The following is a 60,948-nucleotide window of genomic DNA, read 5'->3' as shown; positions in this document are numbered from 1 at the left end:
AGGGTCATGTCAGGATGAGCCTGCAGGAAGGGTACCACATGAGGGAGGAGGATGTCTTCCCTGTAACGCACAGTGTTGAGATTGCCTGCAATGACAACAAGCTCAGTCTGATGAAGCTGTGACACACCGCCCCCGACCCTTGATGGACCCTCCACCTCCAAATCGATCCCGCTCCAGAGTACAGGCCTCGGTGTAACGCTCATTCCTTCGACGATAAACGCGAATCCGAACATCACCCCTGGTGAGACAAAACCGCGACTCGTCAGTGAAGAGCACTTTTTGCCAGTCCTGTCTGGCTCAGCGACAGTAGGCTTGTGCCCATAGGCAACGTTGTTGCCAGTGATGTCTGGTGAGGAGCTGCCTTACAACAGGCCTACAAGCCCTCAGTCCAGCCTCTCTCAGCCTATTGCGGACAGTCTGAGCACTGATGGAGGGATTGTGCATTCCTGGTGTAACTCGGGCAGTTGTTGTTGCCATCCTGTACTTGTCTCACAGGTGTGATGTTCGGATGTACCAATCCTGCGCAGGTGTTGTTACACATGGTCTGCCACTGCGAGGACAATCAGCTGTCTATCCTGTCTCCCTGTAGCGCTGTTTTAGGCGTCTCACAGTACGGACATTGCAATTTATTGCCCTGGCCATATCTGCAGTCCTCATGCCTCCTTGCAGCGTGCCTAAGGCACGTTCACTCAGATGAGCAGGGACCCTGTGTTTTTCAGAGTCAGTAGAAAGGCCTCTTTAGTGTCCTAAATTTTCATAACTGTGACCTTAATTACCTATCATCTGTAAGCTGTTAGTGTCTTAACGACTGTTCCACAGGTGCATGTTCATTAATTGTTTATGGTTCATTGAACAAGCATGGGAAACAGTGTTTAAACCCTTTACAGTGAAGATCTGTGAAGTTATTTGGGTTTTACGAATTGTCTTTGAAAGACAGGGTCCTGAAAAAGGGACGTTTATTTTTCTGCTGAGTTTATAACATCATATGACCACCCTCTGGTGGTGGAAATGTTTCAGTAGCCAAGGTTCATTCATTTTAAACGGAGTGTCTTCATTCAATGGGAATAATAAGATCACTTTCAAATAATTGGCTCAGTTGTTGAGGGACTTTCCAAGAGGCCAGGCTTCTTGCTTTCTGAGCTGGGAGGGGATTGTGTGCACTGCAGTGAATGGAATATTGAAATCTCAGGAATGTACTAAACATGTTTTATAGCTTATTTTTCAAGAAACTTGTCACAAATTGTTCAAATCAATAACCAGCTGAATAAATTAAGAACATTTATCTGGACAAAAAAAGGAGGATTGTGTTTCGAACAAGGAAAAATAATATGTTGGAATATATTTAAATAAAATATAAATATATTTAAATATATTAGGAACATGTATTTATCAAATATATAAATAAATAAAATGTATACACACTCACTGACTCAGTGTGAATACACACTCACTGACTCAATCTCATAGAAAATCTGTGGGCAGAACTGAAAAAACATATGCGAGCAAGGAGGCCTACACACCTGACTCAGTTACACCAGCTCTGTCAGGAGGAATGGGTGAAAATTCACCCAACTTATTGTGGGAAGCTTGTGGAAGGCTGCCTGAAACTTTTGACCCATGTTAAACAATTTAAAGGCAATGCTACCAAATACTAATTGAGTGTATGTAAACGTCTGACCCACTGGGAATGTGATGAAAGAAATAAAAGCTGAAATAAATCCTTCTCTCTACTATTATTCTGACATTTCACATTCTTAAAATAAAGTGGTGATCCTAACTGACCTAAGACAGGGAATTTTTACTAGGATTAAATGTCAGGAATTGTGAAAACTGAGTTTAGATGTCTTTGGCTAAGGTGTATGTAAACTTCCGACTTCAACTGTACATAAATACATGTACATCCATGCTGTTAAAATGCACTGAGTGTACAAAACATTAGGAACACCTTCCTAATATTGAGTTGCACCCCTTTTTGCCCTCAGAACAGCCTCAATTCATCCGGGCATGGAATCTACAAAGTTTCGAAAGCATTCCACAGGGATCCTGGCCCATGGTGACTCCAATGCTTCCCACACTTCTGTCAAGTTGGCTGGATGTCCTTTGGGTGCTGGACCATTCTTGATACACACAGGAAACTGTTGAGCTTGAAAAACCCAGCAGCGTTGCAGTTCTTGACACACTCAAACCAGTGCATCTGGCACCTACTGACATACCCCGTTCAAAGGCACTTAAATCTTTTGTCTTGCCCATTCACCCTCTGAATGGCACACATACACAATCCATGTACGAATTGTCTCAAGGCTTAAAAATCCTTCTTTAACCTGTCTCCTCCCCTTCATCTACACTAATTGAAATGGTGACATCAATAAGGGATTATAGCGTTCACCTAGATTCACCTGGTCAGTCTATGTCATGGAAAGAGCAGATGTTTCTAACTCATGACGTAATTGGACAAACCTAAGCCTCATTTTAAAATAATACTCATCGGCAATTCTGGGTAAGCCCGAAAAATGATATTAGGCAATACTGGCCAATGTTATTACTTTTCATTATTTATAGGTATTTCCAAGATGGCGTAGCAGTCCCGTCCCGTGTATATATCATTTTCTTTGTATATATTTCGTAAAATTTTTTTTGATTTTTAATCTCAATTTCCATCAACAGACTGAACATACTCTCCTGCAACCCGCCTCACCCAATGTGGTATGGATCTGCAATTTTTTTATACTTTAGAACCGGAACCCCCATCAGAAGCTAGCCAGCTTACTAGCTACTAGCTAGTAGTCAGTTAGCCACTGCTAGCGGTCATCACTGTTATCAGCCAGCCTCAGCCCGGTCAATTCCTGCCAGTCTGCACAACGCGAAATCAACCCAGAGCATATTGGACTCCTTTTTCTCTACCAAATCTCCAGATTACTACTGCAAGCTTTGAACCTTTACTCCGGATCATCGCAGCTAGCTTGCTGCTATCCGAGTGGCTATTCTGGGCTAAAGTCTCTGTCCCGAAGCAAGCATCAGTTAGCTGGAGCTAGCCTCGAGCTAGACCCATCTCCCAGCTAGCCGAAGAGATCCATCAGACAATTCCTGGGTTTCAATACCTCTTTCGCCAATTGGCCTGGACCATTAGCTGCCAACACGGAGCCCCGCAGATCCATCACGACTGGTCTGCCGACGTAATCCGTCCAAGGAGGTTTCAACAGGCTCTTCCGTTGCGACGTCCCCCTGAGGCCCAACTGCTAGCCTGCTATCCTGGCCTGATAGCTGTCTGAATTGCTGTGTCTCCAGCTCGCCTAGCTACTCACTGGACCCAATGATCACTCGGCTACAAATGCCTCTCCCTAATGTCAATATGCCTGGTCTATTGCTGTTTGGTTAGTGATTTTTGTCTGATTTCACTGTAGAACCTCCAGCCCTGTTCAATATGCCTTAGCTAGCCCTTTTGTTCCACCCCCCACACATGCGGTGACCTCACCTGGCTTAAATGGTGCCTCTAGAGACCAAACCTCTCTCATCATCACTCAATGTCTACGTTTACCTCCACTGTACTTACATCCTACAATATCCGTGTCTGTACATTATGCCTTGAATATATTCTTCCACACCCAGAAATCTGCTCCTTTAACTCTCTGTTCCCAATGCACTAGATGACCAGTTCTTATAGCCTTTAGCCGTACTCTTATCCTACTCCTCCTCTGTTCCTATGGTGATGTAGAGGTTAACCCAGGCCCTGCAGCCCCCAGCATCACTCCCATTCCTCTGATGCTCTCATTTGTTGACTTCTGTAACCGTAAAATCCTTGGTTTCATGCTTGTTAACATTAGAAGCCTCCTCCCTGAGTTTGTTTTATTCACTGCTTTAGCACACTCTGCCAACTCAGATGTCCTAGCCATGTCTGAATCCTGTCTCAGGAAGGCCACCAAATATCCTGAAATTTCCATCCCTAACTATAGCATTTTCCAACAAGACAGAACTGCCAAAGGGGCGGAGTTGCAATCCACTGCAGAGATAGCCTGCAAAGTTCTGTCAAACTATCCAGGTCTGTGCCCAAACAATTAGAGCTTCTACTTTTAAAAATCCACCTTTCCAGAAACAAGTCTCTCACCATTGCCAGTTGTTATAGACCCACTTCAGCCCCCAGCTGTGCCCTGGACACCATATGTGAATTGATCGCCCCCATCTATCGTCAGAGCTCACACTGTTTGGTTACCTAAACTGGGACATGCTTAACACCCTGGCTGTCCTACAATCTAAGCTAGATGCCCTCAATCTCAAACAAATTATCAAGGAACCTACCAGGTACAACCCTAAATCCGTAACCATGGGCACCCTCTTAGATATCATCCTGACCAACTTTCCCTCCAAATACACCTCTGCTGTCTTCAACCAGGATCTCAGCGATCACTGCCTCAATGCCTGCGTGCGTAATGGGTCCGCGGTCAAACGACCACCCCTCATCACTGACAAACGCTCCCTCAAACACTTCAGCGAACACGCCTTTCTAATCGACCTGGCCCAAGCATCCTGGAAGGATATTGACTTCATCCCATCAGTAGAGGATGCCTGGTTGCTCTTTAAAACTGCTTTCCTCACCATTTTAAATAAGCATGCCCCATTCAAAACAACATTTGAACTAAGAACAGATATAGCCCTTGACCAGGCACAAAAACATCCTGTGGTGTTCTGCATTAGCATCAAATATCCCCTGTGATAGTCAACTTTTCAGAGAAGTCAGGAACCAATATACTCAGTCAGTTAGGAAAGCTAAGGCTAGCTTTTTCAAACAGAAATTTGCTTCCTGCAGCACTAATTCAAAAAAGTTTTGGGACACTGTAAAGTCCATGGAGAATAAGAGCACCTCATACCAGCAGCCAACTGCACTGAGGATAGGAAACACTATCACCACCGATAAATCTACGATAATTGATCATTTCAATAAGCATTTATCTACGGCTGGCCATGGCTACCCCTACCCTGGCCAACATCTCAACACCCCCTGTAGAAACTTGCGCAACCCCCCGCTTCTCCTTCACCCAAATCCAGACAGCTGATGTTCTGAAAGAGCTGCAAAATCTGGATCCCTACAAATCAGCCAGGCTAGACAATCTGGACCCTCCCTTTCTAAAATTATCCACCGAAATTGTTGCATCCCCTAGCACTAGCCTGTTCAACCTCTTTCGTATCGTCTGTGGTCCCCAAAGATTGGAAAGCTGCCATGGTCATCCCCCTCTTCAAAGGGGGTGACACTCTAGACCCAAACTGTTATAGACCTATATTCATCCTACCCTGTCTTTCTAAGGTCTTCGAAAGCCAAGTTAACAAACAGATCACCCACCATTTCGAATCCCACCGTACCTTCTCCGCTATGCAATCTGGTTTCAGAGCTGGTCATGGGTGCACCTCAGCCACGCTCAAAGTCCTAAACAACATCATAACCGCCATCGATAAGAGACATTACTGTGCAGCCGTATTCATCGACCTGGCCAAGGCTTTCAACTCTGTCAATCACAACATTCTTATTGGCAGACTCGACAGCCTTGGTTTCTCAAATGATTGCCCCGCCTGGTTTACCAACTACTTCTCTGATAGAGTCCAGTGTGTCAAATCGGAGGGCCTGTTGTCCAGACCTCTGGCTGTCTCTATGGGGGTGCCACAGGGTTCAATCCTTGAGCTGACTCTCTTCTCTGTATACATCAATGATGTTGCTCTTGCTGCTGGTGAGTCTCTGATCCACCTCTACGCAGACGACACCATTCTGTATAGTTCTGGCCCCTCTTTGGACACTGTGTTAACTAACCTCCAGACGAGCTTCAGTGCCATACAATGCTCCTTCCGTGGCCTCCAACTGCTCTTAAACGCTAGGTAAAACCAAATGCATGCTTTTCAACCGTTCGCTGCCTGCACCCGCACGCCTGACCAGCATCACCACCCTGGATGGTTCCGACCTTGAATATGTGGACATCTATAAGTACCTAGGTGTCTGGCTAGACTGTAAACTCTCCTTCCAGACTCATATCAAACATCTCCAATCGAAAATCAAGTCAAGCGTCGGCTTTCTATTCCGCAACAAAGCCTCCTTCACTCACACCGCCAAACTTACCCTAGTAAAACTGACTATCCTACCGATCCTCGACTTCGGCGATGTCATCTACAAAATTGCTTCCAACACTCTACTCAGCAAACTGGATGCAGTTTATCACAGTTCCATCCGTTTTGTCACTAAAGCACCTTATACCACCCACCACTGTGACTTGTATGCTCTAGTCGGCTGGCCTTCGCTACATATTCGTCGCCAGACCCACTGGCTCCAGGTCATCTACAAGTCCATGCTAGGTAAAGCTCCGCCTTATCTCAGTTCACTGGTCACGATGGCAACACCCATCCGTAGCACGCGCTCCAGCAGGTGTATCTCACTGATCATCCCTAAAGCCAACACCTCATTTGGCCGACTTTCGTTCCAGTTCTCTGCTGCCTGTGACTGGAACGAATTGCAAAAATCGCTGAAGTTGGAGACTTTTATCTCCCTCACCAACTTCAAACATCTGCTATCTGAGCAGCTAACCGATCGCTGCAGCTGTACATAGTCTATCGATAAATAGCCCACCCATTTTTACCTACCTCATCCCCATACTGTTTTTATTTATTTACTTTTCTGCTCTTTTGCACACCAATATCTCTACCTGTACATGACCATCTGATCATTTATCACTCCAGTGTTAATCTGCAAAATTGTAATTATTCGCCTACCTCCTCATGCCTTTTGCACACAATGTATATAGACTCCCCTTTTTTTCCTACTGTGTTATTGACTTGTTAATTGTTTACTCCATGTGTAACTCTGTGTTGTCTGTTCACACTGCTATGCTTTATCTTGGCCAGGTCGCAGTTGCAAATGAGAACTTGTTCTCAACTAGCCTACCTGGTTAAATAAAGGTGAAAAAAATAAAATAATAATACATTTAAAAAAAAATTGCACTCACTGTATATAGACTTTTTAAAATTTTGTTCTACTGTATTATTGACTATGTTTAGTTTATTCCATGTGTAACACTGTGTTGTTGTATGTGTCAAATTGCTATGCTTTATCTTGGCCAGGTCGCAGTTGCAAATGAGAACTTGTTCTCAATTAGCCTACCTGGTTAAATAAAAGTTAAATAAAAAATAAAATAAAATAAAGTACATCTTTATGATCTGTCAATATGAATACAGATCATGCTCATACCATCATGTCATATTATGTGAATTGTAATTCCAGAATGAGGTAGTAAGTAGAGGGTCATTTTGGACATTAAATTGTCCACATCAGAAACAAGATCAATAAAATGATTAAGAAGGCTGATTCAGTTATTGGAGTTAGTTATTGGCCTGACTCCAGACTCTCTGGAGGTCATGACAGAGCAGAGAACCAGACAGAAACAGGATATCTGTAAAGTACTTCCAATGACCATAGGAGTATTTTTAGCTTCTGGCTTGTAATGCCAAAGTGCTCAACAGAAAGATTTAGGAGGTCCGTTTTACTTAATGCAATAGTTTATTTTATTTGTTTTCTATGACCGTATTTGAGGGGAGGTCTACTTAGAATGCGTTCCTTCATGATTGTAAAATGTTGTAGGCCTATATTTTATTGTATAGTTGATATTGATAGTAAGATATTATTAGGCTCCCACTTCTGCCCTACAAAGGCAAAATGCAGGAATTATTACAAAAAAATCTGCCTTCAAGTTATTTTTCTGTCAAGGACGGACAGCAATTTCTGATGATCCAAACAGGCTTGTTCTTGTGTCAGGAAACCATCACAACAGATCAAAGACGTTTTACCAAATTCGTAGTTACTGCATTTTGCCTTTGTAGGGCAGTCTTGCTAAAGTCATATACAGTGCCTTCGGAAAGTATTCAGACCCCTTGACTTTTCCCACATTTAGTTAGGTTATAGTCTTATTCTAAAATTAATTCAATTGTTTCCCCCCTTCATCAATCTACACACAATACATTGCTAAAAATAACAAAGAAAAAACAGGTTTTTAGAAATGTTTGCTAATTTATCAAATTAAATATCACATTGACATAAGTATTCAGACCCTTTACTCAGTACTTTGTTGAAGCACCTTTGGCAGCGATTACAGCATCAAGTTTTCTTGGGTTTGACGCTACAAGCTTGGAATACCTGTATTTGGAGAGTTTCTCCCATTAATCTCTGCAGATCCTCTCAAACTCTGTCAGGTTGGATGGGGAGCATCGCTGCACAGTTATTTTCAGGTCTCTCCAGAGATGTTAGATCGGGTTCAAGTCCGGGCTGTGGCTGGGTCACTCAAGCACATTCAGAGACTTTTCCGAAGCCACTCCTGCGTTGTCTTGGCTGTGTGCTTAGGGTCGTTGTCCTGTTAGAAGGTGAACCTTCGCCCCAGTCTGAGGTCCTGAGCGCATGGAGCAGGTTTTCATTAAGGATCTCTCTGTACTTTGCTCTGTTCCTCTTTCCCTCAATCCTAGGCTCCCAGTCCCTGCTGCTGAAAAACATCCCCACAGCATGATTCTGCCACCACCATGCTTCACCGTAGGGATGGTACACCAGGTTTCCTCCAGACGTGACGCTTGGCATTCAGGCCAAATAGTTGAATCTTGGTTTCATCAGAGCAAAGAATCTTATTTCTCATGGTATGAAAGCCTTTAGGTGCCTCCAAGCGGGCTGTCATGTGCTTTTTACTGAGAAGTGGCTTTCATCTGGCCACTCTACCATAAAGGCCTGATTGTTGGAGTTCTGTAGAGATGGTTGTCCTTCTGAAAGGTTCTCCCATCTCATCAGGGGAATTTTAGAGCTCTGTCAGAGTGGCCAGTGGGTTCTTGGTCACCTCTCTGACCAAGGCCCTTCTGTCCCAATTGCTCAGTTTGGCCAGGCAGCCAGCTCTAGGAAGAGTCTTAGTGGTTCCAAACTTCTTCCATTTAATAATGATGGAGGTAACTGTGTTCTTAGGGACCTTCAATTCTGCAAACATTTTTTGGTACCCTTTCCCAGATCTGTGCCTCGACACAATCCTGTCTCAAAGCTTTACGGACAATTCCTTTAACCTCATGGCTTTTTTTTGTGTGGGACCTTATGAAGACTGGTGTGTGCCTTTCCAAATCATGTCCAATCAATTGAATTTACCACAGGTGGACTCCAATCAAGTTGTAGAAACATCTCAAGGATGATCATAGGAAACAGGATGCACTTGAACTCAATTTCAAGTCTCATGACAAAGGGTCTGAATACTTATGTAAATAAGGTATTGCTGTTTTTCATTTTTAATGAATGTGCAAAAATGTCTAAAAACCTGTTTCCGCTTCGTCCTTGTGGGGTACTGTGTGTAGTTAGATGAAGAACATGTTTTATTTAATCAATTTTAGAATAAGGCTGTAACGTAGCAAAATGTGGAAAAGGGGAAGGGGTTTGAATAATTAACGAATACACTGTACACTTAGCAGTACTTTCTTAGCTACGGTATACATATCTCCCTGGCATATTACATAATTTATACAGCAGCATACTATACATGTTTGGCATTCTCTGGCATTCTCTGGATTTATGGTGCTTTCAAGACAAATGGGAACTCTGGAAAAAAATCACCTTCAGGTCGGCTCTCTAGAAAGAGTCGGGAGTTCCCAACTTGGAAATCCAAGTTGGATGACTGTTCAAAACATATTTTCCTAGTCAGAGATAATTATTTTCTGATTTCCCAGTTGTCTTGAACTCACTGAAGTCTGAGATTTTCCAGTTCCGAGTTTCCAGTTGTTTTGAATGCGGCAGAAGTCTTGCTGAATTGACAGCATTAATATTGAATATTTATCCTTTTAAGCATGGAAAAGAAAACCTTAAATCCAGACTTAGTCCACACATCCACTCCACTGAATAGCAGGCGGGTGATTGCTTTGCAATGCTTGCAGGTAGCCACTGATTCCTTGCAAACCCCTAATTTTTGAATTTGCGATTTCCAACTCGTTGTTAATGTTTATGTCCAATGGCCGATGATCACCAATACGTTTTTATCTATAATTTCTCTTCATATGACAAGGATTGAAAAAGATTTGCCACTAGATCGACTTGATTCATGATGACGACTGCTATGCTAACTTGCTAGTTAAGATTTTTAAAGTATGATCCAAATCAAATTTTATTGGTCACATACACATGGTTAGCAGATGTTAATGCGAGTGTAGCAAAATGCTTGTGATTCTAGTTGCAACAGTGTAGCAATATCTCACAAATGATCTAACAATTCCCAACAACTGCAGTGCCTTGCGAAAGTATTCGGCCCCCTTGAACTTTGCGACCTTTTGCCACATTTCAGACTTCAAACATAAAGATATAAAACTGTATTTTTTTGTGAAGAATCAACAACAAGTGGGACACAATCATGAAGTGGAACGACATTTATTGGATATTTCAAACTTTTTTAACAAATCAAAAACTGAAAAATTGGGCGTGCAAAATTATTCAGCCCCCTTAAGTTAATACTTTGTAGCGCCACCCTTTGCTGCGATTACAGCTGTATGTCGCTTGGGGTATGTCTCTATCAGTTTTGCACATCGAGAGACTGAAATTTTTTCCCATTCCTCCTTGCAAAACAGCTCGAGCTCAGTGAGGTTGGATGGAGAGCATTTGTGAACAGCAGTTTTCAGTTCTTTCCACAGATTCTCGATTGGATTCAGGTCTGGACTTTGACTTGGCCATTCTAACACCTGGATATGTTTATTTTTGAACCATTCCATTGTAGATTTTGCTTTATGTTTTGGATCATCATTTGTCTTGTTGGAAGACAAATCTCCGTCCCAGTCTCAGGTCTTTTGCAGACTCCATCAGGTTTTCTTCCAGAATGGTCCTGTATTTGGCTCCATCCATCTTCCCATCAATTTTAACCATCTTCCCTGTCCCTGCTGAAGAAAAGCAGGCCCAAACCATGATGCTGCCACCACCATGTTTGACAGTGGGGATGGTGTGTTTAGGGTGATGCGCTGTGTTGCTTTTACGCCAAACATAACGTTTTGCATTGTTGCCAAAAAGTTCCATTTTGGTTTCATCTGACCAGAGCACCTTCTTCCACATGTTTGGTGTGTCTCCCAGGTGGCTTGTGGCAAACTTTAAACAACACTTTTTATGGATATCTTTAAGAAATGGCTTTCTTCTTGCCACTCTTCCATAAAGGCCAGATTTGTGCAATATACGACTGATTGTTGTCCTATGGACAGAATCTCCCACCTCAGCTGTAGATCTCTGTAGTTCATCCAGAGTGATCATGGGCCTCTTGGCTGCATCTCTGATCAGTCTTCTCCTTGTATGAGCTGAAAGTTTAGAGGGACGGCCAGGTCTTGGTAGATTTGCAGTGGTCTGATACTCCTTCCATTTCAATATTATCGCTTGCACAGTGCTCCTTGGGATGTTTAAAGCTTGGGAAATCTTTTTGTATCCAAATCCGGCTTTAAACTTCTTCACAACAGTATCTCGGACCTGCCTGGTGTGTTCCTTGTTCTTCATGATGCTCTCTGCGCTTTTAACGGACCTCTGAGACTATCACAGTGCAGGTGCATTTATACGGAGACTTGATTACACACAGGTGGATTGTATTTATCATCATTAGTCATTTAGGTCAACATTGGATCATTCAGAGATCCTCACTGAACTTCTGGAGAGTTTGCTGCACTGAAAGTAAAGGGGCTGAATAATTTTGCACGCCCAATTTTTCAGTTTCTGATTTGTTAAAAAAGTTTGAAATATCCAATAAATGTCGTTCCACTTCATGATTGTGTCCCACTTGTTGTTGATTCTTCACAAAAAAATACAGTTTTATATCTTTATGTTTGAAGCCTGAAATGTGGCAAAAGGTCGCAAAGTTCAAGGGGGCCGAATACTTTCGCAAGGCACTGTACCTAATAAATACAAATCTAACAAGTAATCCAACAATTCCCCGAAAACTACCTCATACAAATCTAAAGGGGTGAATGAGAGTATGTACATATAAATATATGGATGAGTGATGGCCGAGCAGCATAGGCAAGGTGCAGTAGATGGCATAAAATACAGTATATACATGTGATATGAGTAATGTAAGATATGTAAACATTATTAAAGTGGCATTATTTAATGTGGCATTGTTTAAAGTGACTAGTGATCCATTTATTAAAGTGTCCAGTGATTGGGTCTCAATGTGGGCAGCAGCCTCTCTGAGTTAGTGATTGCTGTTTAGCAGTCTGATGACCTTGAGATAGAAGCTGTTTCTCAATCTCTCGGTCCCAGCTTTGATGCACCTGTACTGACCTTGCCTTCTGGATGATAGCGGTGTGAACAGGCAGTGGCTCGGCTGGTTGTTGTCCTTGATGATCTTTTTGGCCTTCCTGTGACATTGGGCGCTGTAGGTGTCATGGATGGCAGGTAGTTTGCCCCCCGGTGATGTGTTGTAGAGACCGCACCACCCTCTGGAGAGCCTTGCGGTTGAGGGTGTTGCAGTTGCCTTACCAGGCTGTGATACAGCCCGACAGGATGCTCTCGATTGTGCATCTGATAAAGTTTGTCAGGGTTTTGGGTGACAAGCCAAATTTCTTCAGCCTCCTGAGGATGTAAAGGCGCTGTTGTGCCTTCTTCACCACACTGTCTGTGTGGGTGGACCATTTCAGTTTGTCTGTGATGTGTATGCCCTTGTGAAAAGTTTGGACACACCTACTCATTCAAGGGTTTTTCTTTATTTTTAATATTTTCTACATTGTAAAATAATAGTGAAGACATCAAAACTATGAAATAGCACATATGGAATCATGTAGTAACCAAAACAAGTGTTTAAAAGTACCTTGATGACACATGCTTGGCATTCTATCAACCAGCTTCACCAGGAATGCTTTTCCAACAGTCTTGAAGGAGTTCCCACATATGCTAAGTACTTGTTGACTGCTTTTCCTTCACTCTGTGGTCCAACTCATCCCAAACCATCTCAATTGGTTTGAGGTCTGGTGATTGTGGAGGCCAGGCCATCTGATGCAGCACTCCATCACTCTCCTTCTTGGTCAAATAGCCCTTACACAGCCTAGAGGTGTGTTGGGTCCTTGGTCTGTTGAAAAACAAATGTCCCACCAGATGGGATGGCATATGCTGCAGAATTCTGTTGTAGCCCAGCCCTTGATGGTTTTTGCAACTGCACTTGAAGAAACTTCTAAACTCCTAGAAATGTTCCGGATTGACTGACCTTCATGTCTTAAAGTAATGATGGACTGTTGTTTCTCTTTGCTTATTTGAGAAGTTCTTGCCATAATATGGACTTGGTCTTTTACCAAATAGGGCTATCTTCTGTATACCACCCCTACCTTGTCAAAACACAACTGGCTCAAACGCATTAAGAAAGAAATCAATTCCACAAATTAACTTTTAACAACAACACCTGTAAATTGTAATGCATTCCAGGCGACTACCTCATGAAGCTGGTTAAGAGAAAGCCAAGAATGTGCAAAGCAGTTATCAAGGCAAAGGGTGGCTACTTAGAAGAATAGCAAATCTCAAATATATCTTGATTTGTTTAACACTTTTTTGGTTACTGCATGATTACATATGTGTTATTTCATAGTTTTGATGTCATCGCTATTATTCTACAATGTAGAAAATATTAAAAATAAAGAAAAACCCTTGAATGAGTAGGTGTGTCCAAACATTTTACTGATAATGGGTGTGTATATACAGTTAAAGTCAGAAGTTTACATACACCTTAGCCAAATGTGATTCTTCGCCCCTCTCATTTTCACGATCTGTCATCCAGTAACTTATTTATAAACTGTGAATGTGAAGAGCACCAAATAATACAATATCTTTTTCTGTGGCATCACATAATAATGTAATGATACTAACTCCGCCTAGACATTTTGAGAATATAAGTCGGAAGTTTACATACACCACAGCCAAACACATTTAAACTCAGTTTTTCACAATTCCTGACATTTAAGTAAAAATTCCCTGTCTTAGGTCAATTAGGATCACCACTTTATTTTAAGAATGTGAAATGTCAGAATAATAGTTGAGATAATGATTTATTTCAGCTTTAATTTCTTTCCTCCCAGAGGGTCAGAAGTTTACATACACTCAATTAGTATTTGGTTGCATTGCCTTTAAATTGTTTAACTTGGGACAAACGTTTCTGGTAGCCTTCCACAAGCTTCCCACAATAAGTTGGGTGAATTTTGGCCTATTCCTCCTGACAGAGCTGGTGTAGCTGAGTCAGGTGTGTAGGCCTCCTTGCTCGAACACGCTTTTCAGTTCTGCCCACAAACGTTCGATAGGAATTGAGGTCAGGGCTTTGTGATGGCCATTCCAATACCTTGACTTTGTTGTCCTTAAGCCATTTTACCACAACTTTGGAAGTATGCTTGGGGTCATTGTCCATTTGGAAGACCCATTTGCGACCAAGCGTTAACTTCCTGACTGATGTCTTGAGATGTTGCTTCAATATATCAACATAACTTCCCCTCCTCATGATGCCATCTATTTTGTGAAATGCACCAGTCTCTCCTGCAGCAAAGCAACCCCACAACATGATGCTGCCACCCCTGTGCTTCACGGTTGGGATGGTGTTCTTTGGCTTGCAAGCATCCCCCTTTTACCTCCAAACGTAACGATGGTCATTATGGCCAAACAGTTCTATTTTTGTTTCATCAGACCAGAGGACATTTCTCCAAAAAGTACAATCTTTGTCCCCATGTGCAGTTGCAAACCGTAGTTCGGCTTTTTTATGGCGGTTTTGGAGCAGTGGCTTCTTACTTGCTGAGCAGCCTTTCAGGTTATGTCGATATAGGACTCGTTTTACTGTGGAAATAGATAGTTTTGTACCCGTTTCCTCCAGCATCTTCACAAGGTCCGTTGCTGTTGTTCTGGGATTGATTTGCACTTTTCGCACCAATGTAAATTCATCTCTAAGAGACAGAACGCGTCTCCTTCCTGAGCGGTATGACGGCTGTGTGGTCCCATGGTGTTTATACTTGCGTACTATTGTTTGTACAGATGAATGTGGTACCTTTAGGCATTTGGAAATTGCTCCCAAGGATGAACCAGACTTGTGGAGGTCTACAGTTTGTTTTCTGAGGTCTTGGCTGATTTATTTTGATTTCCCCATGATGTCAAGCAAATAGGCACTGAGTTTGAAGGTCGGCCTTGAAATACATCCACAGGTACACTGCCAATTGACTCAAATGATGTCAATTAGCCTATCAGAAGCTTCTAAAGCCATGACATAATTTTCTTGCACAATTGGTGGCTGACTAAATACTTTTTTGCCCCACTGTATGTCCTGGCACAATTTTTGTTTATCTGTTTCACACACATCCTTGTCCCTTCATGGGAAAAATATCTATTAGATCCTTACAACAGTAAGAGCCTTATGGATTTGACAAATTGCATTCATGTAGGCTAAGACTTTCACCATCGCATCTAGGTGGCACACACTGCTAAAGCGGTTGACTCAAAATTGTGGGTTTGAGCCCCCATGTCATCTGTTGAGGAAAAACTGTTAATTGCCAGTGCTTTCTTCAAAATGCATTTGAGGAAGTGGATGATTATAATAATGAAAAGCCTATAGGCTGTAGGCCTGTGTGTACAGTGCCTTGCAAAAGTATTCATCCCCCCTGGCATTTTTCCTATTTTGTTGCATTATAACCTGTAATTTAAATAGATTTTTATTTGGATTTCATGTAACGGACATACACAAAATAGTCCAAATTGGTGAAGTGAAATGAAAAACAAATGGGAAAAAAAACCGAACAGAAAAGTGGTGCGTCAATATGTTTTCATCCCCTTTGCTATGAAACCCCTAAATAAGATCTGGTGCAACCAATTACCTCCAGAAGTCACATAATTAGTTAAATAACCTTTCTAGGGCAGGCGTTCCGCTAGCGGAACCCCTCGACAACATTCCGCTGAAAAGGCTAAATTCACAAATATTTTTTAGAAATATGTAACTTTCACACATTAACAAGTCCAATACAGAAAATGAAAGATACACTTCTTGTTAATCTACCCAACGTGTCCAATTTCAAAAAGGCTTTACAGCGAAAGCACAACATATGATTATGTTAGGGGAGAGTCAAGTAAAAAAAAACAGCCATTTTTTCCAGCCAAAGATAGGAGTCACAAAAAGCAGAAATATAGATAACATTAATCCCTAACCTTTGATGATCTTCATCAGATGACCCTCATAGGACATCATGTTACACAATACATGTATGTTTTGTTCGATAATGTGCATATTTATATCCAAAAATCTCAGTTTACATTGGCGCGTTACGTGCAGTAATGTTTTGATTCCAAAACATCCGGTGATTTTGCAGAAATACTCATAATAAACATTGATAAAGATACAAGTGTTATTCACAAAATTCATTCAAACAATTTTAGAAACTTCAGAGTGTTTCTATTCAATACTAATAATATGCATATATTAGCGTCTGGGACTGAGTAGGAGACAGTTCACTCTGGGCACGCTATTCATCCAAAAGTGAAAATGCTGCCCCCTATCCCAAAAAGGATAAAGTCAACCTGTGTGCAATCTAAGTATCACATGATCTCGCGCATGATCTCAGTATATAGACACCTGTTCTGAAAGGCCCAGAGTCTGCAACACCAAGGGGCACCACCAAGTAAGCGACACAATGAAGACCAAGGAGCTCTCCAAACAGGTCAGGGACAAAGTTGTGGAGAAGTACAGATCAGGGTTGGGTTCTAAAAAAATATCTGAAACTTTGAACATCCAACGGAGCACCATTAAATCCATTATACATTTTTTTTAAGAATACGGCACCACAACAAACCTGCCAAAAGAGTGCTGCACACCAAAATTCACAGACCAGGCCAAGAGGGCATTAATCAGTGAGGCAACAAAGAGACCAAAGATAACCCTGAAGGAGCTGCAAATCTCCACAGCAGAGATTGGAGTATCTGTCCATAGGAACACTTTAAGCCGTACACTCCACAGAGCTGGGCTTTACGGAAGAGTGGCAGAAAAAAAACATTGCTTAAAGATAAAATAAGCAAACATGTTTGGTGGTCGCCAAAAGGCATGTGGGAGACTCTCCAAACATATGGAAGAAGATACTCTGGTCAGATGAGCTTTTTGGCCATCGAGGAAAATGCTATGTCTGGCGCAAACCCAACACCTCTCATCACCCCGAGAACACCATCCCCACAGTGAAGCATGGTGGTGGCAGCATGATCCTGTGGGGATATTTTTCATCGACAGGGACAGGGAAACTGGTCAGAATTGAAGGAATGATGGATGGTGCTAAATATAGGGAATTTAGTTTCCCTAATTCTTGAGGGAAACCTGTTTGAGTCTTCCAGAGATTTGAGACTGGGAAGGAGGTTCACCTTCCAGCAGGACAATGACCCTAAGCATACTGCTAAAGAAACACTTGAGTGGTTTAAGGGGAACATTTAAATGTCTTGGAATGGCCTAGTCAAAGCCCAGACCTCAATCCAATTGAGAAACTATGGTATGACATAAAGATTGCTATACACCAGCGGAACCCATCCACCTTGAAGGAGCTGGAGCCCTTTTGCCTTGAAGAATGGGCAAAAATCCCAGTGGCTAGTTGTGCCAAGTTTATAGAGACATACCCCAAGAGGCTTGAAGCTGTAATTGCTGCAAAAGGTGGCTCTACAAAGTATTGACTTTGGGGGGGTTGAATATTTATGCACGCTCAAGTTGAATGTTTTTTTTGTCTTATTACTTGTTTGTTTCACAATAAAACATACTTTGCATCTTCAAAGTGGTGGGCATGTTATGTAATTCAAACGATACAACCCCCCCCCCAAAATCTATTTTAATTCCAGATTGTAAGGCAACAAAATAGGAAAAATGCCAAGGGGGGTGAATACTTTCGCAAGAATATACTAATGACAGCCAAGTGTCTTCCTACATTAAGACTGTCGATTCGAGTCCTCTGGACTCGCGATAAACTTATTTTAAAATAACTGCAATACTGCAATGGTTGCAACCAACCTGATGATAACGAGTGAAAACTACAATCCTACTGTACACTTTGTAATGCTCTTCCTCCTCGAGTCAAATAACATATACAAAGCCGATAATTATTATAATGTTGTAATCCTACATTAAATGTACACGTCCATGTCATATTGCCTATGCAATATGATTATTAGGCAATAGCAGTGTCTTTTGTGCAAGTCTGACAAAATAAATAGCTCCATATTAAATTCATAATCTTAATTTTCAAACTGTTGGCATCCCTTTTCAACACAATACATGTATATCTACATTTCCAAAGGGGGTGGACTCATATGAGATTCGAACCCTTGCCACAATCTGCGACAATTACGTGGTCCAGGCACATTACACAGAAAACCTGCCTAAATGACTGCCCCGTAGCACTCACGTTGTTATCCATTAAGTGCTTTGAAAGGCTGGTCATGGCTCACATCAACACCATCATCCCAGAAACCCTAGACCCACTCCAATTTGCATACCGCCCAAACAGACACATATACTCATACTGCCCTTTCCCAACTAGGAGAATGCTGTTCATTGACTACAGCTCAGCGTTCAACACCATAGTGTCCACAAAGCTCATCTGTAAACTAAAAACCCTGGGACTAAACACCACCCTCTGCAACTGGATCCTGGACTTCCTGACGTGCCGCCCCCAGGTGGTAAGGGTAGGCAACAACACATCTGCCACGCTGATCCCCAACATGGGGCCCCCTCAGGGGTGCATGCTTAGTCCCCTCCTGTACTCCCTGTTCACCCATGACTGTGTGGCCAAGCAAGACTCCAACACCGTCATTAAGTTTGTTGACGACACAACAGTACACCTGATCAATGACAACGACGAGACAGCGTATAGGGTCACATGTACTACTTATATCAGTACACTCGTAACTTAAGCATTGTGAAACTCCTATTCAATCAAATAAACCTCACGTAGCAAATAAGGCATTCCTTTTTTTTATTGCTAAAATTCAACTCATTGACCTCGATACAATTTAGCGTTCTGTCACGTGCAAGTAAATTAATTGGCTGATACACATTTTGTGCCAGATAACCTGTATAAATTGAAATAGTTGCTTAGGTTCACAAGTATGGATAGATCCATTGATACTGGGCGCATTTGACTTTGCAGCCACTTTAAAGGCTAGGCAGACTAATCTACAAATCACCTTGCATCATAAATCAATATCATTGTATAACAATTTACCCATGATACATCACGGTTTCTCGAACAGGGCCATTGACTTTATAGTTTAAACCTAATCTAGCATATGACCTGACCTATCACCTTATAATGGCCCACCTGTAGTGACATCACCCCAAAAACAGTACAGCACAGGAGATGTTCTGTCCCTATAACTAAATAAAATAAAAACTAAACTGAAATATTTGTATACAACTCAAACTAAATAAAACAAGTCAGAAAAATTCAAATGAATTTCAGGGAAAAAATGTAGAAATAAAAACAAATATTAAAACGCAAAACTATAATAACCTTGGTATCAAGGTATCCCACAATGACTGGAATGTTTAACAAGTTTATTTGATAAACGATACATTACTCCCTACAGTACAAAAAACACACATTGGAAAATACAGGACAATTCCAGATAACTTACAAACAGCCGGAAGAAACTGTCAACGTCAAGTGTCAGTGCTAAGACCAGCACCTGCCCCAGTGTGGGAGGAAAAGTCCAGAGAACTCAGCACTGTTGATGACCGACCTAACAAGGATGCAAAATTAGTGACTCTGCAAATGTACTGTGGAAGAAAAGAACAGACACATTTGTATACCACATAGAAAGGAACAAACAAGTTTTTTTTATTTTTTTTATCTTTGGTTGCATGCATGTCTAGTTTTGCTCAAAATCATGGATGTATATGAAATAGGGTTTTCATTATTGAAGTAAATCTGGAGACTTGAAATCAAGGTGCAAGTACTACAATCCTAAAAGAGGTAGCAAGTTCACCCTTGGCTTCATTACCCAATCTGACTATTTCCATTCAGAAAACTATCATTACCACTCCAAGACTTCCCTCTCTATAAAACTCCATGGGTTGATTGATCCTGAATACAAATATTTTGGTACTGGTAATGCACCTTGATGTGATTTTGAGCAAATCTGTTTAAAAAAGCAAGTCCTAGCAATTGATCAGGGAGACATATATATACACAGACACACACACTATGTTTCTTTAATATATATAAGTCATGACACAAAAGGCAATCGAGAGATGACCAACATGTAAAAACTTTTTGGTACAGGTAATTGTATAAAAGGCCAATATATTTTATTCTTGCTATGGAAAAACTAATTTACAAGTGAGTTTAAACTCTGGCTATTCATCTTCCTTCCCACCAAGACATCCCAATTTAAAGATATACAGGTAAACTTCTCAGAAATAACCTGCACATCTCCCTTCCGTAATTGGTAAAATACAGAGCCTAAAAAAATGTAATACATGTTTTATTTGGTGGTTTCACATACATCTTCCTCAACAGTATAAGGAACAAAAGTCTCCAAATATATTCTTTCTTGGTCTAAAATAAATGTAGGGTACTCAAATTAATGACCCCAAAAGCAGAGTGTATACAGATTACTGATTGGAAAGGTGGTGTATTGGGGTGGGAAGGAAAGAATGTGGGACTGAAAAGATTTTTCTTCATTAAATTGTCCATGTTTGGCATACACACAGCAACACAAGCATTGGAAGATGTAGTAAACTAAATGTACTCCTCTCCACGGGTCTGTTTCAAATTCCCTTCAGTCCTATTACATTTGCGGTCCTAGTCAGCACAAATACAAAAGCCTTTATTTTTCCATACACTCCAACACAACAAGAACATACAACTGATCAAAACCAATATTTTAAAATATAGTGTCTACCTCAGCACTGCCACCCCTTTCCCACAAACACTTAAACTATGGGGATGAACAATAATAAGCACAAGCATTTCGCTACACTCGCATTAACATCTGCTAACCATGTGTATGTGACAAATAAAATTTGATTTTATTTGATTTAATAAACTAAAAAAATAAAAGTAGTTGACGTTTTAAAATGCATGGTGATAGACACAGGGAAAAGCTTAAAAAAATAGAAAAATAAACTATGCAAAGATCTGCATCATTGCTTGCAAATTTTTGGGGAAGATTTTGCAATATTTGTTGTGTGTATGCTGCAAGTCTCAGTCATAGCAAAGTCTCTGTTCCTCTACACATTTCTTCCTTTGTCATTAAATCCTTTCTCCACTTCAGAGCCATCGGTCCTTATCTCGGGGCAAAAGCACAGTGATGAGATTACCAGGAGACTGGAGTCCAGTATGATGTTTGTATATATTGGTTTCTTAATTGATGAACATTTCTGCTTGAGGGGGAAAAAAAATGTCCCTTTTGAGGAAAAGTGCTTTGTTTTTCCGTTTTGATTGTTCCTCCCATCTAAACCAACACTGCCTCCTGTTCAGCACATGCTCAAACTGTACATCATCTCATGTAGTCTCTCTCTCTACTACCCCCAAATATTCAAAAACAAAAGTAACATTAAGCTCAGGCCGGCTCACAGCTTGTGATGCTGTAAATGTTTCTCTACAACTACGGAAACTAGCCAAAAATATGTATAATAAAAGTAGCTAGGGGAAAAGCAAAGAAAATAAACAAAAAAGACTAATGAAGTAAAAGCTACAATGTGCTTTTTTAATTTGTGTTGCTCTAGAAAAAAAAAAAACAGTCTTGCCTACAGAACTCTCTCTTGTTGATTTTCATCTAGGGTTTCTGCTGCCATTTTGCTTATGTTGCTGGCTGGTTGTGGGTCAACTCACAGATGGGGTGAAGCCAGGATGAGGATGAAGTCTTCCTGGACAGCGAGTAGGGGGGTCACTGGTTCACTGGTCCGTTCTTGCTTTCTTTTGACCAGCAGCCTTACTACAGTGCAGACAAAGCAAAACATGTATTTTTAAAGATAATTTGCCATTGTCGAGTGACCAGTGAGTGATGTGATGTAGGCTAGATGGAACCAGGTACTTACACATCAGGTGAGGACACTGCTGGTCTTTTTGGGGCAGGTTTTGCCGAGGCACCATCTTTGCTGGACTCTGAAAAGGGGGGAGAAATCCATTCAAGAGAAACCGTACTTAAAAACACAACCCAATCAAGTACAACCATAATTATGATTGACAAGACGCTGCTCCATTTGGTTGAACAGCAGAGTTTAAAAAAATAAATAATAATCTTCCCACCTTGCAGCCATCGGACTTGTGTGGCAGGGCCATAGCCCTTCTCGTTGCGCGCGGCAATACGAAAGATGATGGCGGGCTTGGTGGTGTAGTCTATGTGGGCGTTCGAAAGGCTGGTGGACTGCACCAGGCAGGAGGGGTTGGGCCCACAGTACACCCGCATGAAGGCCAGCTGGCCTGGGGTGGAGGTCTTGGGCTCAGCTGTCTGGGTGCTTTGGATAGCCAGGTACACAGAATACTCAATGATCTTCCCTGATGTCACCGAAGGAGGCTCCCAGGTGAGGTGGGCACCATCCGGGCTCTGAGGGGAAAAAGATGGAAGTTGTTTTAATGCAAAACCAGCAAAAATACCATCAACATGCCATCAAAACTAGAACAATTTTACAACTTGTGATTTGTCAAGGGTGTTCTAATACAGTAATTGTTTCATGACTAGTTTGCATAGTTTTACCTTGCTGATTTTGATGGCACAAGGTGCTCCGGGGAAGCCTGGTAGACAGGTCTTGAAAGCAGAGATCTCTGAGAAGGAACCACGACCACAAGCATTGATGCCAGCAACACGGAACTTGTAAGCTGTGCCAGGCTGCAGCTCCATTTTCTTCATCTGGTTATAGTCTGGAATGGCGCCCGAGTCATCCTACAACACACACATCGTTGGTGCTGCACCAAACTCACTGATCTCTAAGCCATAAAGGCATGAATCCATCCATTAAAAAGAATTGGCCCCCTTTCTCTCCCCATTTTCGTGATATCCAATTGCAATCTTGTCTCGTCGCTGCAATTCCCCAACAGGCTAGGGAGAAGTGACGGTCGAGTCATACTTCCTCCGAAACATGACCCGCCTAACCTGGCTTCTTAACAACCGCACATTTAACCCGGAAGCCAACTGCATCGATGTGTCGGAGGAAAAACTGTTCAACTGACAACCGGAGTAAGCCTGCAGGCGCCCGGCCCGTCACAAGAGCGATGAACCAAGTAAAGCCCCCCCTGGCCAAACCCTTCCCTAACCTGGACGCCGCTGGGCCAATTGTACACCGCCCTATGGGACTCCCGGTCATGGCCGGTTGTTACACAGCCTGGGATCGAACCAGTGTCTGTAGTGATGCCTCAGGTACAGCGATGCAGTGCCTTAGACCACTGTGACACTTGAGAGATGAATCCATCGTTGAGGCTTACCTCTACTTGAGAATCATCCCCTGGGATGAAGAAGTGTGTGACCACCATGTTTGTCACCTTAACGATTCCAACATCGAACCACCGGTTCTCTTTTTTTACAAGTGTCTTGATAGGGGCTGGTTGAGTGTATAGCTTCTGTATGACAGAGACAAAAAGGGAGTAAGAACATGCTATGCCATTCAACGTTCCTCTCAAATTCTGATCATCAAACTGGCAGGATAAAAACAGGTCCAATATTGGTACTCACCCCGCCCTCGATGCCATTGGCCACCTCTGCTAGAGAAGCTGCAGGTTGCAGGTTGGCTGGACTGGAAACCGCAAATGTGCTTGAGGGGGCCAGGGCTGCAGAGTCAATAAGACAAGAGAGAGGTCAAGTTAAGACCTGGAAAAACACTAGCAGTAAGAAGGAAAAAAATAATATATAGAGAAAGACTTACTCTCCGTGGAGGTGCGCGGCAGCAGTGATGCCACATCGCTGGAAGCGGCTACAGCCATCTCATTGTGTCCATTGCTCTCAGACGTGGGGTCATTCAGGCTGTCTGCGGGGGCCAGGCCCTCAGTGGGCAGGGCTTGGGTGTTTCCTTGCTGCTGGGCCTGAGCCTGAGCTTCCTGGAGCTGCTGCTGCTGCTGGACCAGGGCTGCCAGCTCTTGCTGGGTCAGAACGATGGGGATTGTGGTGGTCTGCTGTCTGTCCGAGCCAGAATCACCCTCGTCTATGCATGCAGAGAACGTACATTTTGATTGTGAGACTATGGCAGTTGGGGCGGCAGGTAGCCTAACGGTCTAAGACTATTGGGCCAGTAACCGAAAGGTTGCTGGTTTGAATCCCCGAGCTGACTAGGTGGAAAATCTGTCGATGTGCCCTTGAGCAAGGCACTAAACCCTAATTGCTTTGGTAAGTCGCTCTGGATAAGAGCGTCTGCTAAATTACCAAAATGTAAATGGGTAGTGGTTGTCTTCACACACATGTAAAGTCTTGAAATTCATCTCTATAATTTGCCAACAATCTGAGGGCCATACTTACTCATGGTGGCCTGCTGTGCTGCCTGGAGAACTGCCTGGATGGCCCGGGCCTGGGCCTCCTCAGTGGCTGCTGCCTGTGCTGCTGCCTGTGCTGCTGCCTGTGCTGCTGCCTCCGCTGCTGCCTCCGCTGCTGCCTCCGCTGCTGCAGTCACAGCCAGCTCCTCTGCAGACAGACCTGTTCCTATCTGTCCCTCTGACATCAGCTCTGGGGGCAGCCCAGTCTCCATAGAGGTGTCTCCCCCCTCTGTGGCCGCATCAGTCTGCATGGGCTCTTCTGTGGAAACTGCTGCACCCTCAGTGATCGAAGAAATGGACTGGAGATACAAGGGTAGAAATTAGCAAGAGTGAAAATTATTAAAATGGTCAAGATGACTGAATTGTCCATATAATGCATTTATTTTTGGCATTAGTTGTTGATAATTTTCCTAACCATGCCAGTGTATGATTTATAACTAAACCTTTAGCATGACAATTCTGAAATTGCATCAGTAGTCTAGACTGGCAAATTATTGTTAGTGGTTATTTTACAGGTACTGAGGGCCCTGGGGCTGGTGTGGACTGGGTCACAGTAGTGATCGCTCTGCTCTGGATGGTGGCTGGGGTTGTTCCAGATGCAGTAGTGGAGGGAGTCTCTGTACTGCTGGTGCCACCGTCTGCTCCATCTGCTGTAGGACACGCATTAACACAGTCCATGAAATAACCCTAAAACATGATCCTGTTTTTTTTAAATAAAAACACTGAAAACAACAAGTATGTACTCTAGCGTTATACCTGTGGCAGTAGTTGCCGTGTTGGTGGTGCCAGTCTCGTGGGTTTCACAGGGGGGGTCTGAACACACCCCCTGCACCGTCACTGTTCCTGTCTGGTTCCCAGCCATGTTGGAACTGGCCTGGGATGGGGTGTTGGTGGTCCCCGTTTCGTGGGTCTCGCAGGGTGGGTTTGAGCACACTTTCTGCACAGTGTTAGTCTTCCCGTTACCCATGCCGGACGAGGACTGAGTGGCAGTGTTGGTTGTGCCCGTTTCATGTGTCTCGCAGGGTGGGTTAGAGCAAACTGTAAGGCCCACGGCTGGCTGCTTGGGACTCTGCACAGTGCCGGTCTGGGCTGAGCCCATGTTAGAGCGTGCTGTGGCGGGGGTGACGGTGGTTCCGGTGCGCAGGTTCTCTGGTCCCTGGTTGCCTCTGGCGGTTCCGGGGTAAGCAGAGGTGGTTGCCTGAGGGGTAGAGGAGTACAGAGACAATGAGCTACTCTGGACAGTATCCATTTTGTTAGTTCCCATGATGGAGTGGGCGGTGGTTGAGGTGTTTAGTGGTGCCTGTCTCATGGGTCTCTGACGGAGGGCTTGTACACACCCTCATTGCCCCTCCCATGTTGGTGGAAGAGGTTGTTGCGGTGTTGGTGGTTCCAGTCTCGTGGGTCTCACAGGGAGGGTTGGAGCACACCGACATGTTAGCAGACGCAGTGGTGGCTGTGTTGGTGGTTCCTGTCTCGTGGGTCTCACAGGGTGGGTTGGAGCAGACCATAGTAACAGTACCAGGGGCATCCCCGGCCTCAGTGGAGGGCTGCTCAGAGGTGGGGGAGGCCAGGAAGGACACGGGCAGGTCCTGCACTGGCTGGGCCTCAACCCCGCTGGGGGTGGTGATGAGAGTCACCTGGGTTGGCTGGTTCACCGACTACAATGAGAGAATATCAGGTATTGACTGAGAAAACCCATTAAAAAAGTGCTCCACATTGGGCAGCATGGGCACATTGGGCAGCAAATACATAAATTGGAGCTACATCTACATTTCTGTATAAAGAATAGCCCCTAGCCGTCTTACCATGGTGGAGGTGGACAGGGTAGTGACTGTGGTCAGACAGGCCTGGGCCGCTGACACAGTGATGGCCGTAGGGTTGATGACTTGGCTGGGCAGGGTGGCAATGGTGCCCAGGGTGGTGATGGGAGTTGCCAGAGAGGCATTGGCACTGGCTAAACTGCCCCCTGCCAGGCTGGAGGAGACTGTGCCTGTGACTGTCCCCAGGGTGGTGACACCTTGGGGAACAAATAAATCACCAACTCAAAAGGGCAGACACCTGGAACTTGGCCTGAATTTCTTTTACCGCATACTTATTAATTGAACAGACCATTTGCCAACTTCAATCAAGGAGTAATTATGAAATGTCATCCATACCAGTTGTTCCCTTGACAACCAGTGTAGTTACATTGGGCTTGACAGAAGTCATTGTAACCGGGGTGACGAGTCGGACTCCTCCCATGGGTACAGTGCGCAGAATGGTGCCAGGTTGGCCCGGAGCGCCCTTCAAAACCACCTTAAAACCACCAATGGGGAGGTATAATTGAGACACTAGGGGGCACTATAAAACTCCTCTACTGGGGCAAAACATTTGATAGAGCCAAATGTATTAGTAGCACCAATCAGAGCAGATCCTAATATAGTCCACAGAACTACTCAGGCATTTCAACTGCTCCAAAGGCCTTGCTGTAGGAGATGTATCGTATGCGACTACATATAAATGCCATGTGATATTTAAAATGGAAAGTGCACCAATGTAAAAACTGTGAAACATCTTCAACACCTATAAATATTGTACAATTCATATAAATAATATGTATCTGCTACAAGAGGTTGTAAGGGTCATTTCTGTGAGGTACCTGTGTCAGCCCCTGTTGGCCAGTTACAGTGCCAAGCTTAGGCATGGTAGTGATGATTTTGCCTGGAGTGCCAGTGGTCATCATCTTGGTGGTGAGAATGGTATAGGGCATCTTCCCTGTGCTGCTGGTCACTGTTATCAAAACAAAAAATAATAATACCTGTCAGCATATGCTCCCGTTGTATTGTCCTTGAAACATGAAACCATTGGGTTCTGACCTGTGGCTCCAGGCTGGTTCATAATAGCAGACATAGGGATGGTCTTGATGATGGTGGTGCCCTGTTTGGTTGTGGTGGGCGACATGCCGCTGATGTTCAGGATGGTGGGTTTGTTCCCTGTGCCCCCTGCCTGGGACGTGGTGATGATGGTGGTGGGCTTGCCATCTGCTGAAGTCACCAGCTTCAGTATGGTGCCAGCAGGGAGAGAACCCTTAGTCTACGGGAGAAAAAGTGGATTATGAACATGATCGACAGAAAGCCGGCTGAGCCTGTCCATGAAGTATTAGTTAGCTCCTTTTCCTGCCCTCATGCAGATAGCTGACCTGTATGAGCTGTGATAGAGGGTTAGTGGAAACCTGGCCTGTAACAGCTGATGTCTGCACTGGCTTGGTTTGTACCACAGATATCATCTTGCCAAGGCTGGAGATCTGCTGACATAGGAGAGAGACTCAAGTTTATGAGTCACCAGAAAACATCACTGTATTTGGCGTCAGGAGATCAGTGTCTCATGTGAACAACTGAACTGTGAGTGTGGATAGCTACATTATTCCATGCTAACTGACCCTGACAGTTATGCAGATCTATGAACTCAAGCTGTGCTGTTCCTTCTCTGAGTTTTCCACAGCCACATCTTCTATAATGAGTTCATGCCTAGGCCATATAAGAGTCACATGAACACAGGTGGGGGACCAAAAAAATAAATCAAAGTGTGCCAAACTATTACTCAGTTCATGGCATACATATAAAATCCTTAAGTGGGATCGTGTATAAGGAGAGACATTTCTCACACAGCCTTCTTTCTCCCTGTACTCCCTTCCTGTTCCTGTCAAATTCTCTCACCAGAGTGCCGCTGCCTCCCATAGTAAGGGGGCTCTTGACCAGGGTGATTGTCTTGGTGACTCCTCCCACCATGGTGGTAACCACCTGGTGTTGTTGGGCTACGGTGACCGTGCCTGACTTGTGCACAGTGATGATGGGTCGGTTGGGCGAGTTGGGTGATGATACAGTCGCTGTGCCCACCTGAGCTGCAGCAGTCTTCAGCATGCGAGTGGCTGGGTTACTGACCTGGAAGCAGAAAATAGTCAATGTTAAGGTGTCAATTCTAAATTGGGCCTTGACAGACTGCCTGACAAACCCATACATTCTGCCAGCGAGTTTCATTTTCACAGACCGATATTTTACGAGTCTTACCATGAGAGGAGATGACATTTTGACTGTGGTGGAGCCAGCCATCGTTTTGACAAGGGTGGCACCTGCTGGAAGGTTGAGCCCAGTGCCTGAAGAGGGCGGGATCTTTTGTGTTGCTGCTGCAGCTGCAGCCAAAGCTGCCATGCCACTCATCTGAGGGCTATTGCCGATTGGCTTAAAGGAAAACAAATGGTCTTGAGTGAGACAATACTCTCTTGGCATTACTCTTGACAACTTTTTATCCTTCAATAACCAAACCAATTCACAACTGTAAATACCGTTCCTTGGGCAGTCTGGGCAGGAACCATCATCCGAACCCCTGGAGGAAGTGATGTCACAGTGACAGGGGATTTCACAGCCTGGTTGGCTCGCACAGTGACAAGGGAGGTACCTGTGCCAGACTGAGGGGCTGCAACCTTCAAGATGGCTGTCAAATCAACAGAAATGTAAAATGTTCAGTATAGAGCCCTCAAGGCCTTCTTTTTACATACCATTTTGGGCTACGATTATTGAAATAGAATGGGCTGTAGAAGAGAACAATGCAAATTATTTGTGACAATAGTCCACAAATTGGTATGAACAACCTCCATAGAACAAGTAGGACATGCATGGTTTTAACTGGCCCACGAGCTGTGGAGGCAGTCTTTGGGTTTCCGGGGATGTTGGGAAGGAAGCTTGGGGCACCATAGTGATACCTGTGTGTGGTAGGTTCTGAGCAGAGGGAGCCGCTGGGCTTTTGGGCAAGTTCCCCGGTAAAGAAGAGGTGGCGGTGAGGGCCGGGGAGGTGGCAGCAGCGGCAGCTGGGATATCGTACTTCTGCAGCTGCAGCAGGTAGGTGTCTGCGGTGGACACAGCGCCCCAGCTCACCTCCAGGGAGTTGGTGTTGGCACGGACAAGCTGCACTCTCGAGGGAGCGTGTGGCCTCTCTGTAACCAAAAGACAAAATGGTCACATTTCTTATAAGCAATCAACAGAAGCAAAGTAAGCATTACCAATAGCACAGTTGAGCAAATAATGTGGGTTTGCTTTATCAGAGTAACTTAGCAAAATAAAAGGTGACACACCTGTCTCAAGGTACCAGAGGTCTTTACAGCAGACTTGGTTGTTCCATGCTTTACGGTAACCGTCACGGCCACTCCAGACATACAACCTAGAGTTGATGGACACAGAACAATGTCCTGCCCGGGCCCTGGGGATATTGTCCTCCAAGGTATCCATCAACACTGATTCCCAGGCCATGGAGTCTGGGGTAAAAAGAATCATGAGGGTTCAATCTTATTTTCTGACAATAATATAATTTGACCACCAGGTGACACTGCCATTTATCAATAGAAAGGGGGATACCTAGAAATGTCACAGTGAATGGTTTCACTCAGAATGAGCTTGTTGAAGTAGGTCAGTTCATAATGCACAAATCTAGATAAACATTACTCAACAGTATGCAAGGTTAAATGCAGGTACTAGCACCAATAACTGAAAATGGGGAAGACAAACCAAGATTTAGGCAGGCCAGAGTGTTTGTGCACTTCCATTCTTTCTCATGTGTTGCCACCTTCACGTCATCCATAACCAGGGGAACCCATCCCCCAAAAACAAACATCCTACAATGAGAGGCAGACAAAGAAATCAGAAGCAAGCAGTCACCAAATAGGTTACTGCTGAGAGAGATTTAACCGATTGTTATCCCAGACACCGAATTGATAATTTCAACAGGTATTCAGGGAGATCTCACTTGTTTGTGATGGTGATGGCAGAGTGGAGACTCCTGGGCAGAGGCGATGTGCCATTCACCGATGGCTTGGTCCAGGTCAGGTTGTCTGCAGACAGAGCAAGATAATTTAGAAAATAAATGGTCTCTTACTCTAATGAATCGGTCATGTCAAAGGGTTCACTGTTAATAATTTGGTAATACTGTTAACTCAGGAGCCTACCAATGTCAAGAGTCCATAGATCTCCCAGACGACAGCCACTCATCCCTCCATAGATGATAAGGTGAGATTTCTTGCTCTCCTTTTCTGTGTACACTACAGCAGTGTGGCTCTCGCGAGGTGGCGGCAAAACGCCATAAGTAATTGGTATATCCCAGCCTACAACACTGGAGCCAGCACGAAGCTCCAGGGTGTACAGATCATTCAGGTATCTAGTGATGAGAGATTTAAGTCAGAATGTCTTTCCAATTGCTTACTGCCAGTGCTTGACTTGGACTGAAATACACTACAGATCAAAAGTTTTAGAATACCTACTGATTCAAGGGTTTTTCTTTATTTGTACAACTTTATACATTGTACACATCAAAACTATGAAATAATACATGGAATCATGTAATAACCAAAAAAGGGTTAAACAAATCAAAATATATTTTATATTTGAGATTCTTCAAATAGCCACCCTTTGCCTTGACAGCTTTGCACACGCTTGGTATTCTCTCAACCAGCTTCATGAGGTAGTCACCTGGAATGCATTACAATTAACAGGTGTGCCTTCTTAAAAGTGAATTTGTGGAATGTCTTTCCTCAATGCATTTGAGCCAGTTGTGTTGCAACAAGGTAGGGGTGGTATACAGAAGAAAGCCCTATTTGGTAAAAGACCAAGTCCATATTATGGCAAGAACTGCTCAAATAAGTAAAGAGAAACGATAGTTCATCATTACTTGAAGACATGAAGGTCAGTCAATCAGGATAATTTTGGGAAAAAAATAACTTTTAAAGTTTCTTCAAGTGCAGTCGCAAAAACCATCAAGCGCTATGATGAAACTGGCTCTCATGAGGACCGCCACAGGAATGGAAGACACAGAGTTACCTCTGCCGCAGAGGATAAGTTCATTAGATTTACCAGCCCAAATAAATGCTTCACAAACTGCAAGTAACATCTCAACATCAACTGTTCAGAAGAGACTGCGTGAATCAGGCCTTCATGGTCAAATTGCTGCAAAGAAACCACTACTAATGGACACCAACAAGAAGAGACTTGCTTGTGCCAAGAAACACGAGCAATGGACATTAGACCGGTGGGAATTTGTCCTTTGGTCTGGAGTTCAAATGAGAGATTTTTGGTTCCAAGCGCCATGTCTTTGTTAGACGTGGTGTGGATGAACGGATGATCTCTGCATGTGTAATTCCCACCGTAAAGCATGGAGGTGGTGGTGATATGGTGTAGGGGTGCTTGCTGGTGACACTGTGATTTATTTAGAAGTCAAGGTACACTTAACCAGCATGTCTACCATAGCATTCTGCAGCGATACGTCATCCAATCTGGTTTGGGCTTAGTGGGATGATCATTTTTTCCCCTACATGACAATGACCCAACACACCTCCAGGCTGTGTAAGGGCTATTTGACCAAGAAGGAGTGTGATGGAGTGCCGCATCAGGTGACCTGGCCGCCACAATCCACCGACATCAACCAAATTGAGATGGTTTGGGATGAGTCGGACCGCAGAGTGAAGGAAAAGCAGCCGACAAGTGCTCAGAATATGTGGAAACTCCTTCAAGACTTTTGGGAAAGCATTCCAGGTGAAGCTGGTTGAGAGAATGCCAAGTGTGCAAAGCTGCCATCAAAGCAAAAGATGGCTATTTGAAGAAACTCAATATTTTGATTTGTTGAAGACTTTTTTTTACTCAATGATTCCATGTGTTATTTCATAGTTTTGAAATCTTCATTAGTATTCTATAATGTAGAAAAGTACAAATAAAGAAAAACCCTTGAATGAGTAGGTATTCTAAAACTTTTGAATGGTTGTGTAGGTGCCGGTGCTCATTTTGGGTGCTGGTAATGTTTATATTTAGGTGCAGGAGCTCCACAATACTTTAGAGATAATATTATATAAAGAGGAACAGGCGCTTAAGCGGTATAATATTTGAGGAGCCGGTTCTCAGCTCGTGAGCTCCTGCCCAAGAAGTGCTTACTACAAACCATTCCACAGCATTTACATTTGAGTAATTTAGCCGTCTCTAATCATGTGGCTTACAGGAGCAATTGGGCAAATATTTAACCGAGTCGGTTCAGAGATTCAAAACGTTTAACAGCTAGGCTACCTGCCGCCCCATTAGTTTTTCTTGTTACTCCACTGGTCACATTTCACGTCTCCTGCTTACGGCAACTGTACCTAGGGATGTTGTTTTTGGGGTCCTCGCTGTCATTAGCCAGCCCTCCAAACAGGAAGCACTTGTTGCCCACCAGAGAGAAACTGTGACCAAGTCGAGCACAGGGAGGTGGGCCATTTTTGGGAGACTTAGCTTTCAACTTTTTCCATTCCCATCTGCTGGCCTGAACAAGAAAAAGCATACAAGAAAAAATGCAAAAGACGATAGATAGCATGCTGTAATCCAGTAAACATAATAATCTATTCATAAGTACTTAAAAACAGCCATTTTAGCTCTGGTTTTATTGCTACCAATGTTTAGAGCGAGAGTGTGCTGTAAGCATTCTATTACCTGTAGCTCATAGAGATCGTTGCTGTATTTTCCATATTCCACCATTCCACCAAAAACCAGAAGCCGGGTGCCATCACAAACAAAACCGTATGCAGCACATCCAGGGGGAATATCACCACGAACCGCAGGGATAAACCATTGGTTTGTTGCTAGATTAAATAAGTAGAGGTTAGTCTGTGTGTGACAGTGTTGGGTGGTCAAGTGCTAGGTTGGCCTATGATGTGAGGTGTGAAGCGAATGCTCTTTGAGTAAATATTTACTTGAGCACGATCCAAGCATCTCTGACAAATGCAGCCTGCATCTTCAGGCCAGGTCTGTCACCTGAGAAGTGCATGTTGTATATTCTATACATTGTACTTATATCTGAAATAACCCAAAGATGAAAAACAACAACTGAAATGTCAATTGTAATATAATTTCTCCCTCAAAAACTAAACAGACAATAAGAAGAATGTATAGCTGTCCAAATTGACTACATGAGTCACACTAACATAAAACATGGGAATTGCTGCAATCAAATGTCTTTCTTGTGAACAACATTTTCAAATAGTCCTAACTAGCTTTCCTACTCAGGAAAATATCAGTAGTCATGTGAACAGAAATTGCGTGCATCCATTACAACATGCACATGTGATACAGCATAATTTAGTGTTCATAACAATACTCCTGTCGTCCATTTTATTTTAGCGCGCCTTTTTTATTTGTGCGCTTTCAGTTCTGTACCACCAGACGGCGACAGTTTCTCAGGTAATATGTCAGGCTACATTTCCCGCTAAATTATCTTACCTGTGTTGTAGACATGCAATTCATCCACAATTCCTTCATTTCCTCCTCCAAAAACCACCATCAATTCCTTTATAGCAACGGCTCTGTGACCATGTCTTGGCCGAGGCACAGGCCCAGACCATCCTAGAACCCGCTTCCATCGTGGCTGCAGAGTTGAGCCTGTGGTCCCAGACACCATTGAACCAGGAAATGTCATGTCCTCTTCAGATGAAAAAAATAAATAGAGCTAAAAGAGCATTCCAAAACAATATTGACAAGTTCTGATCAGGTCTATTCTTGATACTTGCGAAGTGAAGCCAAAACACATTTTGCAAAGTGAAGACTGCACGTGCAATCGATTGCTGGGACCAACACCGATGCATGTGAAAAATAATATTGTAATTGTAAACTCCAGGGAAGCAGCCATTTTTACTAACGCTTCACAAAAAGGAAAAGCCGGCTATTATTACCACAATACGAACTAAATATAATTATAAATATGTATTCGACACCAGAACTCAAACTGTAACAAAGGTGTATTGTATTTCCTTCTAAATGTCATGTTTTTTGCCGTAGCATTTTGCAGTTAAAACTCTGAAGTAATCAGAGTGCCACTCCATGGGAGCCGCCATCTTGTAACAACCAAACAAACCTCCGCCAGTCTGAAAAATGGCGGAAGAGAATACAAATGAAAGACAAATAATACCGGTGTTAGATTAAACCTTAATTTAGCTACTGCTTCATCAAGAACGTACACCAGCCATGTCCCACTAAAGTCATATTGGTAAATCTGAGGATGAAGTCTACCACAATTAAATACTCGTAAAGCATTTGTAATTAGACCCCTGTTTACTGTGGATTGCTATTTTCATGCTTCTCTGGGAGTCGCCATATTGTCACATTCATTCAATCTGTCGCCGCTTCAGCTTCACATTAACCTTATATACGCCTTTAAATAGGAATCTAATTACAAGTCAGATGCACACCATCACTTGAAATGGGGAATTTTCGCAACACATCAATTACAAAACCGCGCGTCCACAATAGAGTAATGGCTAAGTAGCTAGGTTAACGTAGCCAGCTGGCTACGAGGAAACGGTACTAGTACAGCGTCATGCACCGATTACATGCAATTCAGTTAGATAAATATACATGTATTATATAGCCAGCGTAATTCAATTCAACATATCGTATTCAAATAAGCCGAATTATATTCAATATCATACAACGTGTTGTCAATAATCATGCCGTGTCTGAAATCGGCCTACATTTAAGCTCCCTCAAGAAAAATGGCCGAGCAGTCTGCCACAACAAAACCCCTATAGTCACAAAACCTGATGTCCATAATACGAATTACTTACTTCGTTCGACGCACTATTTCCAATGAGATGATTTCAGGGTCTATTCTTGAATCACTAGTCCAAGTTCATTCGAGTTGTGATTAAGTATTCCCTCTCATGCCTGCCTGGAAGCTGCCATCTTCTTGACAACCAAAAGTGGAGGAAAATACAGCGATTTGGCGTCACCCAAAACAAACATGGCGACTGGTATAGAACCTGTATCAATTAATGCATATGAGAGTAAACTAACCGTGCATTTTCAATTCAAAACAACCTACACCATTTTGTTTGAGATATTTGAAATGGGCATTTACATTTAGACATAGAAACATTTTCTTTAGCTCGTTGGAAGTTATCATACTTGCACAGGCTACATTGTCCCCTACTAAAGATGGCGGCCTACACAACAAACTCATTGCAGATTTCTCTCAGTTTAGTACACGATTAAATAAATATAAGATATGTGCTATTGGTGTTCCCTAAATTACGTATAACAAAACACAAAATCAACTGTGCATTATGAACATTTCATTTTTGGGGACTATACAGTACCATTCAACAACCCAGTGGATGCTAATTGCCATTGCCCCCCACACTTTCAATAAGTGACAAAGCCATGGCGCATTTCCAGGCAGGGTTTACCCAAAGTGGGCCACTGGCACTTTTCAGTGTTCATATACACAGGCTAAAACAGTGGTTAACTAATACCCACCTCACAATGCAACTTGTTTGATTATGCAGAGCTCTTCACAAGTCCTCACTGTCAGCCCTAGCTATGGAAACACAATTTCCTTAGTACAGTACAGTGGTGACACGTCAGGTGGGGCTCTGTTTGGGGCCCCACCTGTTTAGCTAAGGAAGGCTCCAAGTCAGCAGCTTGAGCACACACTTCCTACCGAGCTCTGCATACCAACTTTTGAAAGATAGTGAATGTGTATTATTTTGAACTACCAAATTAATACGTTGTTTGCTAAAAACACCAGGTTATTGATCATTTTTATTATATTTTCCTAAATTTAACAGAGTGCTGACAGAAAGAGATATCTTTTGGCTACCTCCTCAGCTAGCAATGCTCAGGCATCATCCAATGTTGTTACACAGGAGGCAAATTATTGATTGACCACTGCCACAACTATACAGGCCTGGCAGACTCTATGACAGAGATGCCATAGAGAAAATGCTCGGCAACAACGCAACTAAAATCCAAAGCTTAACAAAAACTGTTGCCTTTGCATGCATGGAAATCAAGGATGTTAATAAGAAGAAGGTCGCCCACATCGAAAAGCATGTTGAAAAGGAGGAGGGAAAGATGGTCTTGTGTCAAAGAAGAATCGCGGAACTCGGAAGCTACTCCAGAAGGTGGAATCTGAGACTGTAGGGAGTTCCCAAGGCAGATGAGGAGAATGTGCGGCAAGAGATCATCAAAGTCTGCCGAGCTATCCTACCTGAGGAGAAGGCTAAGCTAACAGATGTTATCGACACTGTACATCGCCTCGGCACGAGAAGGCAGGGTGACTCCAAGCCCAGAGGTTTCATTCTCCAGTTCACATCATGGTTCTACAAGGATGCCACTTGGAAAGCAGCCAAGAAATCTACCTTCGTCCACGACAACAACCTGCGGTTTGCTGAAGACCTCTCGAAAGCAGACAGAGAAAGGAGAGAGAAACTGTGGCCAGCTGTGAGAAAAGATGGGAAAACGGCTTACTTTATCGGAGGGCGCGCTTTCATCAACGGATCCGAAATCAACCTTCCTCCTTGAGGACAGTCATAGACTGTGCCTGGTGGTCAACATAGGCTACCTAGATAGCTACCTCTGATGTGAGCAGATCCCACTCCCGGCTCTAAGGTGATTTAACTTTATTTCTAATTGCACAGGACTACTGGAGTAATGGATATTTACTATTTTATTTGTTCTCTCACTTCTGATATTTTTACCTGCAGTATAGGCAGTGAGCAAGCTCTTTGTTGTTTCTTGTTCTGGGAGTTATCTTTGTTATGCTAAACTATTCTCACTCAATCATTTATATCTATATGGTGTGCAACACTGGTTTCTTTTCATTCTTACTCGATTTGCGATTGTTGTTTAGCTCGTAATACTTTCTGTTCTCTATTCCACTTTGTCGTTGTCTATAGTTTCACTCAATGCTATTTTCAAGAGTCTCATTCAGTTTCTACCAACGTCAACTTCTGGAGATCTCAGTGGGGAAATTATGTATGGCTCTCTCATGGTTCTGAACACTCTGCTGCAGTTATCACTCTAAAGAATAATTTCAATGGAAGTATTTTGCACTCCGACTGTGACCCTTTTGGTCACTTACTTTGTCTTGTCATCAACTGTAACAACATCATTATTATTATTACTAACATTTATGGGTACAATTCCAAACTTGAAAATGATCAGTTACTTGAATCTTTAGAAAAGCGTATTCTCCATTGGCTAACCAAGTTCCCTAATGCTTTACTTATAGTTGGTGGGGATTTTAATATTTCTCAGAATCATTTAATTGATAGATGGCCTCTGGGACAGTCCACTTCTATGAATACAAGTTTGAGGCAGTTTATGGAAAGGCTTGGTATTATAGATATTTGGAGAGTAAAGTTTCCTAATGACAAGTCTTTCACTTAGAGTAATAAGGCACGTTCCAGACAATCATGCATATACTTTTGGCTGGTGTCTAAATGTTTTGATAAACAGGGTATTTCTGTTAACATCCTTGCCACTCCCCTTACTGATTATAGAGCTATTTATATTGACATTAAACTTTTTATCTCTGATAATGGCCTTGGCAGAGCATCCAACTGGAAGCTTAATAGCTCTATATTAAAAGATGAGTTGGTCAAGATGAAGATAAACAATTTAATTACACACTTCTGGAACAAAGCTATAAATGACAATTCATACAGTAATAACTGGGAGCTTTTTAAATATGAGGTTGGAAAATATTTAACAAAATATGGGAGTATTCTTGCCAAGACGATGAGAGCTGAAGAAGAAAGTGTAATTACAAAGATCACCACTCTTGTTCAAAAGCCTGTTGAAAGTCTCTCAGAGGATGACAAATCTGTTCTGTTTGAGCTACAACTTGGATGATATGTATAAACTGAAAGCAGAGGGAGCCTTTGTCAGATCTAGGAAGAAGTGGCTAGAGGAGGGTGAACAAAATTCATCTTATTTTTTCAGGTTAGAAAAATACAACTCCAAAAATAATACAATTTAACATTTAAATACGATTGGTCTCATCACAGATGATCCCAAATTAATCTCTAACTTTAGTTGCAACTTCTACAGGAATTTATATAGTTCTAAGTATTGTGAAGTTTCCTCAACTCTTTTCTTTGACTCTCTGGGGGATGTGAAAACAATTGGGGAGGCTGAGAGGGAACAGTGTGATGACCCTATTATAGTTGAAGAGATAATTTATTCTATTTAACACCCGAAAAATAATAAGTCTCCTGGGACTGATGGTATATCTACTGAGTTTTACAAAACTTTTTCTCAACAGTTAGCCCCATTTCTGTTGTAGGTATTTTCTGAAAGCATTGCAAATAATGCTCTCCCTCTCAGTTTGACTCAAGGTCTGATTACATTAATACCTAAGCCCAAGAAAGACTTGCTTCTCCTCGATAATTGGCATCCAAATCTGTCTGCTCAATAACGACTACAAAATATTAGCCTCTATATTTACAAAAAGAATAAAGGCAGTATTGGACTCAATTATAGAAGAAACCCAATCTGTCTTCTTGACGAATAGACATATATCTAATAATATCCGACTGGTGTTATTGACTATTCTGATCTAATCTTCGAAGATAGTTTTATTGTCTTTTTAGACTTTTATAAAGCCTGCAATACAGTGGAACATGAGTTTATATTTCTCTCCCTTGAGAAATGTGGTTTTGGGGAATTATTTTACCAATTAAAACTTTTTTATATAAATAAAATGCAAATTAATTACTTAAAAATCATACAATGTGATTTTCTGGATTTTTGATTTAGATTCCGTCTCTCACAGTTGAAGTGTACCTATGATAAAAAAATTACAGACCTCTACATGCTTTGTAAGTAGGAAAACCTGCAAAATTGGCAGTGTATCAAATACTTGTTCTCCCCACTGTATATGCAATATTCCAGTCAAGGAAAAAGTAACATACCTTGGGATTACTGTAATATCGAAGGATCAACAGGAAAGATGCTCATAAAATTTCATACCTATTATTGAAAAAAACAAAAAGAAGTTGAACTATTGGTTGCAGAGGGATATATCCTTGAAAGGTTGAGTATTGCTTTCTAAAGCAGAAGGTATCTCCAGACTTACTTAAGCAGCCCAGTCCCTATCTTGACAACAAAATAGGTAAAGCGGTTGACCAGATGCTTTTCAACTTCATCTGGAAAAATCGTACACATTATATTAGGAAATCTGTTGTTATGAACACATATGAATATGGTGGTCTCAAATTTTTTATCTTTGAATAATACTTTTAAGATAAATTGGGCTAAACATTTCTTAAAGAATCCAACTTCAATTTGGAAATTCATCCCTCATTAAATCGTCTCCCGTTTTGGTGGCTTCAATTTTATGTTACTTTGTAACTATAACTTTGAAAGGATTCCTACAAAATGATCTGCTTTTCATAGACAAGTATTCATAGCGTGGTCGTTACTATATAAAAAAATTTCCCCGCATATGTATTTCATTTGGAACAATGAGGATATTTTGTATAGAAACAAGTCTCTATTTTTTAAGAACTGGTTCAATAATCATACCCTGTTGGTGAGTCAACTTTTTAATGCAGAAGGATTGTTACTCAAATATGGGGAATTTTTATCCCGTTACAATATTCATGTTAGACCTAGAGAGTTTGCCATAGTCTTTGATGCTATTCCATCTGGAACTCTCATGTTGTTTAGAGGTGTCAATGGTGTGCGTCCTGGGAGCGGAGTCAGGTGCAGGAGAGCAGAGTTGTGAACAGGCGCACACTTTATTTAGGCAGGAGAAAGCAACAGACGGACGCCACTGCGTCAAAACCTCCAGCCAATGCAAAAGTGAAAATGCGCAAACAGTCACAATAATATTGTATAATCACAATAACATACCTTGTGAAATAAAACACAGAATAAACCCATACCAGTAAAGCGAGTCAACATAGACATGTAACACAAAACAATCTCACACAAAGACGTGGGGGAACAGAGGAATAAATACATGAGGTTTGATTGGGGAATGAAAACCAGGTGTGCAGGGAACAAGACAAAACAAATGGATAAATGAAAAATGGAGCGGCGATGGCTAGAAAGCCGGTGACGTCCAACGCCGAACGCCGCCCAAACAAAGAGAGGGGTTGACTTCGGTGGAAGTCGTGACAAGAGGTAAACTCCCGGCGCCGACAGAGATGGCCGTCTCGCTTCGCGTTCCTAGGAAACTATGCAGTTTTTTGGTTTTTTTACGTGTTTTTTTACGTGTTATTTCTTACATTAGTACCCCAGGTCATCTTAGGTTTCATTACATACAGTCGAGAAGAACTACTGAATATAAGATCAGCGTCAACTCACCATCAGTACGACCAAGAATATGTTTTTCGCGACGCGGATCCTGTGTTCTGCCTTTCACCCAGGACAACGGAGTGGATTCCATGCAGCGACCCAAAAAAACGACTCTGAAAAAGAGGGAAACGAGGCGGTCTTCTGGTCAGACTCCGGAGACGGGCACACCGTGCACCACTCCCTAGCATTCTTCTTGCCAATGTCCAGTCTCTTGACAACAAGGTTGATGAAATCCGAGCAAGGGTAGCATTCCAGAGGGACATCAGAGACTGTAACGTTCTCTGCTTCACGGAAACATGGCTCACTGGAGAGACGCTATCGGAGGTGGTGCAGCCAACGGGTTTCTCCACGCATCGCGCCGACAGAAACAAACATCTTTCTGGTAAGAAGAGGGGCGGGGCGTATGCCTTATGACTAACGTGACATGGTGTGATGAAAGAAACATACAGGAACTCAAATCCTTCTGTTCACCTGATTTAGAATTCCTCACAATCAAATGTAGACCGCATTATCTACCAAGAGAATTCTCTTCGATTATAATCACAGCCGTATATATCCCCCAAGCAGACACATCGATGGCTCTGAACGAACTTTATTTAACTCTCTGCAAACTGGAAACGATTTATCCGGAGGCTGCATTCATTGTAGCTGGGGATTTTAACAAGGCTAATCTGAAAACAAGACTCCCGAAATTTTATCAGCATATCGATTGCGCAACCAGGGGTGGAAAGACCTTGGATCATTGTTACTCTAACTTCCGCGACGCATATAAGGCCCTGCCCCGCCCCCTTTCGGAAAAGCTGACCACGACTCCATTTTGTTGATCCCTGCCTACAGACAGAAACTAAAACAAGAGGCTCCCACGCTGAGGTCTGTCCAACGCTGGTCCGACCAAGCTGACTCCACACTCCAAGACTGCTTCCATCACGTGGACTGGGAGATGTTTCGTATTGCGTCAGATAACAACATTGACGAATACGCTGATTCGGTGTGCGAGTTCATTAGAACGTGCGTTGAAGATGTCGTTCCCATAGCAACGATTAAAACATTCCCTAACCAGAAACCGTGGATTGATGGCAGCATTCGTGTGAAACTGAAAGCGCGAACCACTGCTTTTAATCAGGGCAAGGTGTCTGGTAACATGACTGAATACAAACAGTGCAGCTATTCCCTCCGCAAGGCTATCAAACAAGCTAAGCGTCAGTACAGAGACAAAGTAGAATCTCAATTCAACGGCTCAGACACAAGAGGCATGTGGCAGGGTCTACAGTCAATCACGGACTACAGGAAGAAATCCAGCCCAGTCACGGACCAGGATGTCTTGCTCCCAGGCAGACGAAATAACTTTTTTGCCCGCTTTGAGGACAATACAGGGCCACTGACACGGCCTGCAATGAAAACATGCAGTCTCTCCTTCACTGCAGCCGAGGTGAGTAAGACATTTAAACGTGTTAACCCTCGCAAGGCTGCAGGCCCAAACGGCATCACCAGCCGCGCCCTCAGAGCATGCGCAGACCAGCTGGACGGTGTGTTTACGGACATATTCAATCAATCCCTATACCAGTCTGCTGTTCCCACATGCTTCAAGAGGGCCACCATTGTTCCTGTTCCCAAGAAAGCTAAGGTAACTGAGCTAAACGACTACCGCCCGTAGCACTCACATCCGTCATCATGAAGTGCTTTGAGAGACTAGTCAAGGACCATATCACCTCCACCCTACCTGACACCCTAGACCCACTCCAATTTGCTTACCGCCCAAATAGGTCCACAGACGATGCAATCTCAACCACACTGCACACTCCCCTAACCCATCTGGACAAGAGGAATACCTATGTGAGAATGCTGTTCATCGACTACAGCTCGGCATTCAACACCATAGTACCCTCCAAGCTCGTCATCCCTATACCAGTCTGCTGTTCCCACATGCTTCAAGAGGGCCACCATTGTTCCTGTTCCCAAGAAAGCTAAGGTAACTGAGCTAAACGACTACCGCCCCGTAGCACTCACATCCGTCATCATGAAGTGCTTTGAGACTAGTCAAGGACCATATCACCTCCACCCTACCTGACACCCTAGACCCACTCCAATTTGCTTACCGCCCAAATAGGTCCACAGACGATGCAATCTCAACCACACTGCACACTGCCCTAACCCATCTGGACAAGAGGAATACCTATGTGAGAATGCTGTTTATCGACTACAGCTCGGCATTCAACACCATAGTACCCTCCAAGCTCGTCATCAAGCTCGAGACCCTGGGTCTCGACCCCGCCCTGTGCAACTGGGTACTGGACTTCCTGACGGGCCGCCCCCAGGTGGTGAGGGTAGGCAACAACATCTCCTCCCCGCTGATCCTCAACACTGGGGCCCCACAAGGGTGCGTTCTGAGCCCTCTCCTGTACTCCCTGTTCACCCACGACTGCGTGGCCACGCACGCCTCCAACTCAATCATCAAGTTTGCGGACGACACAACAGTGGTAGGCTTGATTACCAACAACGACGAGACGGCCTACAGGGAGGAGGTGAGGGCCCTCGGAGTGTGGTGTCAGGAAAATAACCTCACACTCAACGTCAACAAAACTAAGGAGATGATTGTGGACTTCAGGAAACAGCAGAGGGAACACCCCCCTATCCACATCGATGGAACAGTAGTGGAGAGGGTAGCAAGTTTTAAGTTCCTCGGCATACACATCACAGACAAACTGAATTGGTCCACTCACACAGACAGCATCGTGAAGAAGGCGCAGCAGCGCCTCTTCAACCTCAGAAGGCTGAAGAAATTCAGCTTGTCACCAAAAGCACTCACAAACTTCTACAGATGCACAATCGAGAACATCCTGGCGGGCTGTATCACCGCCTGGTACGGCAACTGCTCCGCCCTCAACCGTAAGGCTCTCCAGAGGGTAGTGAGGTCTGCACAACGCATCACCGGGGGCAAACTACCTGCCCTCCAGGACACCTACACCACCCGATGTTACAGGAAGGCCATAAAGATCATCAAGGACATCAACCACCCGAGCCACTGCCTGTTCACCCCGCTATCATCCAGAAGGCGAGGTCAGTACAGGTGCATCAAAGCTGGGACCGAGAGACTGAAAAACAGCTTCTATCTCAAGGCCATCAGACTGTTAAACAGCCACCACTAACATTGAGTGGCTGCTGCCAACACACTGACAATGACACTGACTCAACTCCAGCCACTTTAATAATGGGAATTGATGGGAAATGATGTAAATATATAAACAATGCTACCTTATATAATGTTTCTTACCCTACATTATTCATCTCATATGCATACGTATATACTGTACTCTATATCATCGACTGCATCCTTATGTAATACATGTATCACTAGCCACTTTAACTATGCCACATTGTTTACATACTCATCTCATATGTATATACTGTACTCGATATCAGCTACTGTATCTTGCCTATGCTGCTCTGTACCATCACTCATTCATATATCCTTATGTACATATTCTTTATCCCCTTACACTGTGTATAAGACAGTAGTTTTGGAATTGTTAGTTAGATTACTTGTTGGTTATTACTGCATTGTCGGAACTAGAAGCACAAGCATTTCGCTACACTCGCATTAACATCTGCTAACCATGTGTATGTGACAAATAAAATTTGATTTTGATTTGAAAAAGAAACATCCTCTCACTGTCAACTGCGTTTATTTTATTTATTTGTATGAACATAATAAGATTCAACAACTGAGACATAAAACTGAACAAGTTCTACAGACATGTGACTAACAGAAATGGAATAATGTGTCCCTGAACAAAGGGGGGGTCAAAATCAAAAGTAACAGTCAGTATCTGGTGTGGCCATCAGCTGCATTAAGTACTGCAGTGCATCTCCTCGTCATGGACTGCACCAGCAAGAACGGCACTTTGCCAGTTCTTGCTGTGAGATGTTACCCCACTCTTCGACCAAGGCATCTGCAAGTGGCCGGACATTTCTGGGGGGGAATGGCCCTAGCCCCCCCCCCCTGATCTAACAGGTCCCAGACGTGCTCAATGAGAATGAGATCTGGGTTCCTCGCTGGCCATGGCAGAACACTGTCATTCCTGTCTTGCAGGAAATCACACACAGAACGAGCAGTATGGCTGGTGGCAGTGTCATGCTGGAGGGTCATGTCAACAAGCTTAGTCCGATGATGCTGTGACACACCGCACCAGACCATGACGGACCCTCCACCTGCAAATCGATCCCGCTCCAGAGTACAGGCATCAATATAATGCTCATTCCTTCGACGATAAACGCGAATCCGACCAACACCCCTGGTGAGACAAAACTGCCACTCGTCAGTGAAGAACACTTTTTGCCAGTCCTGTCTGGTCCAGTCTTTCCCAGCCTATTGCGGACAGTCTGAGCACTGATGGACGGATTGTGCATTCCTGGTGTAACTCGGGAAGTTGCTGTTGCCATCCTATACCTGTCCCGCAGGTGTGATGTTCGGATGTACCGATTCTGTGCAGGTGTTGTTACACATGGTCTGCCACTGCGAGAACGATCAGCGGTCCGTCCTGTCTCCCAGTTGCGCTGTCCCAGGCGTCTCACAGTACGGACGTTGCAATTTATTGCCCTGGACACATCTGCAGTCCTCCTGCCTCCTTGCAACATGCCTAAGACACATTCATGCAGATGAGCAGGGACCCTGGGCATCTTTCCTTTTGTTTTTTCAGAGTCAGTAGAAAGGCCTCTTTAAATCAAATCAAATCAAAGTTTATTTGTCACGTGCGCTGAGTACAACAGGTGTAGATCTTACAGTGAAATGCTTACTTTCAGGCTCTAACCAATAGTGCAAAAAAGGTGTTAGATGAACAATAGGTAAGTAAAGAAATAAAACAACAGTAAAAAGACAGGCTATATACAGTAGCGAGGCTATAAAAGTAGCGAGGCTACATACAACACCGGTTAGTCAGGCTGATGTACGTGTAGGTGTAGTATGTACATGTAGATATGGTTAAGGTTAGTGTCCTAAGTTTTCATAACTGTGACCTTAATTGCCTAACGTCTGTTTTTATTTTTCTTTAAACAAGAATTAACCTTTATTTAACAAGGTAGGCCATTTGAGAACAAGTTCTCATTTTCAACTGTGACCTGGCCAAGACAAAACAAAGCAGTGCGGCAAAAAACAACAACACAGAATTACATGTGGGATAAACAAAAGTACAGGCAATACACAATAGAACAATCTATATACAGTGTGTGCAAATGGAGTAAGGAAGGTAAGGCCATAGTAGCGAAGTAATTACAATTTAGCAAATTAACACTTTACTGATAGATGTGCAGACGATGATGTGCAAGTAGAAATACTGGTGTGCAAAAGAGCAAAAAAAGTAACCAAAAACATTATGGGGATGAGGTAGGTTGTTAGATGGGCTATTTACAGATGGGCTGTGTACAGCTGCAGCGATAGGTAAACTGCTCAGATAGCCGATGCTTAAAGTTAGTGAGGGTGAGATAAGTCTCCAACTTCAGCGATTTTTGCAATTCGTTCCAGTCATTGGTAGCAGAGAACTGGAAGGAAAGGTGGCCAAAGAGGTGTTGGCTTTGGGGATGACCAGTGAGATATACCTACTGGAGCGCATGCTACAGGTGGGTGTTGCTATCGGGACCAGTGAGCTGAGATAAGGCGGAGCTTTACCTAGAAAAGACTTGTAGATGACCTGGAGCCGGTGGGTTTGAATATGTAGTGAGGGCCAGCCGACGAGAGCATACAGGTCGCAGTGGTGGGTGGTATATGGGGCTTTGGTGACAAAACGGATGACACTGTGATAGACTGCATCCAATTTGCTGAGTAGAGTGTTGGAGGCTATTTTGTAAATGACATCGCCGAAGTCGAGGATCAGTGGATAGTCAGTTTTACGAGGGTATGTTTGGCAGCATGAGTGAAGGAGGCTTTGTTGTGAAATAGGAAGCCGATTGTAAATGTAATTTTGGATTGGAGATGCTTAATATGAGTCTGGAAGGATAGTTTACAGTCTAGCCAGACACCTAGGTATTTGTAGTTGTCCACATATTCTAAGTCAGAACCATCCAGCGTAGTGATGCTAGTCTTGCAGGCGGGTGCGGGCAGCGATCGGTTGAAGAGCATTCATTTAGTTTTACTAGTGTTTAAGAGCAGTTGGAGGCCACAGAAGGAGTGTTGTATGGCATTGAAGCTTGTTTGGAGGTTGGTTAACACAGTGTCCAAAGAAGGGCCAGATGTATACAGAATGGGGTCATCTGTGTAGAGGTGGATCAAGGAATCACCCGCAGCAAGAGCGACATCGTTGATATATACAGAGAAAAGAGTCGGCCCGAGAATTGAACCCTGTGGTACCCCATAGAGACTGCCAGAGGTCCGGACAACAGGCCCTCCGATTTGACACACTGAACTCTGTCTGAGAAGTAGTTTGTGAACCAGACGAGGCAGTCATTTGAGAAACCAAGGCTGTTGAGTCTGCCAATAAGAATACGGTGACTGACAGAGTCGAAAGCCTTGGCCAGGTCGATGAAGACGGCTGCACAGTACTGTCTTTTATCGATGGCGGTTAGGATATTGTTTAGTACCTTGAGTGTGGCTGAGGTGCACCCATGACCAGTTCGGAAACCGGATTGCACAGCGGAGAAGGTACGGTGGGATTCAAAATGGTCAGTGATCTGTTTGTTAACTTGGCTTTCGAAGACTTTCGAAAGGCAGGGCAGGATGGATATAGGTCTGTAACAGTTTGGGTCTAGAATGTCACCCCTTTGAAGAGGGGCAACAATGGTGGTGGATAATTTTAGAAAGAGATGGTCCAGATTGTCTAGGCCAGCTGATTTGTACGGTTCCAGGTTTTGCAGCTCTTTCAGAACATCTGCTATCTGGATTTGGGTGAAGGAGAAGCTGGGGAGTCTTGGGCAGGTAGCTGCTGGGGGTGCGAAGCTGTTGTCCGGTGTTGGGGTATCCATGAGGAAAGCGTGGCCAGCTGTAGAGAAATGCTTATTGAAATTCTCGATTATCGCGGATTTATCGGTGGTGACAGTGTTTCCTAGCCTCAGTCCAGTGGGCAGCTGGGAGGAGGTGCTCTTATTCTCCATCCCAAAACTTTTTGGAGTTAGAGCTACAGGATGCAAAATTCTGTTTGAAAAAGCTAGCCTTTGCTTTCCTAACTGACTGTGTGTATTGGTTCCTGACTTCCTAGAAAAGTTGCATATCGCGGGGACTATTTGGTGCTAGTGCAGTTCTCCACAGGATGTTTTTGTGCTGGTTGAGGGCAGTCAGGTCTGGAGTGAACCAAGGACTATATCTGACTATATCTATTTTTTGTTAAATCATGGAAAGATATTCAGAGTTTTATAATTGTTAATTTTCTTGATGACTTTTGTTTTTTTTAATGGGAGAATGTGATACTTGATTTCCTGAAGAAAGACAATTTTACCTCATAAATCTAATTGTGCTAATGGCAAAATTTCATATTCAAATATGTAAATTCACAAATAAAAAAACAGGAATTTGAGCAGTACATTAAGACCATTCTACATTCTTCTAATAAGAAAGCTGTTTAAACCATCAATATGTGTGTTTCTTTTAAGGTATTTGTATAATCTGTAATTTGTTGTACCCCTAGCATATATTATCATTGTCTGTTTGTATACTTATTGTATGTATACTGTTTTTTCAGATTTAAAAAAATAATAAAACCTGTTTAGCTAAAAATATATACAGTGGGGCAAAAAAGTATTTAGTCAGCAACCAATTGTGCAAGTTCTCCCACTTAAAAAGATGAGAGGCCTGTAATTTTCATCATAGGTACACTTCAACTATGACAGAGAAAATGAGAAAAAAAATCCAGAAAATCTCATTGTAGCATTTTTAATGAATTTATTTGCAAATTATGGTGGAAAATAAGTATTCAGTGAGGTTAAGACAACTGGGAATGAGCTCCGAAAACACGTTTTGAATGGTCATCCAACTCGGAATTCCAAGTCGGGAACTTGTCCTCTTTCTCGAGCTCCGACCTGAAGATCACTGACATCTTGATTTGACCATGTTTTTTTCCCAGAGTTCCCAGTTGTCTTGAAAGCACCGTCAATCCAGAGAATGCCACACTTTGATGACAAAGTTTGATGAGTCCAATAATGTCTTGTATGCTGCTGCATAAATTATGTAATATGCTTGGGAGATATGTGTACTGTAGCTAAGGAAGTAATACGAATTGTATGTTGTGTAGTAAGCTGTTGGTAGCCCATGTGCCACCCTAATAATTTGGTCCCTTTCCCCCTCATAACTTAGCCTACTGTTCTGACTTGATGGTGCACATGTAGCCTATAGCCTGTTATAGAGAAATGTCATCATTGTCTGCTTATATACGCTCTTTGTTTATCCTACAGTTCTGACTTGGTGTATAGGGAGAATACTGTAAAAAAACGGCCCATGTTCTGAATTCTGTCACAGTACATTTCAAAAGTGCTGAACAAATAATTAAATTGACTATGTCCATCTTAGCTTGCACATTAATGTATTAATCCAAATTATGGATGACCTATTATCCCCTCGTCGTTCCCTTATGCCATAGTTTGTACATCTCAATTGTCAGTAGAAACCACATTTGTTTAAGAAAGTCAGCCAAATCAGCTATGTTTTTTTAAAAGGCAGTAAATTAGGCTGAATTAACTGTTTCACTGTCAGACAAGGCTCCACTGATAGCCAGGTGTAGCGGTGGTAAGGATTCACTCCATGGTGCTGAAAATAAATCTCTGCTGTTGGGACAGCTTTATGTAGGCCCTAACAGTTTGTGGGCACCGTTTGTCACTGTTATAGTGAAATTAATGTATTGTTTAGTGTTGTTGTGTGTTGTGTAGAGGCTTTGCTGGCATGCATCAAATATGACTTTGAGTTTGCCCCACCAAGATATACATGCTAAAGTCACCACTGGTACAGTATAAGATAAAGGTGTATACCCCAGCGCAGGTATTCCCAAACTGGGGTATGTACGCACAATGGTGTCAGGGGTACCCCAAATAATAATGTGATTCACATAATATATATATATATATATTATCTTTTTAAATCACATTTTCAAACAGTCCATTTATATTTTCCAGCAGTGAGGTTTTTTTCTCGCCTGAGTAGCCTCGTTTCACTGCCAAAAATCAAATTAAACCATCTAGTGTTCAGCTAAATTATCAAGGCACAAGGTGAGACCCAGATGCAGACACAGGAGGAAGATGGTAGGAGTCTTACAATGTTTATTAATCCAAAAGGAGTAAGCAAGAGAATGGTCGTGGACAGGCAAAAGGTCAAAACCAGATCAGAGTCCAGGAGGTACAGAGTGGCAGACAGGCTCGTGGTCAAGGCAGGCAGAATGGTCAGGCAGGCGGGTACAGATTCCAGATACAGGCTTGGGTCAAAACCGGGAGGACAAGAAAAAGGAGAATAGCACAAAGCAGGAGAATGGGAAAAGTGCTGGGTTACTTGGAGCATACAAGACAAACTGGCACAGAGAGACAGGAAACACAGGGATAAATACACTGGGAAAAACAAGCGACAACTGGAGGGTGTGGAGATAATAACGAGGACAGGTGAAACTGATCAGGGTGTGACAGATAACAACACAATGTCAAATACAGGTAGCCTAGTCAAATAATTAACAATCCAATCACATTAATCGTTACTCTCTCGCAGGAATTCCTCTAATGGTCAGTATGTAGCCAAATGTAGCTGCTGTTCATGTTGGTATCTATACTGAAGGCGCAAAAGCCATAACAGGGAGACATAGAGGAGTGGTAACGTGCGTGCAAGCAGTTACTCCCGACGCCACTTGGGGAAACTGCAGCATCCACCGAGAGGCTCTTGCTGCCAATGGAATGCTTGACAGCTTGAAATACGTTTTGGACACTACAGTGAAAATGGTTCACTTTGTTAAAGCAAGGCCCCTGAACTCATGTGTATTTTCTGCACTATGCAATGATATGGGCAGTGACCATGTAACACTTTTACAACATACAGAAGTGCGCTGGTTATCAAGGGGCAAAGTATTGCCACTTTTTTTTAAATTGAGAGACGAGCTTAAAGTTCTCTTTACTGACCATAATTTTCACTTGTCGGACCGCTTGCATGATGATGAGTTTCTCACACGACTGGCCAATCTGGGTGATGTTTTTTCTCGCCTGAATGATCTGAATCTAGGATTACATGGACTCTCCGCAACTATATTCAATGTGCGGGACAAAATTGAGGCTATGATTAAGAAGTTGGAGCTCTTCTCTGTCTGCATTAACGGAAGACACAAGAACCACAGTCCTGCCAGTCCTGTTTTCTGTCTTTTCCAAGCTTTCGGACAACGTCAAATGTGATATAGCAAAGCACCTGAGTGAGTTGGGTGCGCAATTACACAGGTACTTCCCGAATCGGATGACACAAACAACTGGATTCGTTATGCCTTTCATGCCCTGCCTCCAGTCTACTTACCGGAATCAAAACAAGAGAGCCTCATCGAAACTGCAACAAGTGGTTCTGTGAAAATGGAATTTAATCAGAAGCCCTGACAGATTTCTGGATTATCAGAGTATTATCCTGGATTATCAGAGTATCCTGCCTTGGTAAATCACCTCTTGATACTCCCCATCCCGGATCCAGGAGCGTAATCATCGACTGACACTAATTAGCATAACGCAACGGACACAAATATTACTAGAAAATATTCCTATTCATGAAAATCACAAGTGAAATATACTGAGACACAGTTTAGCCTTTTGTTAATCATCCTGTCATCTCAGATTTTCAAAATATGCTTTACAGCAAAAGCAAGACAAGCATTTGTGTAAGTTTATCGATAGCCTAGCATAGCATTATGTCCAGCTAGCAGCAGGTAACTTGGTCACGAAAATCAGAAGAGCAATCAAATTAAATCGTTTACCTTTGATGAGCTTCGGATGTTTTCACTCACAAGACTCCCAGTTAGATAGCCAATATTCATTTTTTCCAAAAATATTAGTTTTGTAGGTGAAATAGCTCCGTTTGTTCTTCACGTTTGGCTGAGAAATCGACCGGAAATTACGGTCACGAAAACGCCGAAAAATATTCCAAATTAGCTCCATAATATCGACAGAAACATGGCAAAAGTTGTTTATAATCAATCTTCAATGTGTTTTTCAAATATCTATTCGATAATATATCCACCGGGACAATTCGTTTTTCAGTAAGACCGATTGGAAAAATGGCTACCTCTGTATTTTACGCGAGAATCACTCTGAGATTACACAATGTAGCCGCTTACGGGTATTCTTCAACATAAATGTGTAAAACTACGTCACAATGCTGTAGACACCTTGGGGAATACGTAGAAAAAGTAATCTGATTGATAGCCTATTCACTGCTCAATAGGGACGCATTGGAACGCAGAGCTTTCAAAACATGATGCACTTCCGATCAGATTTTTCTCAGGCTTTCGCCTGCAATATCAGTTCTGTTATACTCACAGACAATATTTTTACAGTTTTGGAAACTTTAGAGTGTTTTCTGTCCTAAGCTGTCAATTATATGCATATTCTAGCATCTTGTCCTAACAAAATATCCCGTTTACTTTGGGTACGTTATTTTTCCAAAAATGAAAATACTGCCCCCTAGTCACAACAGGTTTTAAGACACTGATGCCCTTTCAACCATGTACCTATGTGAGAGTGGATTCTCTGCCCTCACTAGCATGAAAACTAAATGCAGGCACAGACTGAGTGTGGAAAATTATTTAAGACTGAGACTGTCACACCTGTTCCATCTCTCCCTCCCTGGCGCCAGGCTCCCCAGCATTACGCGCTTCTGCCACCATGATTACGCACACCTGCCTTCCCTCGTCACACGCATTAGCAAATTATTGGACTCACCTGGACTCAATCACCTGTTTAATACCTCCCCTATATTTGGCAGTTACCCAGCTCTGTTCCCCGCTGTTGCATTGATTGTCATTTGCCATTGTGTACCCGTGTGCTGACGCTGTTCCTGTCTTGTTCTTTGTCTGTCCCTCATTAAATGTTCTACTCCCCGTACCTGCTTCTCGAGTCTAGCGTCGGTCTTTACAGAGACTCTCTCCAATACAACCCAACCCAACATTGTGGCAGTGGTTAGGGGTGGCAGGGTAGCCTAGTGGTTAGAGAGTTGGACTAGTAACCGAAAGGTTGCAAGTTCAAATCCCCAAGCTGACAAGGTACAAATCTGTCGTTTTGCCCCTGGCAGTTAACCCACTGTTCCTAGGCCGTAATTGAAAATAAAAATGTGTTATTAACTGACTTGCCTAGTTAGATAAAGATGAAATAAATTGCAGAGTTATGTGCATCCTTTCAATCCTTCTCATTAACCTGTGGTGAGTTATTCACCATTTTTGATGAAATCAGGTTTTATGTTTAAGATTGTTAAATAAAGAGCAAAATTATTGATTATTATTATATTATTATTTGTGCCCAGGTCCTATAAGAGCTCTTTGTCACTTCCCATGAGCCAGGTTGTGACAAAAACTCCCCGACCTCGGACTGGGGAACCTCGCCACAGATCCCGAATGGACGGGAGACTCCTGCAGCGCCGGACAGGCGGGAGTCTCCGGCAGCGCCAGACAGGGGGAAACTCCGGAGTGAAGGACGGCTCTGGCAGCTCCGGAGTGAAGGATGGCTCTGGCAGCTCCTGCCTGACTGACGGCTCTGGCGGCTCCTGGCTGGCTGGCGGCTCTGGCGGCTCCTGGCTGACTGGCGGCTCTGGCGGTGCCTGGCTGACTGGCGGCTCTGGCGGCTCAGGACAAACTGGCTTCTCTGGCGGCTCAGGACAGACTGTCGGCTCAGGACAGACTGTCGGCTCTGGCGGCTCAGGACAGACTGGCGGCTCTGGCGGCTCAGGACAGACTGGCGGCTCTGGCGGCTCAGGACAGACTGGCGGCTCAGGACAGACTGGCGGCTCAGCACAGACTGGCGGCTCAGGACAGACTGGCGGCTCAGCACAGACTGGCGGCTCAGCACAGACTGGCGGCTCAGCACAGACTGGCGGCTCAGCACAGACTGGCGGCTCAGCACAGACTGGCGGCTCAGCACAGACTGGCGGCTCTGGCGGCTCAGGACAGACTGGCGGGCTCTGGCGGCTCAGGACAGCCTGGCGGGCTCTGGCGGCTCAGGACAGACAGGAGACTGACAACGCTGGGCAGGAGGAAGGCTCTGGCAGCGCTGGACAGGCGGGAGTCTCCGGCAGCGCCAGACAGGGGGAAACTCCGGAGTGAAGGACGGCTCTGGCAGCTCCGGAGTGAAGGACGGCTCTGGCGGCTCCTGCCTGACTGACGGCTCTGGCGGCTCCTGGCTGGCTGGCGGCTCTGGCGGCTCCTGGCTGGCTGGCGGCTCTGGCGGCTCCTGGCTGACTGGCGGCTCTGGACAAACTGGCTTCTCTGGCGGCTCAGGACAGACTGTCGGCTCAGGACAGACTGGCGGCTCTGTCGGCTCAGGACAGACTGGCGGCTCTGGCGGCTCAGGACAGACTGGCGGCTCTGGCGGCTCAGGACAGACTGGCGGCTCTGGCGGCTCAGGACAGACTGGCGGCTCTGGCGGCTCAGGACAGACTGGCGGCTCTGGCGGCTCAGGACAGACTGGCGGCTCTGGCGGCTCAGGACAGACTGGCGGCTCTGGCGGCTCAGGACAGACTGGCGGCTCTGGCGGCTCAGGACAGACTGGCGGCTCTGGCGGCTCAGGACAGACTGGCGGCTCTGGCGGCTCAGGACAGACTGGCGGGCTCTGGCGGCTCAGGACAGCCTGGTGGCTCTGGCGGCTCAGGACAGACAGGAGACTCTGACAACGCTGGGCAGGAGGAAGGCTCTGGCAGCGCTGGACAGGCGGGAGCACCTGTAGGGAGAAGACGGAGAGACAGCCTGGTGCGGGGGGCTGCCACCGGAGGGCTGGTGCATGGAGGTGGCACCGGATAGACCGGACCGTGCAGGCGCACTGAAGCTCTTGAGCACCGAGCCTGCCCAACCTTACCTGGTTGAATGCTCCCCGAACCGAGGACACCATGCGTAAGGCTGGTGCCTTTTACACCGACCCGGGGAGACGCACTGGAGACCAGATGCGTAGAGCCGGCTTCATGACACCTGGCTCGATGCCCACTCTAGCCCGGCCGATACGAGGAGCTGGAATGTACCGCACCGGGCTATGCGCACACACCGGGGACACCATGCGCTCCACCGCATAACACGGTGCCTGCCTGGTCCCTCTCGCTCTCCGGTAAGCATGGGGAGTTGGCTCAGGTCTCCTACCTGACTTAGCCACACTCTCCGTGTCTCCGGCTTCCAGCCGCGCTGCCTCCTCATACCGGCGCCTCTCCGCTTTCGCTGCCTCCAGCTCTGCTTTAGGTATTCCCCTGCCTGTGCCCAGGGTCCCTTGCCGTCCAAAATCTCCTCCCAAGTCCAGGAGTCTTGTGTTTTCGTCCGCTACTGTTGCTGCCCATTACCACACTGCTTGGTCCTCTTGTGGTGGGTGTTTCTGTAACGGATTTCCTCCTCTTCGTCTGATGAGGAGTAAGGATCGGACCAAAGCGCAGCGTGGTAAGTGTTTATGATGTAATCTTTAATGAAACGAACTGAACACTGAAATACAAAACAATAAAGTGAACGAACGAAAACCGAAACAGTACCGTGTGGACCAAACACTCACACGGAAAACAAACACCCCCAAACCAAAAGTGAAACCCAGGCTACCTAAGTATGATTCTCAATCAGAGACAGCTAACGACACCTGCCTCTGATTGAGAACCATACTAGGCTGAACACAAAAACGAACATAGAAAAACAAACATAGACTGCCCACCCCAACTCATGCCCTGACCATACTAAAACAAAGAATAAAATAACAGAACTATGGTCAGAACGTGACACTTAGTTTGTCCTAGTCTGATTAATCAGGCTGTAATACACAATACTTTGTATATAGGGTGAATTCAGAAAAAGTGGGATATCATTTAAACTAGGACAGCTTCGTTCTGATGTATTACTTCTTGGTCAGACAAGTGAAAATCAAAACCATTGTTACTAAGCCCTTGCAGAGAAACCACATGATAAAAATCACATCACTTCTTTGGTATGAAATCAGAGAGGGGGCAAAGCAAGCTTCAAAAAGGAAGCTCACCCCGCGAAGAACACTGTAAAGCAGTGACAGTTTTTTTCAGCTTTGATGTTAAAGAGCCACTGTGTGAGTGCGTGTGTTTTCGGTTGCTCGTTAGAAAAAGGGGATATTAGTGTTTCGGTTCCGCATTTTTTAATGAAGTTTGTCCCCCATGAGACACTGTACAAAGGGGAAGCCTATTTCACTTCTTCAAAATTCCCGGAATGAATCTAAGCTAACTCAAGAAATCTGTAATTAATTTAGACGTTTTTGCGGGAGATGTTCTAGTTGCGCAATTTGACATCTAACTAAGGTGTTTGGTGCAGTATTTATCAAGTAAAAGAATGTGCATAAACAAAGTCGGGCTGCTGGGCAGGTGTGTCTCACCATCTATCAATGCTGTTGGATAGAGTGCAATCACCCCAGCTGTTCACCACATGTTAGTGGGTAAATGGACATCAAATCAAACTCAGTTTAAGATGAGACTATTGCCAAAACTATCCTATTTACACTTTTTAGTCAATTTTGACACTAGAATAACTGTTTCTGACTCATATTCAAGCCACATATGCCACGCCCTGACCTTAGAGATCCTTATTTATTCTTTATGTTTGGTTAGGTCAGGGTGTGACTCAGGTGGGAAATTCTGTTTTCCATTTCTGTGGTTCCCAATCAGAGGCAGCTGTCTATCGTTGTCTCAGATTGGGAGTCATACCTAGGCAGCCTGTTTTCCACCTGCGTTTGTGGGATCTTGTTTTCTGTTTAGTGTTTCTGCCTGACAGAACTGTGCGCTTTCATTTTTTTGTTATTTTGTTTGAGTGTTTTTGAAATAAACGAATCATGAACACTTTCCACGCTGTGCTTTGGTCCACTCTTCCTACCACCAACGAGAGCCATTACAACATAGGCCATTTTCAAAGGGATTTGTTGCTTTTTAAAGGCGGTTGTGCTTTAATTATAAAACTGTAACAAATAATGCACCGTGCCAAATTGTGATATAAATGTGCATATTCTATACTGGTCAAAAAAACAAGTTGGCAATATTATATTCACTTTTTAAAATTCTGTCATTTTGTTGCTTTACCAACCATAGGTATCTAAAGTAGGACAACATGAAGTAGCTACGTGTGACAGTGTTATAGGCTTTTCCAATGGAATTAAGAGATCCAGTTTACATTAGGGACCCCCCTGTACTTAGGTTAGGCAGGACTGTGGTTCTTGTGGTACTGTTATCCTGATTAATTTACATGTATTCCAGAGTACAATGGCACCAAACAGAAAAGGTCAATTCAGAAAAAGTGGGACACTTTTGGCATTTCCATCTTCTGTAACCTCGATATCTATCCAACATATTTCCCAACACATGATACATTTCTGAAATCCTCAATATGATAATATAACAGCAACGTGTTATATATTATATAGAGGAAGGCCCAAAAATTGTCAAAGGCTCCACTCACCCAAGTCATGGTCTGTTCTTTCTGCTACTGCACGGCAAGCGGTGCCGGACCGCCAAGTCCCCCCCACCTCCCCTTTGTTTTTACACTGCTGCTATTCACTGTTTATCTATGTATAATTAAACAACTAATTGACTGAAATTGGTTCAATTACTTGAATTGAATTTAGTTCCGTTTTTTTGTGAGCCCAAGGCACCGTTTTCTCTAGAGAGAGATCAAGTCAGGAACTACAGTTGAAGTCAGAAGTTTACATTCACTTAGTTTGGAGTCATTAAAACTAGTTTTTCAAACACTCCACAAATATCTTGTTAACAAACTTTAGTTTTGGCAAGTCGGTTAGGACATCTACTTTGTGCATGACACGAGTCATTCTTCCAACAATTGTTTACAGACAGATTATTTCACTTATAATTCACTGTATCACAATTCCAGTGGGTCAGAAGTTTACATACACTAAGTTGACTGTGCCTTTAAACAGCTTGGGAATATTCTAGAAAATTATGTCATGGCTTTAGAAGCTTCTGATAGGCTAATTGACATAACTTGAAGGTAACACTAAGGTACCACGATATCACCTGAAGGTACCACGTTCATCTGTACAAAAGATAACACGCAAGTATAAACACCATGGGACCACGCAGCCGTCATACCGCTCAGGAAGGAGACGCGTTCTGTCTCCTAGAGATGAATGTACTTTGGTGCGAAAAGTGCAAATCAATCCCAGAACATCAGCAAAGGCCCATGTGAAGATGCTGGAGGAAACATGTACAAAAGTATCTATATCCACAGTAAAACAAGTCCTATTGTTACGAATCCCTTTTGGCCCGACAGTCTAGGGGGGATGGTAATGAGACCCGTAACATAACTCATGCAAATTATTATTGTGACAAAGTAAAAGTGTGAACGAAATAACCACGACAACAGAAATCTACAATCAAACTCCAGGTTTATTTATAAACACACGGAAATGGGGGAAGCAGGAAAAGGGGCTGAGCTGGACCCAAGGAAAAAAACAATAAATATACAAAAACACCTACAGCTAACTAACTAACCAAAAATACAGTGGGTGGTCCGCCCAGTTCTAACTAGTGTATTTAACAAAGTTCACCTACGGGTAGTGTATGCCCATGGGCGACTTGTCTTGGTTTCCCCCTTTTCCCACCAGCAACAAACAAACACCATAACCAAAAACAATACTCACAGGTGATGACAAAGTGCTATGGAGGTGCTCAAACAAAAGAGAGGTTTAAGACACAAAGCGAGAGTGAAACACAGAGACCTACAGACATGGCATTTACAGAGAGATTGAGCTCTAGAGCAAACAACTGATGGGGTTTTTAAACCAAGGGAAAGGAACTGTGATAGGGTAGGAAACAGGAGGAGGTGTGTCTTCTGATTGATGATTGATTGTTGTCTGATTGGGGAGTGATGATTTTCACCTGTGAGGAGAGAAGGAGAGCAAACACAGGATACATATACACACACACACACAGGATACCTGTATCCGTAACACTCCCACCCTTAAAAGAGCAACCCTAGGGGTTGCGACTACAGTATTTCAATGAATACTCACAACAAAGCAACAACCTTGCAAAACATACAAAAATCATCATTTACACACGAGACAAAGCATCTGCCAATACATTATACGCATAAGGCGCTGGTTCTGGTTGTACATTCGGTGGAGAAAAACTAAGGGGTTATGGTCAGTATATACAATCACGGGTAGGGCACTGGAACCAATATATACTTCAAAGTATTGCAGAGCCAACAACAAAGCAAGAGCTTCTTGTTCTATTGTCGCATAGTTTGTTTGACATTTATTAAATTTACGGGAAAAATAACAAACGGGATGATCCACTCCACTCTTGTCCTGCTGCAGTAGAACAGCACCAGCACCTCTGGCACTAGCATCTACCTCAAGTTTGAACGGTTGTTCAAAATCTGGAGCAGCAAGTACAGGTGTACTACATAAGAGTGCTTTCGCTGATTCAAAAGCTCTCTTACAATCAGGGGACCACACAAATGGTCTTGCCGGACTAAGCAAAATCGGTCAATGGAGCAACTACCGCAGAGAAATTTTTACAGAGCTACGGTAGTAGCCAACCATCCCTAAAAAGCGGCGTAGCTCTCGTCTGGTGGTAGGTGCAGGGAATGCAGTTATAGCCAAGACCTTGGCATCAACAGGGCGCACCTGTCCATGGCCAACCTCTTTACTGAGATAGGTAACAGTAGCCTTCCCAAACTCGCACTTTGCCAAGTTCAGGGTTAGAGAAGCAGCTGCCAACCGTTCACATACTACCCTTAGCGAGTCAACATGATCTGACCACTCAGACGAATATATCACTAGGTCATCAAGGTATGCACTACAATTAGGAACGCCAGCTAATACGGAGTTAACCAGTCGTTGGAAGGTGGCTGGTGCATTTCGCATCCCAAAAGCCATGACAGTACTGTAGGAAGTTGTCTGGGGTCACAAAGGCAGAAATCTCAGAAGCACGTGAAGTTAACGGAACCTGCCAGTAACCTTTTAAGAGGTCTAACTTAGTTACATACTTAGCAGCACCAATAGTGTCGATACAGTCGTCCAGTCGGGGTAACGGGAACGAATCTGGCATTGTGACAGAATTTATCTTTCGATAATCCATACATAACCTGGACGTACCATCAGGTTTAGGAACTAGAATGCAAGGAGAACTCCAAGGGCTTGAACTTGGCTTAGCCAGGTCATTCTCCAACAAATATCTCACCTCATCCCTCATTATCTTCCTCTTGGAAGCGTTGATACGATATGGGTGTTGCTTGATAGGTGTAGCATTTCCAACATTAATGTCATGTTCCAACACATTGGTGCGAGTAGGAACGTCATTAAAGAGACATGGAAAACTGTGTAGTAGCCTCACAATATCATTGGCCTGTCCATCCGTTAAATGAACCAGACCGGATTGGATAGACAGCAGCATTTCTGAGTTGGGCAATCTAACACACTGCTGTTGAGTGTTGCGCAACTCCAATCCATCATCATCATCATCAATATGACAGTCCACTATCATAGCAGTAGTAGCAGAGGAGACAGCAGTACCTTCCTCTGTTTTTGAACTCTCTAACAGTGTGATGGGTCGGGTGTGGTAAGCTTTCAACATGTTAATGTGACACAAACGAGATTGGCGTTGTCTATCAGGAGTTTGAAGCACATAGTCAGTTTCACTTATTTTCTTTTCAATTAAATAAGGACCAGAGAAACGAGCTGACAGTGAAGATCCTGGAACAGGTAATAACACCAGTACTTGGTCACCTGGCTGTAGTGGACGAGAAACAGCCTCTTTATCATAGTGTCTTTTCATGCTCCTCTGTGAGGAAGACAGAGCTTCCTTTGCGAGAGCACAAGCTTGGTGTAGGCGCTCACGAAAGCGACTAACATAGTCCAACACATTCTCATCTCTGGTACACAACTCTTGGGACAAGAACTGTTCTTTAAGGACTTTCATTGGTCCTCTCACTCTGTGACCAAACACTAGTTCAGCCGGGCTGAAACCTAGGGACTCCTGCACAGTTTCACGAGCAGCAAACAAAACTAGAGGAACTCCCTCATCCCAATCTTTCTCAGATTCCAAACAATATTTACGTAGCATAGACTTCAGTGTCTGATGCCATCTTTCAAGCGCACCCTGAGACTCTGGGTGATAGGCACTTGACACACGGTGCGTAATTGACAAGGATTTTAACACCTGCTTGAAGAGCTTGGATAGGAAATTGGTACCTTGATCGCTTTGTACCACCTTAGGTAACCCGAATGTCGTGAAGAATTTTATTAAGGC

General features: G+C 43.6%; 1 protein-coding gene across 6 annotated transcripts; it reads right to left on the bottom strand.

Moving 5' to 3' along the window:
- Positions 1 to 20,179: 20,179 nt before the first annotated feature.
- On the bottom strand, positions 20,180 to 35,207 carry LOC112219915 (host cell factor 1). Of its 6 annotated transcripts, XM_042294926.1 has the most exons (29): positions 35,048 to 35,207; positions 33,708 to 33,908; positions 32,922 to 33,070; positions 32,594 to 32,754; positions 30,422 to 30,630; positions 30,223 to 30,307; positions 29,985 to 30,091; positions 29,555 to 29,734; positions 29,186 to 29,416; positions 28,769 to 28,917; positions 28,494 to 28,664; positions 28,143 to 28,367; positions 27,626 to 27,733; positions 27,303 to 27,519; positions 27,086 to 27,216; positions 26,604 to 26,742; positions 26,253 to 26,464; positions 25,785 to 26,105; positions 25,204 to 25,645; positions 24,961 to 25,097; positions 24,567 to 24,746; positions 24,434 to 24,530; positions 23,847 to 24,122; positions 23,657 to 23,751; positions 23,410 to 23,544; positions 22,685 to 22,870; positions 22,237 to 22,534; positions 22,026 to 22,092; positions 20,180 to 21,922 (listed from the first exon to the last, which is right to left on the bottom strand). In XM_042294926.1, the coding sequence occupies exons 2-29, from the start codon at positions 33,901 to 33,903 to the stop codon at positions 21,883 to 21,885; spliced, it is 4,944 nt and encodes a 1,647-aa protein (XP_042150860.1). In that variant the 5' UTR covers positions 33,904 to 33,908; positions 35,048 to 35,207; the 3' UTR covers positions 20,180 to 21,882. The 6 variants fall into 6 exon arrangements, with proteins under 6 accessions (XP_042150860.1, XP_024237183.1, XP_024237192.1 ...); XM_024381415.2 differs by having other exon boundaries at positions 24,434 to 24,746; XM_024381424.2 differs by having other exon boundaries at positions 24,434 to 24,746; positions 24,961 to 25,094.
- Positions 35,208 to 60,948: the final 25,741 nt, after the last annotated feature.

This window comes from Oncorhynchus tshawytscha, linkage group LG02 (genome assembly GCF_018296145.1).
Source record: "Oncorhynchus tshawytscha isolate Ot180627B linkage group LG02, Otsh_v2.0, whole genome shotgun sequence".
NCBI lineage: Eukaryota > Metazoa > Chordata > Actinopteri > Salmoniformes > Salmonidae > Oncorhynchus > Oncorhynchus tshawytscha.
Note: the sequence above shows the minus strand (reverse complement) of the source record. Positions and strands in the feature narration are given on the sequence as shown.

Excerpts from the sequence above, each read along its gene's own strand:
- LOC112219915 (XM_024381415.2), bottom strand. The coding sequence starts at position 33,903 with ATGACATTTCCTGGTTCAATGGTGTCTGGGACCACAGGCTCAACTCTG. Across the intron at positions 29,417-29,554 it reads CCTCTGGTACCTTGAGACAG|AGAGGCCACACGCTCCCTCG; the intron begins GTGTGTCACCTT and ends TTTTGGTTACAG. Across the intron at positions 28,918-29,185 it reads TCAGAACCTACCACACACAG|CCATCTTGAAGGTTGCAGCC; the intron begins GTATCACTATGG and ends TTGATTTGACAG.